The 72089-nt window shown below is 41.8% G+C and overlaps 1 long non-coding RNA gene across 1 annotated transcript; it reads right to left on the reverse strand.

Annotated features, from left to right (window-relative positions):
• Nucleotides 1-45204: 45204 nt before the first annotated feature.
• LOC110527146 (uncharacterized) lies at nt 45205-46938 on the reverse strand. The gene is made up of 3 exons (XR_016497487.1): nt 46804-46938; nt 46586-46682; nt 45205-45349 (listed from the first exon to the last, which is right to left on the reverse strand). It is a non-coding gene; the product is annotated as an uncharacterized LOC110527146 (long non-coding RNA).
• Nucleotides 46939-72089: the final 25151 nt, after the last annotated feature.

Below are 72089 nucleotides of genomic sequence, written 5' to 3' on the forward strand. Positions count from 1 at the left end.
CATTGTTAAGTAGATACAATATATATGCTATGGCTAGAGCTTCCATTTTCAATACATATGATGTGAAGTAACCTTCTGTGCACCCTGCTCTCGCCTGCAGCCCCTTAAGGTCTCTACGTTCCACTCCTTTTCTCTTCCCTTTCTCATTCTCTCCTCTTTTCCTCTCTTTCTGGCGTGCATTCACAACAAGACATTATTTGCAAAGTATCCATCAAAATGTCTCTTTTTTTCTCTGTCCCCTCCCCTCTCTCTCACATGTAAAATACATGAATATTTTTCAAGTGGCAGATTAATACTCTACACTCACCCACAAACACATAACTCTTACTATCTGACTCTCTCTCTCTCTCTCTCTCTCTCGCTCTCTGAAGGACATGGAAGGTGCCAAAATTAAATATGCTATGCTGAAATATGTGGTCGCAAGAGCGCAAGATGCTACAGTACAGTAATCTAACAATTACCTGTAAGCCGCTCTGGATAAGAGCATCTGTTAAATGACTCAAATGTAAATGTAGAAAGAGGGACCAGTTGACTTTGACGGAACATTTGAAGGCCCGAATTTTATCGGCGCTGTTGCAAGGAGAAGAATTCTAGTCTGGTCTATCATTATTCTATATCAATCCATTTGCACTTGAAAAGCCCGGCAAAGCTCTAGCATGAATACCTTCACTTCAATTCAAGACACAATTGCATATTTCTCTCTCCATCACCGCCTTCACTTGAATCGTATGACCTCTCGATATGGTTTGATTCCTTTGAAAAGGGGGTTATCAGCAAGCAACCCTACTGCTAAAATAATTAGGGTCATTCAAACTCTGTGATATGTAGTTGTTGCCAGGCTTATGGGAAGTGTGTGTGTATGCAGTGTGTATGTGTGAGTGTGTGTGTGTGCGTGCGTGCACTGGAATAAATCACCTCTTTATTTATGACTCATTCTCAGATCCAAACTTGACCTCTGTGCAAGACTCCATCTTCAATATTGAGCCACATTTCATTATTAGGTAATCAGTTACAGGGAGGAGAAGCTAGAGAAAGATGGCTCGCAGTATGAGTGATGAGTGGTTCAGAAAACACTGAGATGCTGGCAGCTCTCGACACCATTGTGTTGCATGGAGTACAATAGAATCACCGGCTGAAGCAATTACTATAATGTACAAATTTGACAAGATTGTAAGATTCTATTGTTGTAATCTTATTTAGCTTTGGGGCGGCAAGTAGCCTAGTTGGACTAGTAACCGAAAGGTTGCAAGATTTAATCCCCGGGCTGACAAGGTAAAAATCAGTCGTTCTGCCCCTGAACAAGGCAGTTAACCCACTGTTCCTAGGCCGGCATTGAAAATAAGAATTTGTTCTTAAATGACTTGCCTAGTTAAATAAAGGTCAAATAAAAATAAAAATAATGTGTGTATTGTTCTGTCTGAGCATGTTTGAATGCTTGTATCTCTGTGTGAATGGGTATTAAGGATTTCACTTTGTCAATGTGTGTTTGCATGTGTGAGTGGATTTTGGATTTATACTAATGTCATAGTGACACAGAGGGTAGAAGTAGAAAGGTCTTCACCTGGGATTTTTAATCATGGAGGATATTGAACTGAATAATTCAGATGGGCCCTGGAAGGATGACTCAGAGAGCAAAATGTAAAGTTTTGGACAATAACTTCCGCCCAAATTTTGAGCACAAAGAGCTGCCAACGGCGACATGTTCAACGTACCGATGATGTGAAGTGACCTTCCGTCAAACGTGCACCCTGTTCTCGCCGCAGCCCCTTGAGTTCACCAAACTCCACTGTTGCAGTCAACACCATTGACACACTGCATAATGGAGGTGAAAGGCTAACTCCGAGCTAAAGCCCAGCATTTCCATTAGTCTCTAATTGCCGGCTTTTAGTCGATAAAAAAACATAAAAGCAGACAAATAAAATCATTTCTACACATTTTGACTGGAAGAAAATCCTGATGGAAATAAATAGCCATACATTTCCATTATCAGCTGTCATTTTGCCATACAGGAGAATGACCTGGGTACCATTCTCTCAGCAAACTCAGCCTAGCAAAGTAACCTAATTTGAAGGATGTCAAGGGTTCCACTGTATACACTAGTTTCTATACACTTCTCCTCTCTCCCCAGACACCTCTGATACAGTGTCACTTCAGAGTCCATAGGTGAGTTGGAACCAGAGACAGAGCAAGACAGGCAGACCGGGAGAGAAAGAGATGATGAGTAGGTGAAAAAAATTGAAATACTGTGAGGTCCTCCGTGTGATTTCTTGTAGAGCACAGTGAGATATAGGGGACTACACAGCTAGATCATGTTCTGTAGAGAGGAATGGGGAGAGTTGAGGAGCCAGAGATGGAAGGAATGAAAGTGGTATAGACATGTTAGAGAAGGAGAGATATACACTGAACAAAAACATAACACTTTTTACAGTCAATTTGTACATTTTTACAGGATCTCGTCACGGTATCACTGTGCATTCAAAATGCCATCGATAAAATGTAATTGTGTTCGTTGTCTGTATGCCTGCCCATACCATAACCCCACCACCACCATGGGGCACTCTGTTCACAATGTTGACATCATCAAACCGCTCGCCCACACGACGCCATACTACTGTCTGCCATCTGCCCTGTATAGTTGAACCTGGGATTAATCCGTGAAGAGTACACTTCTCCAGCGTTCCAGTAGCCATCGAAGGTGAGCATTTGCCCATTGAAGTCGGTTATGACGCCGAACTGCAGTCAGATTAAGACCCTGGTGAGGACAACGAGCATGCAGATGAGCTTCCTAAGACGGTTTCTGGGAGTTTTTGCAGAAATTCTTCGGTTGTGGAAACCCACAGTTTCATCAGCTGTTCGTGTGGCTGGTTGGAGGGGATGGCTGCCGTTTTACCGGCTGCTAACCAACTGTGCTATTTTATGTTTTTTCGCATTGTTTGTAACTTATTTTTTAACCAATTTTGTACATAATGTTGCTGCTACAGTCTCTTATGACCGAAAATAACTTCTGGACATCAGAACAGCGATTACTCACCTCGAACTGGAAGAAGATTTTTTTCTTTAACGAGTATGACATAAAGGATATACTGCTTTCTTGGGAACAAACCCAAATCTCTGTCCTTGTGTGAATAAAAGACAGAGAAAAGCGGGGCGGAGGTCGGGCTGCCTTCTGAAAATTCATAGGCGAGTGAGTAAACCTTCTCTACCATCCGTTCTACTGGCCAACGTGCAATCATTGGAAAATAAAATGGATGATATACGATGAGGGGTGAGGTTGTGTGTCTATTTGTCAATAGCTGGTGCGCAATGTCTAATATTAAAGAAGTCTCAAGGTATTGCTCACCTGAGGTAGAGTACCTTATGATAAGCTGTAGACTACACTATCTACCAAGAGCGCTCCCATCTATATTATTTGTAGCCGTCTATTTACCACCACATACCAATGCTGGCACTAAGAACTCACTCAACGAGCTGTATAAGGCCACAAGCAAACAAGAAAATGCTCATCCAGAAGTGGCACTCCTAGCTCCTAACTCAAATCATTTACCTCATTTCTACCAGCGTGTCACATGTGCAACCAGAGAAAAAACAATTCTAGACCACACAAAGAGATGCATTCAAAGCGCTCCCTCACACTCCATTTGGCAAATCTGATCATAATTCTATCCTCCTAATTCCTGCTTACAAGCAAAAACTAAAGCAGGAAGTACCAGTGACACACTCAATACAGAAGTGGTCAGATGACACGGATGCTACGCTACAGGACTGTTTTGCTAGCACAGACTGGAATATGTTCCAGGAATCATCCAATGGCATTGAGGAGTATATCACTTTAGTCATCGGCTTCATCAATAAGTGCATTGATGACGTCGTCCCCACAGTGACCATACATACAGTACATATTGTAAGATATCTCACTAGGACGAGGTGGGTGCAAGAGTCAGGTGCAGGAAAGCACTGAGGTCCAAAGAGAAAATAATTTATTTGGAAGTCCCAAAACACAACAAAACTGGTCGGGAAACAAACCCAACGAAGGCGGTCCAACAAAACAGGAATTCGAAGTGACAACAGGAGGAAAAAACAATCTACTCCTAAATAAATCACAACGGCTTAAACGACTGTGAGAATAGTCTGTGGCGCAATCTAGCACACGCACCAAACAAACACAGAAATAATCCCGCACAAAATATTAGCAGGCAACAAGGTAAATAAACCCACAGAAATTAACTCAATAGAACACAAGTGTAAGAAACAGACCGAACCAAACAAAAAAGAAAAATGGATCGGTGGTAGCTAGTAGGCCAGCAACGACGACCACCGAGCACCTCCTGAACAGGGAGAGGAGCCACCCTCGGTGGAAGTCATGACACATATCCCATCCAGAAGCCTTGGATTACAGAAAACATCCGCATCGAGCTAAAGGCTAGAGCTTCCGCTTTCAAGGAGTGGGACACTAATCGTGACGCTTATAAGAAATCCCGCTACTCCCTCAGACAAACTATCAAACAGGCAAAGCATCAATACAGGAATAAGATTGAATCCTACTACCCCGGCTCTGACCCTTTTCGGATGTGGCAGGGCTTGAAAAATTATTTTCGAACTACAAAAGGAAACCCAGCTGCGAGCTGCCCAGTGACGCGAGCCTGCCAGATGAGCTAAATGCCTTTTATGCTTGCTTCGAGGCAAGCAACACTGAAGCATGCATGACAGCACCAGCTGTTCCGGACGACTGTGTGATAATGCACTTGGTAGCTGATGTGAACAAGGCTTTTAAACAGGTCAATATTCACAAAGCCGAGGGGCCAGATGGACTACCAGGACGTGTACTCAAAGCATGTGCCGACAACCTGGCAAGTGTCTTCACTGACATTTTCAACCTTTTACTGACAGAGTCTGTAATACCTACATGTTTCAAGCAGACCACCATAGTCCCAGTGCCCAAGGAAGTGAAGGTAACCTGCCTAAATGATTACCACCCCGTAGCACTCACGTCAGTAACCATGAAGTGCTTTGAAAGGCTGGTCATGGCTCATATCAACAGCATCATTCCGATAAAGCTCATCACTAAGATAAGGAAACTGGGACTAAACACCTCCCTCTGCAACTGGAACCTGGACCTCCTGAAGGACCGCCCCCCAGGTGGTAAGGGTAGGCAACAACACATCTGCCACGCTGATCCTCAACACTGGGGCCCCTCAGGGGTGTGTGCTTAGTCCCTTCCTGAACTCCGTGTTCACCCACGACTGCATTGCCAAACACAACTCCAACACCATCATTAAGTTTGCTGATGACACAACAGTGGTAGGCCTGATTACCGACAATGAAGAGGCAACCTATAGGGAGGAAGTCAGAGACCTGGCAATGTGGTGCCAGGACAACCATCTCTCCCTCAATGTGAGCAAGACAAAGGAGCTAATCATGGACTACAGGAAAAGGTGGGCAGAACAGGCCCCCATTAACATCACCGGGGCTGTAGTGGAGCGGGTCGAGAGTTTCAAGTTCCTTGGTGTCCACATCACTAACGAGCTATCATGGTCCAAACACAATAAGACAGTCATGAAGAGGGCACGACAACACCTTTTCCCCCTCAGGAGACTGAAAATATTTGACATGGAGCCGCAGATCCTCAAAAAGTTCTACAGCTGCACCATCGAGAGCATCATGACGCTTTTGCATCACTGCCTGGTATGGCAACTGCTCGGCATCTGACCTTAAGTCGCTACAAGGGGTAGTGCGTACGGCCCAGTACATCACTGGGGCCAAGCTTCCTGCCATCCAGGACCTATATACTTGGCGGTGTCACAGGAAAGCCCAAAAATGTTTAATAGACTCTAGTCACCCAAGCCATAGACTGTTCTCTCTGCTACCGCAAGGCAAGCGGTACCGGACCACCAAGTCTCGGACCAAAAGGCTCCTTAACAGCTTCTACTGACAAGCCATAGGACTGCTGAACAATTAATCAAATGGCGACCTGGACTATTTAAATTGACAACCCCCCCATTTGTTTTTACACTGCTGCTACTTGCTGTTTATTATCTATGCATAGTCACGTTACCCCTACCTACATGTTCAAATGACCTTGACTAACCTGTACCCGTACACATTGACTCAGTACTGGTACCCCCTGTATATAGGCTTTGTTGTTGTTGTTATTTTATTGTGTTACTTTTAATTATTTTTTACTTTAGTTTATTTGGTAAATGTTTTTTTATCTCTTTCTTGAACTGCATTGTTAATTAAGGGCTTGTAAGTAAGCATTTCACAGTAAGGTCTACACCTGATGTATTCGGCGCATGTGACAAATACATATTGATTTGATTTGTTTTGGTCTTTGACGATCCCGGACGTGAAGAAGCCAGATGTGGAGGTCCTGGGCTGACGTGGATACACATGGTCTGTGGTTGTGAGACCGATTGGACGTACTGCCAAATTCTTTTAAACAACATTGGAGGCAGCTTATCGTAGATAAATGAACATTCAAATCTCTGGAAATAGCTCTGGTGGAAGTGCATGCAGTCAGTATGCTAATTGCACACTCCCTCTAAACTTGAGACATCTGTGGCATTGTGTTGTGTGACAAAACTGCACATTTCAGATTGGTATTTTATTGTCCCCAGCACAAGGTGCGCCTATGTAATGATCATGCTGTTTAATCAGCTTCTTGATATGCCACACCTGTCAGGTGGATGGATTATCTTGGCAAAGGAGAAATGCTCACTAACAGGGATGTAAACACATTTGTTCAAAGATATTGAGATAAATACGATTTTTATGGGTATGGAACATTTCTAGGATCTTTATTTTCAGCTCATGAAACATGGGACCAACACTTTATATGTTGCGTTTACATTTTTTTCATTATATATAGAGAGATAGAGAGGAGAAAGGAAGAGAATGAGATAATACAATACACTGGGTGAGGTGGGGCAGATGAGGGAAAATAACAGAGGTTCATTTTTAGCAGCGGACACCAAAATACGGCTAGTTATATCAGCCTGGGGTTAGGAGTGGGCTGCCAGGCCCTCACGCTGACTCACCGGGCACTCGCTGGCACCTGGACCCAGCACCCAGCGACCTGCTGTCTGTCAGGATAACACCAGTCACATCAACACCCCATGCCCCCCCTGTGACAGGTCACTTCTGACAGGGTCAGTCGGCCTCTTCTAACCCTCCCTGTGTTCTTTGGTTCGCTTCTTTATTGAGCAATTCATCATACAAACATGAAGGCTTTCAAAAAAATACTGAAATTCAAACCTGAACAGGAGCTCATTCACACAAACCGTCAAAACCAGAATGCGTTATCTAGCTACATTATCAAGGTACATTATCCAGCTACATTATCTACAGTGCGTTCAGAAAGTATTCACACCTCTTGACTTTTTCCACGTTTTGTTGTGTTACAGCCTGAATTTAAAATGGATTAAATTAAGATTTGGTGTCACTGCCCTACACACAAAACCACAATGTCAAAGTGGAAATATGTTTTTAGAAATATTTTCAAATTAATAAGAAATTAAAAGATGCAATGTCTTGAGTCAAAAAGTATTCAACCCATCTGTTATGGCAAGCCTAAATAAGTTCAGGCGTAAAAATGTGCTTAACCTCTCTGGGATATTCGGGACGGTAGCGTCCCACCTCAGAAAGTGCAGGGCGCCAAATTCAAAACAGAAATCTGTTACGCACGCCTCTATGAAGAGGGAACGCAACACCCTGCTACAACTAAACTCTCCATGAAGCGAAAAAGGTATGGACTGTAGGTGCGAGTAAGGATGACAACAGGCAGAATGTGGTACCGTTTACAAGGACTTTATTCCTTTACACGGTAATATGGGGAAAAGGGGCTGGACGGAACCAAAGCAAAGAAAGTAAATCTCAAAGCCCCCCCCTCTCCTATCTTACCTGCCTACCCACTACTTACCTAATTTAGCACCACCTGGTGCCCTAACCAAAATCCAGGGAGTGGTCCGCCCAGGTCTTACCTAGTGTGCCTAGACAATGAATATACTACGGGTATATGTATGCCCGCGGGCCTCTTGCCTAAGCACTCCCAAGGTGCCTTCCCCTTCTCCCCTGGGAATAACAATTTCACAAACAAACTAAAAAACAAAGGACATCAAATAAGCTCTACCTGAGCAACAAACTCACAGAACATACCAACTTCCCAGCAATGAACTCCCATCAAAATCAACCTCTAGCAAAAAACTCTATCACAAACAATCGCAATGACCTCCCAGAAGAAAAAAAAAATCTCTAGCAAAAAACTCTCTCAGCAATCCCTACCTCCAAAATCTCTCTCCTGAACAGAACACTGGCTTTTATATAGCTTCAGAAGGAATGGGTAATTGGAGACAGCTGTGTCTTGACAAGGGGGCGGGGTCAGCTCTCCAATTAGCCCTGGAGTCGACCAATCAGCTGCTTGAGGGATTTCAGGAAGCCATTTCCTGAAATAAAACACATGCAAATACACAAACTACAACACATAAACTGGGGAACGTAACAAATCCCATAATAAAAATTCCTCAAACATACAAGTATTTCTCACCATTTTAAAGATAAACTTGTTGTAAATCCAGCCACAGTGTCCAATTTCAAAAAGGCTTTACGACGAAAGCACACCAAATTATTATGTTAGGTCAGTACCTAGTCACAGAAAAACACAGCCATTTTTCCAGCCAAAGAGAGGAGTCACAAAAAGCAGAAATAGAGATGAAATTAATCACTAACCTTTGATGATCTTCATCAGTTGACACTCATAGGACTTCATGTTACACAATACATGTATGTTTTGTTCGATAAAGTTCATATTTATATCCAAAAATCTCAGTTTACATTGGCGCTTTACGTTCAGTAGTTCCAAAACATCCCGTGATTTTGCAGAGAGCCACATCAATTTACAGAAGTACTCATAATAAACATTGCTAAAAGATACAAGTGTTATGCATGGAATTTTAGATCCACTTCTCCTTAACGCAACCGCCGTATCAGATTTCTAAAAAGCACACCATGCAATAATCTGAGTATGGCGCTCAGAAAACAAAACGAGCCATACAGATATCCGCCATGTTGTGGAGTCATCAAAGTCAGAAATAGCATTATAAATATTCACTTACCTTTGATGATCTTCTTCAGAATGCAGTCCCAGGAATCCCAGTTCCACAATAAATGTTTGATTTGTTTGATAAAGTCCATAATTTATGTCCAAATACCTCTTTTTTGTTTGCGCTTTTAGCCCAGTAATCCAAATTCATGAGCCGCGAGCAGATGAAAAGTCAAAAAGTTCCGTTACAGTCCATAGAAACATGTCAACGATGTATAGAATCAATCTTTAGGATGTTTTAATCATACATTTCAATAATGTTTCAACCGGAGAATTAATTGTCTGTAGAAATGCAATGGAACGCAAGCTAACTCTCACTCTGGCAGACCTTTGACTCATTCAGCTCCCATTCCCCCCTCCTTCACAGTAGAAGCATCAAACAAGGTTCTAACGACTGTTGACATCTAGAGGAAGCCTTAGGAAGTGCAATTTGACCCCATAGACACTGTATATTCGATAGGCAATGACTTGAAAAACGACAAACCTCAGATTTCCCACTTCCTGGTTGGATATTTTCTCATGTTTTTGCCTGCCATATGAGTTATGTTATACTCACAGACATCATTCAAACAGTTTCAGAAACCTTAGAGTGAGTTCTATCCAAATCCGCTAATAATATGCATATATTAGCAACTGGGCCTGAGTAGAAGGCAGTTTACTCTGGGCACCTTATTTATCCAAGCTACTCAATACTGCCCCCCAGTCCCAAAGAAGTTAACAAGTCACGTAATAAGTTGCATGGATCACTATGTGTGCAATAATAGTGTTTAACATGATTTTCGAATGACTACCTCATCTCTGTACCCCACACATACAATTATCAGTAAGGTCCCCGAGTCGAGCAGTTAATTTCAAACACAAATTCAACCACAAAAAACAGGGAAGTTATCTATTGCCTCACAAAGAAGGGCATCTATTGGTAGATAGGTAAAAAAAAAAATGTAAAAGCAGACATTGAATATACACTTTGGATGATGTATCAATACACCTAGTCACTACAAAGATACATTCATCCTTCCTAACTCAGTTGCCGGAGAGGAAGGAAACAGCTCAGAGATTTCACCACGATTACTTTAAAACAGTTACAGAGTTTAATGGCTGTGAAAGGAGAAAACTGAGGATGGATCATCAACCTTGTACTTACTCCACAATAATAACCTAAATGACATAGTGAAAAGAAGGGAGACTGTACAGAATAAAAATATTCCAAAACATGAATGCTGTTTGCAATAAGTGACTAAAGTAAAACAACAAATAAATCTGAGAAAGAAATTAACTTTATGTCCTGAATACGAAGTGTTATATTTGGGGCAAATCCAACACAGCACATCACTGAGTACCTTCATATTTTCAAGCAGGGTGGTGGCTGCATCATGTTGTGGGTATGATTGTAATCGTTAAGGAATAGGGAGTTTTATTTTGATAAAACAAATGGAATAGAGCTCAGTACAAGCAAAATCCTAGACGAAAACCTGGTTCAGTATGCTTTCCAACAGAGACTGGGAGACAAATGCACCTTTCTGCAGGACAATAACCTAAAACACAAGGCCAAATTTACAATGGAGTTGCTTACCAAGACAACATTGAATGTTCCTGAGTGGTCCTAGTAACAGTTTGCTCTTAAATAGGCTTGAATATATTTAGCAAGACTTGAAAATGGTCTAGCAATGATCAACAACCAACTTGACAAAGCTTGTAGACTTTTAAAAGTAATAATGTGCAAATATTGTAAAATCCAGGTGTGCAAAGCTCTTAGAGACTTACCCAGAAAGACTCTCAGGTTGTAATAGCTGCATTGTATTGACTTGTTTGTAGATGTGTGAGAAAAAAAATCTGTATAATCCATTTTAAATTCAGGCTGTAACACAATTTTTTAAAATAAATTAAGGGGTATGAATACTTTCTGAAGGCACCGTAGCTACATTGTCCATCATAAGTTTGTCTGAAGGCTTTTGGAAGGTGATGAAAATTTGGCTCAGTCAATTAAATTGCTAATCTGAAAACGCAGTGCTTTGGTGGTGTGAAACGTGGCTACAACATTCATCGTCCATTCTGCTCCAGGTTGTGGGAGATTGAAACAATTCCCAAACTCTGAAACCTGGACAGGACTGTGGCTTCACTGAGAAATGTCAGCAGGCTGTCAAGTGGATGCTGTCTTGCTGCAGCGATGTTCGGACGAGGTGACTCATTGGCCTGGTGTGACAATACAGGCAGAGATGAGGACCAAAATATCCATTCAAGTTAACCAAATTAAAAGGAAGCAACAGTGATGTGATGTGCCATGCAGAAAGAGACAATTAAATTCCTCATTTAATTCAATCAGAGAGTTTTCCCGACTATGTCAGAGAGGGCTTAAGCCTGGTTACTGTCAAACATTTTTAGGGCTGTGAAAAGGGCAGAACATTGTTCTAATATTCTCTCGTGTGTCACAACCGCTCACAACCTCTGCCATGCTGCCTTTTGTCTTTTTTTCTGCAAGTGAAACGGATGTCATTTGTCCAATGACAGCTAACGCAACAGACCTCAGTTAACTCAAGCAGATCCCTATCTGGACATCACAGCATCGTTGTGTTGAATACTGAGTTCGGTTGGCTCATTCTTCCTGGAAACAATGGCAAGGCCGTTACAATTTGACGTGCATTGGATGGATATTGAGATGTCTATCTTATGTAATTTCCGCAATGACCGGAGATTCTATTCCTTTTCTTTTGCAGAATTATATTTGGAAAAGGTGACATCCCACTGGGAAAAACTGGTTGAATCAACATTGTTTCCACGTCATTTCATAAACATAAAATCTATGTGATGATACTGAATCAATGTGGATAACTGATTGGATTTGCAAAAAGTCATCAACGTAAGGGAATTTCATATTTTTTTCACTCCACTTTTAATCTAAATTCAATGACATGGTGACAGTGTTTGTTGATTTCACGTTGAATTCATGTTAGTTGAAAACCCATCCAATTGTAAATCAAGACTAGATGTCGTTGAACTGACGTCTGTGCCCAGTGGGATGCTTGTGACATTGGATAATTACACTGAATTTGACAAAAGCTATGAATGGATAATTATGATTGACATGAAGCCCTAAAACTTGAAAATAAAGAACCAAACAGGCTAAGCCATGTATTCATCTTTGAATTATTCCCTCACTGAGGAAGCACAAGGTTTTAAGGACCTGTTAAAACAATCAAAGTGACAGACAGTCCCATTTTCATTTCCATAGCAAGATAATATTTCAAACTTTCATTGACAAACTCTCGTTGACAAATCATCATGACTGGCACTGGGAAACACATTGAGAAGGGTGGTCATGTTGTAAAGCTGCTCTAACTCCCTCCCTGCTTCCTGTGCGGGAACCTTTATATTCCACATCTGTCTTCCCCTTTGCAGCTGTGTTGGGTGTATTATATCTGTGGTGTGGATTGTATAATAGCTGTGGTGAGGCTTGTATTATATCTGTGGTGAGGCTTGTATTATATCTGTGGTGAGGATTGTATTATAGCTGTGCTGAGGCTTGTATTATAGTTGTGGTGAAGCTTGTATTACAGCTGTTGTGAAGCTTGTATTATAGCTGTGGTGAGGCTTGTATTATAGCTGTGGTGACTCTAAATTGCTATTACTTCTGGCTCTCCCAAAGCTCATTACAGAGGAAAGTAAAGGGATTGTTTCAGCTTTGATCTTACCTTAAAACGGTAGTGCTCCCCTTTCCTCTCACTGTTTAGCCGCTGACCTCCTCAAGGATTGGTCGTTCGGTGTAAATGGAGGAGGATCACAGTATAACCGAAGTGGCTACGATAGACAATGCCAAAACAATACATGACCAGGTTAAACTGCAAACCCACCACACTACTGCAGTATAGACATGAGAGATTTCTAAACTGGGGGTGTTGTGATGACGTATTGAGTGGTTAATGTGGTAACTGGAAGAAATCATTCATGCAGACTTTAGTCAAACTATAATTTCTGATTTTATTGAACTGTGGAGACACCCCGATACCCGAATGTGGTGGCTGTGACTAACTATTAGACAAATGTAGGATTGTTCCTGACTAGACTAGGCTGGGCTGCTGATCCTGCCCATTTCTAATTAAATATTATTATTTTCTGTGTGAGGGAGATGCAGTGACCATGATAAAAAAGATGCTCCTGAAACCCAGCTCCATTATTGCGCTGGGGACACTTTTACCTTCTGATCATTTATTATACTTTATATCCCCTTCATCTCCTCCATTAGGGATATTTAATTATCCTTGTGTCCTCATCGCACAACCCGCACAGATTTCCGCTGCCGAGGATAAACCTCTCTCTAGGTGTGTGTGTGTTTGTGTGTGTGGTGTGTGGCTCATGGAGGCTAGATGCACTGAACCAGCACTACAGACAACTAAGCTTCCTAAAACAGAAGCCACCTCCTTGCTTGCAGCAATCAATAGGCCTGTGAAAAACATCTGATCGATGAAATGAAGGTTCAAAATGTTACAGGAAATGAGTTTGTAATTAGCATAACTCGTCTATCGGTGTAAACTCACAGGACTAAGGGATTTTTGCAAACACAGAAGCAGTTTTTTCAGAGTATCTGGGTCAGGCTTCCAAATACAGCCCTGTTGATCCTCTTATGAAATATTCGAAAGAGGAAAAACCGTGTGTCTCAATGTGACATGGTAGGAACCCACAAAACCGTTGGGAGGAAGAATTTCAAATGGAAGCAGTTCTGGCTTTGAGGTCACCACTGTATAGATACTATGTTTTATTACAGGTATATTAGACTGTATGGAGAATGGCTTTTAGGTGCATCATATCCTCATGAACAACGGATTAAAACTCACAGTCTGGGTCAGTCAAGTATCCCAGGCAGTCTCCCTCTGGTAATCTGCCTGGCCGGGTTTAAAATCCCTCATTATGCCGAATGATTGACAGTGCAAGGTCATATTTAAACGATTTGGGCGTTATTTGTGGTTACTCGTTTTTTTGTTATTATTTCTCTGGGACTCCTCAACATTGGATCTTGATGTTTTTCAGGAAAAGGTCATCCCAATTATTTCACAGGCTCATTCTTGTAAAAGCTTTTTTTTTATTCTACATTTCTTAGATATATTTTTTTGTATTCTGAAATGTTTCTACAAAGCAATCCAATATTCCTTTTGCCCTGAATGTATTTGGTTAATTTCAGTGCAATGAGTTTGGCAGTTTTTTAAGCTACGGTATTTCAGGTCAGAGCAATTGAATTCCCAGCAGGCCATAGTCCCAGTGGGCTTCAGACCAAATACAGTGCGTGACATAGCCTTTTTAATCTAGACTCTTCATACTGTAGAAGTAATTTAAAATACACTTTCTCCTCACTGCGAAATACATGATAGATTATAGAACACACCACATTAAATGCCTGCAAGACTTCAGCTCTTCAGTATGAAAGCACTATGTCCAGCCACACTCTGTTGCTGGAAATAAAGCTGTTTGAAATGATTGCAGGTCTTGGACATTCTTTAAATGTTTTGTTGTTGACATCTCTAAGCGGTAACAGGAAGTCACTCCATTATGTATGATGATGTCATAAAACATGTTGGTGTGAGTTTGTGTTTCTCTACGGGAGTCCCTGCAGACGTATGCCTTCCTGGTGTTCATGGTGGTGTGTGTGCTGGGTGCTGTGTACCTTTACCTCATTCTGCCCAAAAGCAAGACCTTTTTGGACATTAGCCAGAGCTTTTCAAAATCAACAAGGCCCAGTTCCCTGACCAGGAAATGCAGGACATACTTGCCATCAAGCCTGGGTCAATAAAACTGGAAGTACATGGAAAAGTAATTGATGTTGAGATGGAGAGTTTGTTTTGAATCAAAGAAAAGCGCTAGGCGTAAGTTTACTGTTGTACTGTACATATTGTATTTTGTGGTACTGAAATGGAATGTAATTTTTAAGATGTACTGTACATATTGTATTTTGTGGTACTGAAATGGAATGTAAGTTTTAAGTTGTACTGTACATATTGTATTTTGTGGTACTGAAATGGAATGTAATTTTTAAGATGTGTTTTCTTGCTGGCTTAGTGTCATAGCTATTTTGAATGAATTTATTCTTCAGTACATTTTTAAAGTCGTCATTCGTATTGTATATTTCCAATAGACCTTTTAATCCTGTAAACGTCCTCAAGTATAACCCAAATACTCTAGGTTAAGAGGTTTTAATACTCAAAGAAAATGCATTTCTATGTGAAAAAAGTACTAGACCAGATTGTATAACAGGGTCAACAATACCCAGGAAAGAGCTGTGTAAATACAATCAAATTTAGGGTTAAAAACATAAAACTAAACATGCAAGACTATGACCCATTTTTTGTAGGATGCAGATTTGTTCTTGTCCTTGTCTAAAGACATTTTTTAGAGCCACAGGAGGGGAGAAACAGAGTGGGGCAGACCTGGATCAAAGGACCAACTTATTCGGGAGGATTTAAGGGCTAGTACTGGAACAGATATCTTTGTTATATCCCTTACAGGGAGAGAAGAAAGGGAGTTAAGGGCTCAGAAGACTGACAGGTACACGGGAGTTTTTTTGGCCCTTATCCAAATTTAAAGCAGCTCAACTCCCCACCAGATGGCCATAATATACAGTGCCTTCAGAAAGTATTCACACACCTTGACTTTTTCCACAATTTGTTGTGTTACAAAGTGGGATTAAAATGGATTTAATTGTAATTTTTGTCAATGATCTCGGTCAATGTGGAAGAAAAATGTATATAATTAATTAAAACTAATAAACAGTATCTACCACCAGAAAAAGTAGACTCTACTTTTATTCTACCACCAGAGTAAATACATGTTAGAATCCCCTTTTGGCAGTGATTACAGATGTGAGTCTCTAAGAGCATCGCACACATGGATTGTGCAATATTTGCACATTATATTTTTATCGTAAAGCTATGTCAAATCAAATCAAACTTTCTTTGTCACATACGCCAAATACAAGTCTAGACCTTACCGTGAAATGCTTACTTACAAGCCCTTAACTAACTGTGCAGTTCAAGAAGAGTTACATTTACCAAATAAACTAAAGTAAAAAATAATAAAAAGTAACAGAATAAAATAACAATAATGGGGCTATATACAGGGGGTGCTGGTACCGAGTCAGTGTGCCGGGGTACAGGTTAGTTGAGGTCATTTTTACATGTAGGTAGGGGTGAAGTGACTATGCATAGATAACAAACAGCGAGTAGCAGCAGTATACAATTAAACTCTGTTTTAATATCACCATTGACCTCATGGTGAAATCCCTGAGTGGTTTCCTTCCTCTCTGGTTACTGAGTTAGGAAGGGTGCCAAAGAGACATTTTTAAAATTCCTTTCATTATTCACGCATCTTTCCCCTGGAGGATTTCTACAGTAAACATCACATGAGAAAGATATTTTTTTGTGATGACCATAATCTTCCTGACTCAACTTTCATTCAACTTTTTCACTCCGGACGCTTTATCTGGACGTGGTTCGTCAGGACCTCCACCAGCCGAAGCTAAGTAGTAACATTAACCTCTCTTGGGTAGGGGGCAGTATTTTGACGTCCGGATGAAAAGCGTGCCCAAAGTAAACTGCCTGTTACTCAGGCGCAGAAGCTAGGATATGCATATAATTGGTAGATTTGGATAGAAAACACTCTAAAGGTTCTGAAACTGTTACAATATTGTCTGTGAGTATAACAGAACTGATATGGCAGGCGAAACCCTGAGGACAAACCATCCAGGGGAAGAAAAAAACTGAGGTCATGGGATTTATTATTATTAGGAATCTAGTTGCAGTTCCTTTGGCTTCCACAAGATGTCAACAGTCTTTAGAAATTGTTGGATGTTTTTCTTTTGAGAAATGAAGAAATAGTCCTATTCATTGTAAGTGTCACTCCAGGTGGACTCTACTGTTTTGGTTCGTGTGAACTGGAGCGTGCTTCATGTTGTTTTTATCCGGTATTAGAAACAGTTTATTCCGTCTTAAATTTTTGTGATTATTTGCGTTTTAGGGTGCCTGAGGTTGGATTAGGAACGTTGTTTGAAATGTTTGGACCATGTTTACAGGTAATTTATTAGATACGTTGTAGGCATGTTGGGCGAATTGAAACCAGTGTATTTCTGAATCAAACATGCCAAATAAATTGACATTTTTGGGACATAAAGAAGGACATTATTGAACAAAAGGACCATTTGTGATGTTTCTGGGACATTTTGGATTGCCAACAGAAGAAGATCTTCAAAGGTAAGGCATTAATTATATTGCTATTTCTGACTTTTGTGGCGCACCTGCCTGGTCAAAATATGATTTACATGTGTTTGTATGCAGGGAGCTGTCCTCAGATAATCGCATAGTTTGCTTTCACTGTAAAGCCTTTTTGAAATATGACACAGTGACTGGATTAACATGAAGTTAAGCTTCATTTTGATGTATTACACTTGTGATTTTATGAAAGTTAAATATTTATAATATTGTCGTTTGAATTTCAGGCGATACCGTCCCACCTGGCCTAACCTTAGGTACCCTAATACGTAAATAAACAATAACATTTAAGACAGAGAATCGTTATTGTCTTAACCGGAGAAAAATACGAACACGCTCTCTTCCATGAGCATGGAAACACTACAGCCAAAATGGGAGCCACCTAGAAAAACTACCATTTCTGGCAAATTTTTTCAAAACCCAGCCTGAAACACGTTCTAAAGACTGTTGACATCTAGTAGAAGCCCTAGGAACTGCAATCTGGGAGGACTTGGCCTTATAAGAAAAGTGATAGCCATTAGTGGTAGGCAGATTTTATTTTGGGGGGTTGGGGCTTGTCCTTGGGGTTTCGCCTGCCATATCAGTTCTGTTATATTCACAGACATAATTTTAACAGTTTCAGAAACTTTATAGTGTTTTCTATCCTAATATAATTATATTCATATCCTAACTTCTGGGCCTGAGTAACAGGCAGTTTACTTTGGGCACGCTTTTCATCCGGACGTCAAAATACTGCCCCCTACCCAAGAGAGCTTAAGTATGCTCTCTCTAATTCTCGCTTTCTCTCTTCCTTTTTCTCTCAGAGGACCTGAGCCCTAGGACCATGCCTCAGGACTACCTGGCATGATGACTCCTTGCTGTCCCCAGTCCACCTGGCCGTACTGCTGCACCAGTTTTAACTGTTCTGCCTGCGGCTATGGAACCCTGGCCTGTTCACCGGATGTGCTACCTGTCCCAGACCTGCTGTTTTCAACTCTCTAGAGACAGCAGGAGCGGTAGAGATACTCTCAATGATCGACTATGAAAAGCCAACTGACATTTACTCCTGAGATGCTGACCTGTTGCACCCTTGACAACTTCTGTGATTATTATTATTTTACCATGCTGGTCATTTATGAACATTTGAACATCTTGGCCATGTTCTGTTATAATCTCCACCCGGCACATCCAGAAGAGGACTGGCCACCCCTCATAGCCTGGTTCCTCTCTAGGTTTCTTCCTAGGTTTTGGCCTTTCTAGGGAGTTTTTCCTAGCCACCGTGCTTCTACAGCTGCATTCCTTGCTGTTTGGGGTTTTAGGCTGGGTTTCTGTACAGCACTTTGAGATATCAGCTGATGTACGTTGGGCTATATAAATAAATTTGATTTGATTCTGTGTCTTTGTAATGAGTCGGTGTATTGATACACCATCGAAAGTTTAGTTAGTCACTGCACCATGCTCGAAGGGATATGCAATGTCTTCTTTTTTTATCCATCTACCAATGAGTGCCTATCTTTGCGAACCATTGGAAAACCTCCCTTGTCTTTGTGGTTGAATTTGTGCTTCAAATTCACTGTTTGACTGAGGGACCGTAAAGATAATTGTGTGTGTGTGGTACAGAGATGGTGTAGTCATTTAAAAATCATGTTAAACACTCTTATTGCACACAGAGTGAGTCCATGCAACTTATTATGTGACTTGTTCAGCACATTTTTACTCCTGAACGTATTTAGGCTTGCCATAACAAATGAGTTGAATAGTTATTGACTCAATACATTTCAGCTTTTCGTTTTTAATTCATTTGTAAACATAAAAAAAAAAAAAAAAAAAAATCCACTTTGACATTATGGGTTATTGTGTGTAGGCCAGTGACAAAAGCAATCTCAATTTAATCCATTTTAAATTCAGGCTGTAACACAACAAAATGTGGAAAAAGTCAAGGGGTGTGAATACTTTCTGAAGGCATTGTAGGTGGGAAAATCTGAACTGAATGGAGAAAGAATGGTGACCGGTGCTAAGAAACAGGGGACTGTGGAGAAACAGTAAAATAGGCTCAACATGTCAACTGAATCATTGCCTGGGGACCCAGGGACATGCAGAGGACACTGAGACAATCTGTCAGTACGCAGCGAGCCAGCTTTGACTGCATCGTGTATCCAAACGCTGAGGAAACAGCTTGAACTTGAGACTAGCTCTCAATTCTGATCAGGCTCAATGAATCAGCCCCCAGACAAACACATTTGTTTCATTGGTTACAAAGCTGGGGGGTGAGCAGACACATAATTGGAAGGGCTGTTAGCTCTATAGTAGCTCCAATTCAGTGGGTTTGTTGTAAGGAATTACTTTCCATAGTACAGTGTGAATCAACAGACAAACGACAGATAAGGTGGTTGCTGTATTTGTAATTACATTGATCCAACAGCCAAAATCCATAAATATTATAATAACAAGGTAGAGGGCAATGCTGTATGTGAAATATTATGGCCTCTCTCTCATATTTAGCAAGAATGGGAGTGAAGTTTTAATTACTTTGTCATTATGCAAAGTGAAAGCAAAGGAGCGTGCATTGTAAAAATGCAAGCGACGGGGTTTCTTGTAGTTAATTATATCAAAAGGCCGGGGAAAAGGAACAGACGTTTACTAATCTCATTACAAGACTTTCTGCCTGTTTTCAATTTAGACACTTGTGATGTACCAGAATAGCAGTCAAGAATTAATAACTTATTACAACGTAAACAGCTTTCTCTAATGGCGATTGTGCATAAAGATGGCAGAGTACACACATAACGTCATTGTTTTAGCAGTTTTTAAACTACGGGGTGCGACATGGTTCACCAATAAATCAGCACAAACTACTTTCTTGGTTTCAATAATTGACAGCATCATGGAGCTAGAATTGGGATCGTGTATACTGTGCTAATGCCGATATAAAAAAAAGGGTAATGGATAGCAATGTACAACACAACAAACTTACCAAACAAGATATTTGTGGTAAGCGCATGGAGAAAGTCATCTTTATGCACGTCCACCATTGTTGATGGGAAAGCGCTGTGCAGGAGTAAGCTCACATATGTGCTTCATGAACCAATTTGAGATATAAGCTTAGCAATACAAATCACATTTTATTTGTCACATGTTTCATAAACAACAGGTGTAGACTAACAGGGAACTGCTTACTTACGGGCCCTTCCCAACAACGCAGAGAGAAAAATAGGGAAATAATAATAGAAAAATAATAACATAAGGAATAAATACTCAATGATTAACGATAATTTGGCTGTATACACAGGAGATGATGTGCAGGGGAATGAGGTAATTGAGGTAGATATGTACATATAGTTAGGGATAAAGTGATTAGGAAACAGGAAATATAATAAACAGTAACAGCAGAGTATATGATGAGTCAAAAGAGTTACCGCAAAAACAGCCTAGATCTTCCGTTCTATGGGCAAACATACAATCACTGGAGAACAAGCTGGACAAGCTCCATTCGAGACTATCCTATCAACGGGACCTGAAGAACTGTAATATCCCATGTTTCTTGAGGTCGTGGCTGAACAATGACATGGATAATACACATCTAGCTGGTTTTTCTATGCATTGTCAAGACTGAACGGCAGCTTTGGGTAAGGTTAAGGGGGAGGTGTGTGTCTCTTTGTTAACGACAGCTGGTGCGCGATCTCTAATGTTAAGGAAGTCTGGAGGTTTTGCTCGCATGAGTTAGAATACCTCATGATAAGCTGCATACCATGCTATTTACCAGTAGAGTTTTCAGCTATATATTTTGTAGCTGTCTATTTACTAACACAAACTGATGCTAGCTAAGACGGCAGTCAATGAGTTTTATAGGGCCATAAGCAAACAAAAAAATGCACATCCAGAGGCAATCTCCTAGTTGCAGGCGATTTTAATGCAGAGAAACTGAAATCTGTGAATGTCATCTTTGTAACTAGAGGCGACAAAATTCTACACACAGAAATGCATACAAAGTTCTCCCTCGCCCTCTATTTGACAAATCTGACCATAACTATATTCTTCTGATTCCTGCTTACAAGCAAAAACTCAAAGAGGAAGAACCAGTGATGAACTCAATATGGAAGTGATCCGATGAAGTGGATGCCAAGCGACAGGACTGTTTCGCTAGCGCAGACTGGAATATGTCCAGGGATTCATCTGATAACATTGAGGAGTTTACTACATCAGTCACAGGCTCATTAATAATTGCATCGAAGTACATTCTCAGATCAAGTGTTTGTGCACAAGGAAGTCTGCCCTCTCTAAGACCTTTCCATCAAATTGACACCTCCACGGTGTCCCCCTCCCAGAGTGCAAAGAACCTTGGCGTGACCCTGGACAACACCCTGTCATTCTCTGCAAAGCATTCTGTAGAGTACGACCCTATGTCACACAGGATGCAGCGCAGGTCCTAGTCCAGGCACTTGTCATCTCCCCTCTGGGCTACTGCAACTAGTTGTTGGCTGGGCTCCCTGCTTGTGCCATCAAACACTTGCAACTTATTCAGAACGCAGCCCGCCTGGTGTTCTCCCATGTCACACCATGTCAACCGGCTCCTCCTCACACTCCACTGGCTTCCAGTCTAAGCTCGCATCCACCACAAGACCAGGGTGCTTGCTTATGGAGCAGCAAGGGGAACTGCCCCTCCCTACGGGAACTGCCCCTCCCTGCCTTGAGGCTATGCTCAAACACTATACCCTAATCCGAGCACTCCATTCTGCCACCTCTGGTATCTTGGCCATCCCACCCCTATGGGGATCAGCTCCCATTCGGCCCAGTCAAAGGTCTTCTCCTCCCTGGCACCCCAATGGTGGACTGAGCTTCACCCTGAAGCTAGGACAGCAGACTAGAGGCCTTCGCGGGTCCAAAAGGTTGGACCCATTCTGAAATGGACCTGGGGCTTTCCCATCCGGACCCGATATGCATTAATATTATTTTTTAAATATAGAGGTCTGTTCCAAATGGATCGTTCCGTATTGACCTGGTCGGATCCAGACCCTGTCCGATTCGATCTAAGTGAGGGAAGCAGCAGAAAATTCAATTTTTAAGCTACTTTATTACCTGCCATAGCTAGGTTATTTATCATCGTACCTGTCTTGACTGCATCAAACCGGGAGAAGCTAGTTAAGCTAGCTAGGCTAATTGAGGCGGCATGCACTTTCTCGCCGTGCAAAGTTACATACACCAAAGCCCCTTTCAGGATATAAAGTGCAGCCTAGCTGTTGGCTCTTGGTTCATTGTACTTTTAACTTTTAATCCATAATTTTAATTCCATCTCCATTGATTCCAATGATAGATATCTCCTAACTTTGCCACTGTAGCCTATTGCCAATTTGATTACTTATGATTGGCCAACAACAAGCTACACTACTATACTCTACTATACTATACTATACTGTGAAAAGCAAAGAGCAGCAGTATACAGCGCATTTGGAAAGTAATCAGACCACTTGACTTTTTCCACATTTTGTTATGTTACAGCCTTATTCTAAAATGTATTAAATCTTTTTTTTCCTCATCAATCAACACACAATACCCCATAATGAGAAAACAAATTTAAAAAAAAGTGAGACTTTTGCAAATGTATAAAAAATAAAACACTTAAATATCATATTTACAGAAGAATTCAGACCCTTTACTCAGTACTTTGTTGAAGCACCTTTGGCAATGATTGCAGTCTCAAGTCTTCTTGGGTATGATGCTACAAGCTTGGTACACATGTATTTGGGAAGATTCTCCCATTCTTCACTGCAGATCCTCTCACGCTCTGTCAGGTTGGATGGGGAGCGTCGCTGCACATCTTTCCAGAGATGATGGATCAGGTTCATGTCCGGGGTCTAGCTGGGCCACTCAAGGACATTCAGATACTTGATCCAATGCCACTCCTGCATTGTCTTGGCTGTGTACTTCGGGTTGTTGGACGTTGAACTTTTGCCCCAGTCTGAGGTCCTGAGCGCTCTGGAGAAGGTTTTCATCAATGACCTCTCTGTACTTTGCTCTGTTCATCTTTCCCTTGATCCTGACTAGTCTCCCAGTCTCTGCCGCTGAAAAACATTCCCACAGCATGATGTTGCCACCACCATGCTTCACCATACGGATGGTGCCAGGTTTCCTTCAGCAGTGACACTTGGCATTGTTTTTCCACGACGGTATAGCAGTCTTTTGTCTTTGTCTTGTCGTGTCCCGTGTATATATCTTTTTACATCTTTTTTCTTCACATATATTTTTTAAATATTTCTCTTAACCCCAACTTCAACATACTCTCCTGCAACCCGTCTCACCCAATGTGGTATGGATCGGCTATTTTCTTTACTTTAGAACCGGAACCCCCAACAGAAGCTAGCCAGCTAACTAGCTACTAGCTAGTAGTCAGCTAGCCACTGCTAGCTGTCATCAGCTAACCTTTAGACCGGACAACTCCTGCCATTCTGCTCAGCTTGATTCAACCCAGAGCTTACCGGACGCAATTTTCTCCATATTACCGGATTCCTACCGCAAGCTCTGAACCTCTTCACCTGGATCATCGCAGCTAGCTAGCTGCTATCCGATTAGCTTCTCCTGGCTAACATCTCTGTCCCGAAGCAAGCACCAATTAGCCTGGAGCTAGCCTATACTAGGCCCATCTCCCGGCTAGCTGAAGAGGTCCATCAGCCACTCCTTGGGCTACAATACCTATTTTGCCAATTGGCCTGGACCCATTTTATTGACGATATGGAGCCCCGACGATCCCTCACGACTGGACTACCGACGTAATCGGCCCGAGGGTTTTTTTCAACAGACTCCATTGTTGCGACGTCCCCTGAATGCCCATCTGCTAGCCGCGGCCCGATTGCTGTCTAGAGCAATTTCTTGGGCTACTAAATGTATTTTTCCAATTGGCCTGGATCCTTTTACTACACGGACCGCTACTAATTCATCACGACTGGTCTGCCAATGTAACCACACAAGGGGGCTACAACAGTCTTCTTCTGTCGCGACGTCCCTCTAAGGCCTTTCTGCTAGCCTGCTAACCCCGGCCCGCTAGCTGTCTGAATCGCCGAGTCTCCAGCCCATCCAGCTACTCATTGGACCCTATGATCACTCAGCTACACATGCCTCTCCCTAATGCCAATATGCCTTGTCCATTGCTGTTTGGGTTAGTGATTATTGTCTTATTTCAGTGTAGATACTCCAGCCCTGCTCAATATGGCTCAGCTAACCCTCTTGGCCCACCTCCCACACATGATGTGACCTCACCTGGTTTAATTGATGTCTCTAGAGACAATACCTCTCTCATCGTCACTCAATGCCTAGGTTTACCTCAACTGTATTCACATCATACCATATCCTTGTCTGTATATTATGCCTTGAATCTATTCTACTGCGCCCTGTAACCTGCTCCTTTTTACACTCTGTTCCGAATGTACTAGACGACCAGTTCTTATAGCCCTTAGCCGTACCCTTATCCTGATGTAGAGGTTAATCCAGGCCTTGCAGTGCCTAGCTCTACTCCCATTCCCTAGGCGCTCATTTGTTGACTTCTGTAACATAAAAGCCTTGGTTTCATGCATGTTAACATTAGAAGCCTCCTCCCTAAGTTTGTTTTGTTCACTGCTTTAGCAAACTCTGCAACCCGGATGTCCTAGCCATGTCTGAATCCTGTCTTAGGAAGGCCACCAAAAACCCTGAAATTTCCATCCCTAACTATAACATTTTCCGACAAGATAGAACTGCCAAAGGGGGCGGAGTTGCAATCTACTGCAGAGAAAGCCTGCAGAGTTCTGTCTTACTATCCAGGTATGTGCCAATACAATTTTAGCTTCTACTTTTAAAAATCCACCATTCCAGAAACAAGTCTCTCACCGTTGTCGCTTGCTATAGATGACCTACCGCCCCCAGCTGTGCCCTGGTCACCATATGTGAATTGATTACCCCCATCCATCTTCAGAGCTTGTGCTGTTAGGTGACCTAAACTGGGACATGCTTAACACCCCGGCCATCCTACAATCTAAGCTTGATGCCCTCAATCTCACACAAATGATCAATGAATCTACCATGTACAACCCCAAATCCGTAAACACAGGCAACCTCATTAATATCATCCTAGCCAACCTGCCCTCCAAACACACCTCTGCTGTCTTCAAACAGGATCTCAGCGATCACCGACTCATTGCCTGTGTCCGTAATGGGTCTGCGGTCAAACGACCACCCCTCATCACTGTCAAACGCTCCCTAAAACACTTCAGCGTGCAGGCGTTTCTAATCGACCTGGCGCGGGTATTCTGGAAGGATATTCACCTCATTCCATCAGTAGAAGATGCCTGGTTATTCTTTAAAAGTGCTTTCCTAACAATTAAATAAGCATGCCCCATTCAAAAAATTTAGAACCAGGAACAGATATAGCCCATGGTTCACTCCGGACCTGACTCCCCTTGAACAGCAGAAAAACATCCTGTGGCATACGGCATTAGCATCGAATAGCCCCTGCAATATGCAACTTCTCAGGGAAGTTAGGAACCAATATATACAGGCAGTTAGGAAAGGAAAGGCTAGCTTTTCAAACAGACATTTGCCCACTGCAGTGAGGCTAGGAAACACTGTCACCACCGATAAATCCATAATAATTGAGCATTTCAATAAGCATTTTTCTACAGCTGGCCATGCTTTCCACCTGGCTACCCATACCCCGGTCAACAGCCCTGCAACCCACAGAAACTTGCCCAAGCCTCCCCATGTCTTCTTCACCCAAATCCAGATAGCTGATGTTCTGAAAGAGCTGCAAAATCTGAACCCCTACAAATCAGCAGGGCTAGACAATCTGGACCCTCTCTTTCTAAAATTATCAGCTTACATTGTTGCAACTCCTATTACTAGCCTGTTCAACCTCTCTTACGTATCGTCTGAGATCCCCAAAGATTGGAAAACTGCCACGGTCATCCCCCTCTTCAAAGGGGGAGACACTCTAGACCCAAACTGCTACAGACCTATATCTATCCTACCCTGCCTTTCTAAAGTCTTCGAAAGACAAGTCAGCAAACAGATCACCGAGCATTTCGAATCCGTACCTTCTTCACTATGCAATCTGGTCTCCGAGCTGGTCATGGGTGCACCTCAGCCACGCTCAAGGTCCTAAACAATATCATAACCACCACTGATAAGAGACAATACTGTGCAGCTGTATTCATCGACCTGACAAAGGCTTTTGACTCGATCAATCACCACGGACTCAATAGCCTTGGTTCCTTAAATGACTGCCTCGACAAGCTTCAATGCCATACAACTCTCCTTCTGTGGCCTCCAACTGCTCTTAAAAGCAAATAAAATTAAATGTATGCTCTTCAACCTATTTGCTGCCCGCACTTGCCTGTCCGCCCAGCATCACTACTCTGGACGGTTCTGACTTAGAATATGTAGACAACTACAAATACCTAGGTGTCTGGTTAGACTGTAAACTCTCCTTCCAGACTCACATTAAGCATCTCCAATCCAAAATTAAATCTAGAATCGGCTTCCTATTTCGCAACAAAGTATCCTTCACTCATCCTGCCAAACATACCCTCCTAAAACTGACTATCCTGCCGATCCTTGACTTTGGCAATGTCATTTACAAAATAGCCTCCAACACTCTACTCAGTAAATTGGGTGTAGTCTATCACAGTGTCATCCATTTTGTCACCAAAGCCCCATAAACTACTCACCACTACGACCTGTATGCTCTCATTGGCTTCATATTCGTCGCCAAACCCACTGGCTCTAGGTCATCTATAAGTCTTTGCTAGGTAAAGCCCCGCCTTATCGCAGCTCACTGGTCACCATAGCAGCACCCACCTGTAGCACGCGCTCCAGCAGGAATATTTCACTGGTCACCCCCAAAGCCAATTCCTCCTTTGGTCGCCTTTCCTTCCAGTTCTCTGCTGCCAATGACTGGAACGAATTGCAAAAATCGCTGAAGCTGGAGACCCATATCTCCCTCACTAACTTTAAGCTCCAGCTATCAGAGCAGCTCACAGAACATTGCACTTGTACATAGCCCATCTGTAAATTGCCCATCCAACTACCTCATCCCCATACTGTTATTTATTTTTTTGCTCTTTTGCACCCCAGTATCTCTACTTGCACATTCATGGTCCGCACATCTATCACTCCAGTGTTTAGCAGCTAAATTGTAATTAATTCACCAAATTTGCCTTTTTATTGCCATACCTCCCTTGTCTTACCTTATTTGCACACACTGTATATAGATTTTCTCTATTGTGTTATTGACTGTGTTTGTTCATTCCATGTGTAAATCTGTGTTGTTGTTTGTGTCGCACTGCTTTGCTTTATCTTGGCCAGGTCGCAGTTGTAAATGAGAACTTGTTCTCAACAAGTAAAAATAAAAAATAAAAAATAAAAAAAAATTCAGGCCGAAGAGTTCAATCTTGGTTTCAGCAAACCAGAGAATCTTGTTTCTCATGGTATGAGGGTCGTTTAGGTGCCTTTTGGAAAACTCCAAGCTAGCTGTCATGTGCCTTTTACTGAGGAATGGCTTCCGCCTGGCCACTCTACCATAAAGACCTGATTGGTGGAGTGCTGAAGAGATGGCTGTCCTTCTAGAAGGTACTCCCATCTCCAATGAAGAACTCTGGGGCTCTGTCAGAGTGACCATCGGGATCTTGGTCACCTCCCTGACCAAGGCGCTTCTCCCCCGATTGTTCAGTTTGGCCAGGCGCCCAGCTCTAGGAAGAGTCTTGGTGGTCCCAAACTTCTTCCATTTAAGAATGAAGGAGGACACTGTATTCTTGGAGAACTTGCTGCAGAAATGTTTTGGTACCCTTCCCCAGATTTGTGCCTCGACAAAATCCTGTCTCTGAGCTTTACGGACAATTTCTTTGACCTCATGACTTGGTTTTTGCTCAGACGCGCACTGTCAACTGTGGAACCATATAGAGACAAGTGTGTACTTTCCAAATCATGTCCAATCAATCTATTTTACCTCAGGTGGACTCCAATCAAGTTGTAGAAACATCGCAAGGATAATTAATGGAAACGGGATACGCCTGAGCTTAATTTCGAGTCTCATAGCAAAGGGTCTGCATACTTATGTAAATAAGATATTTCTATTTTTTTATTTGCAAAAATGTCTAAAAACCTGTTTAATTCATTTTAGAATAGGGCTGTGATGTAACAAAATGTGTAAAAAGTCAAGTGGTCTGAATACTTTCAGAATGCACTGTAAATCATACAATTTCTCTCCCTTTCTCTCTCTACTGCAGCAGTTTGGATCTGTGTGGGTCCTTCAAGACAAATCAGTTAAAATTACACATACCCGAAACAATCATGTCAGACCCGGCCCAGACCCGATATATTATTTATAATTCTGGATCCGGCCTTCCGAGTGGCACAGCGGTTTAAAGTACTGCATCGCAGTGCTAGAGGCCTCAATACAGATCCGGGTTCGATCCTGGGCTGTGTCGCAGCCACCTGTGACTGGGAGACACACGAGGCTGCGCGCAATTGGCCCAGTGTCGTTTGGGTTAGGGGAGGGTTTGGCAGGCTTGGATGTCCTTGTCCCATCGCGCTCTAGCAACTCCTTGTGGCGGGCCGGGCGCATGCAAGCTGACTTCGGTCGACTAGCTGTACTGTGTTTCCTCCAACACGTTGGTACAACTGGTTTCCGGGTTAAGCGAGCAGTGTCAAGAAACAGTGCGGCTTGGCAGGCTCCTGTTTCGAAGGACACATAGCTCTCTATTTTCCTCGCTCCCATGTACGCACGGGAGTTGCACCGCTGGGACAAGATTAGAACTACCAAATGGATATCACGAAATTGGGGAGAAAAAGGGGTAAATAGTTCCCGGATCAATTTTTGATCTGGAACCCGGATTAACAACATGAATTGGTGCATGAGGCAGAACTAATTCAGTGTGACTATCCCCTTTTCTCAGCAGAGAGCAGAGGGACGGTGAGTCAGGTGAGAGGCAGCCTCACCGCTGCTCTCTCCCTCCCCTCAGGCTGACTATCAGATGCAGGACATCAGTCCAGTAAAATAAAATAAAAGCAAATGATTATGCTCACTCTGTTGTGCCTCACAAGTAAGACAACAAATGATCTATTACCAGTGTGATAATATACCTAACATGTTTAAATATAATTTCAAAATGGTCAGAGAAAAATTACATTGGCATGGCAATTCAAGCATAGCCATTTTTCTGAGCAGTTGATCTTGGCTTGCATTTTGACTTAGAAAGTGATCTTGATGCAATAGTAGAACCAAATTACCTGGATTGCAGTTGAGATTACATTAAAATTAAATAGTGCAAGTGTTCAATGCCGTTCATTCTGCAATGATTATTACAGAAATTGTGAAGATCTACACAGCCCTGTGATAACCTATACATGCTATCATGATATATGCACACCTTATATGACTGCATAAGGAGACATTTATAGTTACAGTAACCTCAAAATGTGGCCATGGATGTGTTGCTCATTTTAAGGTTGAATATTACTTTTGGCCATTTGCTTTATTACAAATGTAAAATTTAATTGTGTTTCATTGACAACGCAACCAAATATCAGCATTTTCTGCTTCCATCTGAGCCACTGCCCTAATCCTATTTTTTTACTTTTATTTTGGGTTGAGTTGGAGACGTTAATCCAACATATAATTTGTTAATTTAATAGGCTCTGTATTATATTTGAAAAGTGATGTTGAATTGTGTGTGGCTGTCAACGCAACCAAATATCAACATTTGAAGGAGATGTACCTTCTGCTCGGATAGCTCCTCTGTCACTGATGTATCTGGCTTTAATTCCAGTTTTTCTACAAATACATTTTTCATATTGGATTCTCGTCTCCATCTCAAGCAAATATCTCAACCAAAAGTTAATGAATAGGACTAAATCAAATCAAACTTTAAATGCACTTCAAATAAAGTGTGATTTTATTTAGTCCTATTCAATAACTTAGATTTTAGATTGAGATGGAGACGTGAATCCAACATTAAAGCTCTACTATGCACCTGTCTGGATGAAAGCATCTTCTCCTCTTCAAACTCCCGACCAAACAAGAAGCAGGTGTGACACCTACTCACGTTGCATGCTGCACTGCTGTTTGGCTCCCCACACTGGTCTGCTCCCCGTCTGGCCTGTTTCCCCCCGCCACTGCCCTCCCTGTCCCCTCAAGCACACAAACACACACATCTGGGTGGTAGCTGGCGGTATCAGAGGAAGGACCAAAAATGTGTCATAGACTCCAGTCACTCAGGTCATAGATTGTTCTCTCTGATACCACACGGCAAGCAGTACCGGAGCGCCAAGTCTAGGTCTAAAAGGCTCCTGAACAGCTTCTACCCCCAAGCCATAAGACTGCTGAACAATTAATAAAATGGCCACCCAGACTATTACACTGACCCCCGCTCTTTGTTTTTACACTGCTGCTACTTGCTGTTTATGATCTATGCACTGTCACTTTACCCCTACCTACATGTACAAATTACCACGTCTAACCCCTGCTTATTGACTCGGTACCGATACCCCCTGCATATACATTTGAAGTCGGAAGTTTACATATACTTAGGTTGGAGTCATTAAAACTCAACTACTCTGTCACGACTCCCACCAAAGGTGGCTCCTCTTCCTGTTCGGGCGGCGCTCGGCGGTCGTCGTCACCGATCTACTAGCTGCCACCATTCCCTTTTCCCTTTTCTGTTGGTTTTGTCTTATTGGTTACACCTGTTTCTTGTTTAGGTTTTTAGTTGAGCTATTTAAGTCGGTAAGGCCCACCTGCTCTTTGCGCAGGCTTAATTTTCCTTTGTATATGTTTGTGGTGCGTTTCCCTTTGTTTTTCCTCCGGACTAGTTGGGTTTTCGGCTGGTCTTGTATGTGCGCAGGTATTGGCGTGACCATTTTTCTCAGTGTCGGAATAAAACATTGTTCTTTACCTTCTGCTTCCTGCGCCTGACTCTGCACCCACTACGCCTAAGTGCGTTACATACTCTACAAATTCCTTGTTAACAAACTATAGTTTTGGCAAGTCGGTTAGGATCAACTTTGTGCACGACACAAGTAATTTTTCCAACAATTGTTTACAGAAAGATTATTTCACTTATAATTCACTGTATCACAATTCCAGTGGGTCAGAAGTTTACATACACTAAGCTGACTGTGCCTTTAAACAGCTTGGGAAATTCCGGGAAATTATGTCATGGCTTTAGAAGCTTCTGATAGGCTAATTGACATAATTTGAGTGAATTTGAGGTGTACCTGTGGATGTATTTCAAGGCCTACCTTCAAACTCAGTGCCTGTTTGCTTGACATCATGGGAAAATCAAAAGAAATCAGGCAAGACCTCAGACAAAAATTGTAGACCTCCATAAAAAAATTGTAGACCTCCACAAGCCTGGTTTATCCTTGGGAGCAATTTCCAAATGCCTGATGGTACCACGTTCATCTTTAAAAACAATAGTACGCAAGTATAAATACCATGGGACCATGCAGCCATCATACCGTTCAGGAAGGATACACGTTGTCTCCTAGAGATGAACGTACTTTTGTGCAAAAAGTGCAAATCAATCCCAGAACAACAGCATAGGACCTTGTGAAGATGCTGGAGGAAACAGGCACAAAAGTATCTATATCCACAGTAAAAATGAGTCCTATATCGACATAACCTGAAAGGCTGCTCAGTAAGGAAGCACTGCTCCAAAACGGCCATAAAAAAGCCAGACTACGGTTTGCAACTGCACGTGGGGACAAAGATCGGACTTTTTGGAGAAATGTCCTCTGGTCTGATGAAACAAAAATAGAACTGTTTTGCCATAATGACCATCGTTATGTTTGGTGGAAAAAGGGGGAGGCTTGCAAGCCGAAGAACCCATCCCAACCGTGAATCACGGGGGTTGCAGCATCATGTTGTGGGGGTGCTTTTCTGCAGGAGGGGCTGGTGCACTTCACAAAATAGATGGCTTCATGAGGATGGAAAGTTATGTGGATATATTGAACATCTCAAGACATCAGTTAGTTAAAGTTAAAACTTGGTCGCAAATGAGTCTTCCAAATGGACAATGACCCCAAACATACTTCCAAAGTTGTGGCAAAATGGCTTAAGGACAACAAAGTCAAGGTATTGCATTGGCCATCACAAAGCCCTGACCTCAATCCCATAGAAAATTTGTGGGCAGAACTAAAAAAGCGTGTGTGAGCAAGGAGGCCTACAAACCTGACTCAGATACACCAGCTCTGTCCGGAGGAATGCGCCAAAATGCACCCAACTTATTGTTGGAAGCTTGTGGAAGGCTACCTGAAATGTTTGACCCAAGTTAAACAATTTAGAGGCAATGCTACCAAATATTAATTGAGTGTATGGAAACGTTTGACCTACTGGGAATGTGATGAAAGAAATAAAAGCTGAAATAAATCATTCTCTCTACTATTATTCACATTCTTAAAATAAAGTGGTGATCCTAACTGACCTAAAACAGGAATGTTTACTAGGATTAATTGTCAGGAATTGTGAAAAACTGAGTTTAAATGTATTTGGCTAAGGTGTATGTGAACTTCCGACTTCAACTCGTTATTGCTGTTTATTGTGTAACTTTATATTACATTTTTTGCTTTCGTATATTTAGTAAATATTTTCTTAACTCTATGTCTTGAACTGCATTGTTGGTTTAGGGCTTGTAATTAAGCATTTCACGGTAACGTTGTATTCGGCGCATTTGACAAATACAATTTGATTTGAATTTGTTTGTCCCCTTTTCTGCATATATAATGTTTCTCATTAAAGGCCCAATCCAGCCATATTTATATCAGTATGAAATCATTTTTGGGTAACAATTAAGTACCTCACAATAATAGACTGCCATTAAATTGTGCAAAAATAGATTTTTTGCAAAAAAATGTTTCTCAAGCAAGAATTTAGCTAGGACTCTCTGGGAGTGGCCTGAGTGGGGATGGGAAAACTGAAAACTAGCTGTACTTGACAGAGAGCATTGGACCTCTTTTTGTTATTGGTCTATTACCCAATTTACCACATGCTGTCACCATGGGAAGCAGAAGCTCCCGCCCATGAAAACATGCTGTCCTGTGTAGATTGCTGCTGTAGGTGTCCAGAGGGTGGTGCGGTCTGCCCAACGCATTACCGGGGGCAAACTTCCCGCCCTACTGGACACCTACAGCACCTGATGCCATATGAAGGCCAAAAAGATCATCACGGTCATCAACCACTTGAGCCACTGCCTGTTCACCCCACTATCATCCAGAAGGCGAGGTCAGTATAGGTACATCAAAGCTGGGACCAAGAGACTGAAAAACAGCTTCTATCTCAAGGCCATCAGTGCTAAACAGCCATCACTAGCACGTCAGAGGTGGCTGCCTATAGACATAGATTAGGAATCACTGGCCACTTTTAGAAATGGATCACTAGCCACTGTAATAATGTTCTGTATCTAGCATTACTCATCTCATATGTATAAACCGCACTCCATACTATTCTATGGTATTTTAGTCACTTTTAAATTGTGTTTACATATTGCATCACCTATTTCATATGTACATACTGTATTGTATTCTAGACTACACCACTGACTGTTAAACAGCCATTTCCAGCACATCAGAGACTGCTGCCTATAGACATAGATCAGGAATCTCTGGCCACTTAAGGAAATGAAACACTAGCAATTTGAATAATGTGTCCGTATCTTGCATTACTCATCCCATATGTGTAAACTGTACTCTATACTATTATATGGTATCTTAGTCCAATGACGCTCTGACATACAGTATATGTATATTCTTAATCCATTCCTTACATAGATTTACGTGTATTTTGGGTATTTGCTGTGAAACTGTTAGATATCACTTGTTAGATATTACTGCACTGTCGGAGCTAAAAGCACAAGCATTTCGCTACACCCGCAATAACATCTGCTAAACCCGTGTATGTTAGATTTTATTTGATTTATTTTCAACCAACACTGATAAAAAATTCTGACTTTTACAGTGTTAGGTTAATCAGCTGCTGTACATTTTGATAAAAGACACAAGACAAAGGGAATTTTGACTGAAATTTTGACTGGGCCTTTAAAAGAAAATTGGATAAACAATGAATAAATTAGACAAGCTCTGACAATCAACAACCAAGTGTCTGGATTTACAGTGCCTTGCGAAAGTATTCGTCCCCCTTGAACTTTGCGACCTTTTGCCACATTTCAGGCTTCAAACATAAAGATATAAAACTGTATTTTTTTGTGAAGAATCAACAACAAGTGGGACACAATCATGAAGTGGAACGACATTTATTGGATATTTCAAACTTTTTTAACAAATCAAAAACTGAAAAATTGGGCGTGCAAAATTATTCAGCCCCCTTAAGTTAATACTTTGTAGCGCCACCTTTTGCTGCGATTACAGCTGTAAGTCGCTTGGGGTATGTCTCTATCAGTTTTGCACATCGAGAGACTGACATTTTTTCCCATTCCTCCTTGCAAAACAGCTCGAGCTCAGTGAGGTTGGATGGAGAGCATTTGTGAACAGCAGTTTTCAGTTCTTTCCACAGATTCTCGATTGGATTCAGGTCTGGACTTTGACTTGGCCATTCTAACACATGGATATGTTTATTTTTGAACCATTCCATTGTAGATTTTGCTTTATGTTTTGGATCATTGTCTTGTTGGAAGACAAATCTCCATCCCAGTCTCAGGTCTTTTGCAGACTCCATCAGGTTTTCTTCCAGAATGGTCCTGTATTTGGCTCCATCCATCTTCCCATCAATTTTAACCATCTTCCCTGTCCCTGCTGAAGAAAAGCAGGCCCAAACCATGATGCTGCCACCACCATGTTTGACAGTGGGGATGGTGTGTTCAGCTGTGTTGCTTTTACGCCAAACATAACGTTTTGCATTGTTGCCAAAAAGTTCAATTTTGGTTTCATCTGACCAGAGCACCTTCTTCCACATGTTTGGTGTGTCTCCCAGGTGGCTTGTGGCAAACTTTAAACGACACTTTTTATGGATATCTTTAAGAAATGGCTTTCTTCTTGCCATTCTTCCATAAAGGCCAGATTTGTGCAATATCCGACTGATTGTTGTCCTATGGACAGAGTCTCCCACCTCAGCTGTAGATCTCTGCAGTTCATCCAGAGTGATCATGGGCCTCTTGGCTGCATCTCTGATCAGTCTTCTCCTTGTATGAGCTGAAAGTTTAGAGGAACGGCCAGGTCTTGGTAGATTTGCAGTGGTCTGATACTCCTTCCATTTCAATATTATCGCTTGCACAGTGCTCCTTGGGATGTTTAAAGCTTGGGAAATCTTTTTGTATCCAAATCCGGCTTTAAACTTCTTCACAACAGTATCTCGGACCTGCCTGGTGTGTTCTTTGTTCTTCATGATGCTCTCTGCGCTTTTAACGGACCTCTGAGACTATCACAGTGCAGGTGCATTTATACGGAGACTTGATTACACACAGGTGGATTGTATTTATCATCATTAGTCATTTAGGTCAACATTGGATCATTCAGAGATCCTCACTGAACTTCTGGAGAGAGTTTGCTGCACTGAAAGTAAAGGGGCTGAATAATTTTGCACGCCCAATTTTTCAGTTTTTGATTTGTTAAAAAAGTTTGAAATATCCAATAAATGTCGTTCCACTTCATGATTGTGTCCCACTTGTTGTTGATTCTTCACAAAAAAATACAGTTTTATATCTTTATGTTTGAAGCCTGAAATGTGGCAAAAGGTCGCAAAGTTCAAGGGGGCCGAATACTTTCGCAAGGCACTGTAGTACAGAGCCATGGCAGAATATTATATATTTCATACATTGGCTAGGTAGGAGAAGGTCTTCTGACCTCATTGAGACATCCTGATTAAATAAACTACAGTATATTACAGATAAATGCTCAAATGGAAGGAAATTGGCCCAAGGTCTTCAGACCAAAAGCTCACACTCCATTGTGTTAGGAAAAAAACACTTTGTCCTGAGAATCAATCGCTTCACAGTAGATGGAGTTCAGTGCAATCGAAGTCAAACACCCGGAGGACTTGTTCTTGACAATGAAATACTGTCATAATTATAACAACATTAATGGTGAAAATACTTGAGATTCTATCGACAGCCTCATTAAGAATTCAGCCAGCCCCTGAAGATGCAGTTGCACTCTTTGCCAGTCCAGGCAACACACTTGTGGTGAATGGGCAGGAGTACTTTAAAGACCCTAGAGAGCTGGTGAGAGTGTGTGTGTGTGTGTGTGTGTGTGTGTGTGTGTGTGTGTGTGTGTGTGTGTGTGTGTGTGTGTGTGTGTGTGTGTGTGTGTGTGTGTGTAGAAGGTAGAGAGAAAGAGATAGTGGATGTGAGGAAGAAAGGGTTGAAATATCGATATGCAGAATGTGATTAGGGCTGGCCTTAGACTCATTAAGCTGGCCTTAGAAGAATGCATATTGCTTGGAAGATGAGTTTGGGCTTTCGAGTCCCAGTTTACATTAAACCTCTTGTGATAACAGGTATTTTAGTTCACACTGACTCATCTGATGTGTTATGATGAGCTAATTACATTTGACGCAATTCATTTGAGATTAGGGCACACAACTCGGACTTGCATGTAATTCACTCATTGACGTTATGGGAGAAAAGTGTGTTAAGTGCAGTGATCTCATGCCAGAGTACTGCCCTTTGAGCCTCATCAAGTATTCCTCTGTATGCACGCATGACTATAAGTCGCGTTGGAAAAAAGCTTCTGCTAAATGGAATACACAAATATTATGTGATTTTTATAAAGAACATTCTGCCGTGCTATAGAACTGACTAAAGTCTATATATTTACGTTTCACTGTTAGAAAAATAAAAAATATAATTATTACTAACATGAAAGTTGATATAATTGACAAGATTTGACCTATAGTTGAGGTATTTGGTTATGTCAGTTGGAACCATAAGGGATCCCATTACCACTTAAGCTATGTCAGAGATGCATTAAACAAGGTTTAACCTCACACAAATTTAGCAATCTATAGAAAACTTTTAAAAGAGTGAAAGACTTTCTATGACAAGACTTTTAAACAAATCTATAACCAGGTAAAGAAGCTGACGTGATAAATATGGTGATGACATAAATTACTTACAGTAGCAGTCAAAGGTTTGGACACACCTACTCAGTCAAGGGTTTTCTTTATGTTTACTATGTTCTACATTGTAGAATAATAGTGAAGGCATCAAAACTGTAAAACAATACATATGGAATCATGTAGTAACCAAAAAGTGTTAAACTTGTAGATTCTTCAAAGTAGCCACCCTTTGCCTTGATGACAGCTTTGCACACTCTTGGCATTCTGTCAACCAGCTTCATGAGGTAGTCACTTGGAATTCATTTCAATTAACAGGTGTGGGTTGTTAAAAGTTAATTTGTGGAATTTATTTTCCTTCTTAATGCTTTTGAGTCAATCGGTTGTGTTGTGACAAGGTAGGGGTGGTATACAGAAGATAGCCCTATTTGGTAAAAGACCAAGTCCATATTATGGCAAGAACAGCTCAAATAAGCAAAAATAAACAACAGTCCATCATTACTTTAAGACATGAAGGTCAGTCAATACGGAACATTTCAAGAACTTTGAAAGTTTTTTCAAGTACAGTCGCAAAAACCATCAAGCACTATGATGAAACTGGCTCTCATGTAGACCACCACAGGAAAGGAAGACCCAGAGTTACCTCTGCTGCAGAAGATAAGTTCATTAGAGTTAACAGCCTCAGAAATTGCAGCCCAAATAAATGCTTCACATAATTCAGGTAACAGACACATCTCAACATCAACTCTTCAGAGGAGAAAATGTGAATCTGGCCTTCAAGGTCAAATTGCTGCAAAGAAACCACTACTGAAGGACACCAATAATAAGAAGAGACTTGCTTGGGCCAAGAAACACGAGCAATGGACATTAGACCGGTGGAAATATGTATTTTGGTCTGATGAGTTAAAATGTGATATTTTTGGTTCCAACCTCTGTGTCTTTGTGAGACGCAGAGTATGGATGATCTCTGCATGTGTGGTTCCCACCGTGAAACATGGTGGAGGAGGTGTGATGGTGTGGGGCACTTTGCTGGTGACACTGTCAGTGATTTATTTAGAATTCAAGGTACACTTAACCAGCATGGCTACCACAGCATTCTGCAGTGATAAACTATCCCATCTGGTTTGCGTTTAGTGGGACTATCATTTGTTTTTCAACAGGACAATGACCCAGAACGCACCTCCATGCTGTGTAAGGGCTATTTGACCAAGAAGGAGAGTGATGGAGGGCTGCATCAGATGACATGGCCTCCACAATCCCCTGACCTCAACGCAATTGAGACGGTTTGGGATGAGTTGGTCCGCAGAGGAAAGCATTCCTGGTGAAGCTGGTTGACAGAATGTCACGAGTGTGCAAAGCTCTCATCTAGGCAACGTGTGGCTACTTTGAAGAATCTAAAATCTAAATTATATTTTGATTTGTTTTACACTTTTTTGGTTACTACATGATTCCATATCTGTTATTTTATAGCTTTGATGTCTTCACTATTATTCTACAATGTAGAAAATAGTACAAATAAAGAAAATTCCTTGAATGAGTAGGTGTCCAAACTTTTGACTGGTACTGTATATGCTGCCAAAGTTGTGGCAGCTCAATTTCATCCTTACATCTAACTTTTTATCTGCTGCTTTGAAAAAAATATCCTTTGAGATTGAGTTATGAAAAATCTTTATGACTGCTGGCGTAGCTCTGGCAAAAAAAATATTGTAAAGGTGTCACCTCTGTAATCCAACTTCTATATGTGTGGGAAGACAGAGAAAATAATGATAAGTTATGTCAGAAAGACAGGTCAAAGGAATCAACGTCAGAATGCTGATTAAAGTTCTCATGAACATGTCACATGGACAAAAGTGTCAGAAGGTAATATGCAGCCAAAGTATACCCATATGTATTGTCCCTCATTAAAAAGTTGAGTAATTCTTATATTAATGTTAGTGTTTCATGCCTGGGGTTGAGTGGCTTTTGTCAACAACAAATATAAATGCTCAAACCATTATTATTAAGCAATGATACAATTTCCCCTAGTGTCATTATTAGACAGATACAAAAACAACTTAATGTAAAGTGTTATATTTGTTTTTAATATCCACCAACTCGATGGCTAGCTCAACTCCGATGGCTAGCTCATGGAGTGCAGGAGTCCAGGTTTTCAAACCACTAGCTCATATCAGGTATACCTCAAAATAAAATACTTGCATTTGCAGTGCATATCAAAGAAACAAAAGTACACAATTCTAAAAATATATATTTAATTTAGTTTCATGCCATTTTCCTTTCAATTTCAGGTAAAACTGCCATCCAATCTAACCAGCTGATGTTCAAACTAACCAGCTGCTGTCCAATCTAACCAGCTAATGTGTTTGCATAGTATAGCATACAACTGTGTTTCTGTCCTCATTATAAAGTATTATTATAGCAGTAGAGGAGATTTTTGTAACCCTCTGACCAGTCTTTATTTGCCTTCAGTCCCGGAATTATTCTCTTCATCACTCTCCACAACTCTGCAGCTCCAACAATGTCAATCAATCACATTTGGCTGAGCTGGAGGACTGACAGCACCAGAACCAGGGTGCTAGGTTCATAAAGAGCAGGGAGTGGAAACTGTCACTCTGTGTCGACGGAGTGATTCTGTCACGATCGCCGTGGTAATCATACTCGGACCAAGGCGCAGCGTACGTAGAGGTCCACATGTTTATTAAATGAAACTCACAAAAACAATAAGGAGCACTAAAAACAATAAAGAGCAAGGAAATGTGACGTTCTGCTCACAGGCATCAAAACAAAAACAAGATCCCACAAAAACCCAGTGGGAAAAGGCTGCCTAAGTATGATCCCAAATCAGAGACAACGATAGATAGCTGTCTCTGATTAGGAACCATATCTTGCCAACATAGAAATACAAAAACTAGAGTGCCCACCAAAGTCACACCCCGACCTAACCAACTTAGAGAATTAAAGGCTCTCTAAGGTCAGGGCGTGACAGATTCGGTGAGATGAGGTGTGTGGCATATGGTGATGGATTCTGGGATGGAAACACTAGCAAAGTGCTGTGACCTCTCCAGACCTTGCTGTCACCATGCAAACAAATGAGGCAAAACGTTTCAATCGTAGAGGATGGGAAAGGTTTCCTCTTGACTTTAAACTCACTGTTTTGCCCACCGACTGATTTCCATTGCACTTTCGTGGTTTGTTTACAGCATCAGTCCAGGGTAGGAAACCAGTTGAAAAGGTAGTTGTAGTAGAGATGCACTCGTTTGGTTTGGGCCCAGTTACACTGTCACGTTCTGACCTTAGTTCTTTTGTTATGTCTTTGTTTTAGTATGGTCAGGGCGTGAGTTGGGTGGGTAGTCTATGTTCTACTTTCTATGTTGTAGTTTTGTGTTTGGCCTGGTATGGTTCTCAATCAGAGGCAGGTGTCGTTCATTGTCTCTGATGGAGAATCATACTTAGGTAGTCTTGTTTATTTTCTGTTGAGTGTTTGTATCTGCAACCAGAAAGAACTGTTTCGGTTTCATTCTTTCACTTTGTTGTTTTTGTTCAGTGTTCTATTGCTTTATAAAAAATATGGACAATTACCACGCTGCACATTGGTCCTCACCTTCTTCCACCGCCAACGGCCGTTACATACACCTTATAAAAAACTCTGTTGAATTGCAACTTGCATATGACATGGCTAAACCTCACTCAGATCCTAATCTAAACTGTAACCGCTGCGGGGTTGAGCTTGTGATGTGCGACACACTTACACCCTGCACGTTTTCTATTGCTCTGTCTCCCTGCACCTCAGGCAAAGGTCAGACAGCATTCTCCTGTGTAATGACATGTACCTCACCTTTGTCGCTGGCAAAATCACTATACCGGAAAATGAGCAGCTTGATGGTTTATACACTGCTCAAAAAATAAAGGGAACACTTCAACAACACAATGTAACTCTAAGTCAATCACACTTCTGTGAAATCAAACTGTGCACTTAGGAAGCAACACTGATTGACAATACATTTCACATGATGTTGTGCAAATGTAATAGACAACAGGTGGAAATTATAGGCAATTAGCAAGACACCCCCAATAAAGGAGTGGTTCTGCAGGTGGTGACCAGAGACCACTTCTCAGTTCCTATGCTTCCTTGCTGATGTTTTGGTCACTTTTGAATGTTGGCGGTGCTTTCACTCTAGTGGTAGCATGAGACGGAGACTACAACCCACACAAGTGGCTCAGGTAGTGCAGCTCATCCAGGATGGCACATCAAGAAGGTTTGCTGTGTCTGTCAGCGTAGTGTCCAGAGCATGGAGGCGCTACCAGGAGACAGGCCAGTACATCAGGGGACTTGGAGGAGGCCGTAGGAGGGCAACAACCCAGCAGCAGGACCGCTACCTCCGCCTTTGTGCAAGGAGGAGCAGGAGGAGCACTGCCAGAGCCCTGCAAAATGACCTCCAGCAGGCCACAAATGTGGACGTGTCTGCTCAAACGGTCAGAAACAGACTCCATGAGGGTGGTATGAGGGCCCGACGTCCACAGGTGGGGGTTGTGCTTACAGCCCAACACCGCGCAGGACGTTTGGCATTTGCCAGAGAACACCAAGATTGGCAAATTCGCCACTGGCGCCCTGTGCTCTTCACAGATTAAACAGGTTCACACTGAGCACATGTGACAGACGTGACAGAGTCTGGAGACGCTGTGGAGAACGTTCTGCTGCCTGCAACATCCTCCAGCATGACCGGTTTGGCGGTGGGTCAGTCATGGTGTGGGGTGGCATTTCTTTGGGGGGCCGCACAGCCCTCCAAGTGCTCGCCAGAGGTAGCCTGACTGCCATTAGGTACCGAGATGAGATCCTCAGACCCCTTGTGAGACCATATGCTGGTCCGGTTGGCCCCGGGTTCCTGCTAATGCAAGATAATGCTAGACCTCATGTGGCTGGAGTGTGTCAGCAGTTCCTGCAAGAGGAAGGCATTGATGCTATGGACTGGCCCGCCCGTTCCCCAGACCTGAATCCAATTGAACACATCTGGGACATCATGTCTCGCTCCATCCACCAACGCCACGTTGCACCACAGACTGTCCAGGAGTTGGCGGATGCTTTAGTCCAGGTCTGGGAGGAGATCCCTCAGGAGACCATCCGCCACCTCATCAGGAGCATATCCAGGCATTGTAGGGAGGTCATACAGGCACGTGGAGGCCACACACACTACTGAGCCTCATTTTGACTTGTTTTAAGAACATTACATCAAAGTTGGATCAGCCTGTAGTGTGGTTTTCCACTTTAATTTTGAGTATGACTCCAAATCCAGACCTCCATGGGTTGATAAATTTGATTTCCATTGATAATTTTTGTGTGATTTTGTTGTCAGCACATTCAACTATGTAAAGAAAAAAGTATTTAATAAGAATATTTCATTCATTTAGATCTAGGATGTGTTATTTTAGTGTTCCCTTTATTTTTTTGAGCAGTGTAGTTTTACCCCATGAGTAGTGAGGACAAGAGTATCCCTGCACATTATACATTTGATACTGTTACTGATTGACCATGTATATAAACTCAGCAAAAAAAGAAATCCTCTCACTGTCAACTGCGTTTATTTTCAGCAAACTTAACATGTATAAATATTTATATGAACGTAACAAGATTCAACAACTGAGCCATAAACTGCACATGTTCTACAGACATGTGACTAACAGAAATTGAATAATGTGTCCCTGAACAAAGGGGAGGGTCAAAATCAAAAGTAACAGTCAGTATCTGGTACTGCAGTACATTTCCTCCTCATGGACTGCACCAGATTTGCCAGTTCTTGCTGTGAGATGTTACCCCACTCTTCCACCAAGGCACCTGCAAGTTCCCGGACATTTCTGGGGAGATTTGCCCCAGCCCCTCACCCTCTGATGCAACAGGTCCCAGATGTTCTCAATGGGATATAGATCTGGGCTCTTCGGCTGGCCGTGACAGAACACTGACATTCCTGTCTTGCAGGAATTCACGCACAGAACGAGCAGCATGGCTGGTGGCATTATCATGTTGGAGGGTCATGTTAGGATGAGCCTGCAGGAAGTGTACCACATGAGGGAGGAAGATGTCTTCCCTGCAACGCACAACGTTGAGATTGCCTGCAATGACAACAAGATCAGTCCGATGCTGCTGTGACACACCGCCCCAGACCATGTCGGACCCTCCACCTCCAAATCAATCCTGCTCCAGAGTACAAGCCTCGGTGTAACGCTCATTCCTTCGACGATAAACGTGAATTCGAACATCACCCCTGGTGAGACAAAACCGAGACTTGTCAGTGAAGAGCTCTTGTTGCCAGTCCTGTCTGGTCCAGCAATGGGGGGGGGGGGGGGTTGTGCCCATCGGCGATGTTGTTGCCGGTGATGTCTGGTGAGGACCTGCCTTACAACAGGCCTACAAGCCCTCAGTCCAGCCTCTCTCAGCCTACTGCGTACAGTCTGAGCACTGATGGAGGGATTGTGTGTTCCTGGTGTAACTCGGGCAGTTGTTGTTGCCATCCTTTGCCTGTCTCGCAGGTGTGATGTTCGGATGTACCGATCCTGTGCAGGTGTTGCTACACGTGGTCTGCCACTGCGAGGTTTATCAGCTGTCCGTCCTGTCTCCCTGTAGCGCTGTCTTAGGCGTCTCACAGTACAGACATTGCATTTATTGCCCTGGCCACATCTGCAGTCCTCATGCCTCCTTGCAGCATGCCTAAGGCACGTTCACGCAGATGAGCAGGGACCCTGGGCATCTTTCTTTTGCTGTTTTTCAGAGTCAGTAGAAAGGCCTCTTTAGTGTTCTACATTTTCATAAATGTGACCTTAATTGCCTACCGTCTGTAAGCTGTTAGTGTCTTAATGACCTTTCCACAGGTGCATGTTCATAATTTTTTTATGGTTCATTGAACATGTATGGGAAACAGTGTTTAAACACTTTACAATGAAGATCTGTTAGGTTATATGGATTTTTACTAATTATCTTTGAATGACAGGGTCCTGAAATCAGTTATGGATCCAACAGGATCCATTTTTCCTATTGCTTTTGCAGTATTAACGGAAATTGGGAATCTCCTGTAGGAAGTGGCCTGGGCCATAACTCTGTAGACGTGAGTTAGTGGAAAGGGGCTGGTGTCACTGGGTGAAAAGGGTTAATGTCAGGAGATACCTTTATCTATATATTTCCGGATATTTTACATTTTATTAGATATAAGGAGTAGACGTGCTCCAGATACGCATGTCCTTAATTTCACATATGGAGCTAGGATGTTCTCCATAATGAGACAGTTTCTACATGCATCCAATCCGGACCTCAGAAATCCCCCTGCTACCGTCAGAGTCCAGGGAGATATCTTGGGTGAGATACGTATGTTCAAGACACGCACCTGATTTGAAAACTATTCTAACTCTAGAAAGGCTATGAGTCATCATACCAACATATCTAAGCCTTTATACTTAGGCATGAACGAATCCACGTATTACTTTTTAAAATCATATCTGTAGTCATTACCTGATCGTTGATGTATCGTATTTCAATAGATACCCTTACAAATGTAATGTTCATCCTCGTATGTCTGATAGAAAAATGGGCTAAATCAGACTCAAATGAAATTTCCACCGCCCAAATTTTTTTACCTGTTCAGGGGTAGAAAATCATTGTGCTTCTTCACATAAAGGTGACATCTGAGCATGCATTTGCACCATATTTAGTAGTAGGCTATATATGGTACGGAAAGGGAAAAAATGTAATCTAAGTTCCTATTTCCAAAGCACATCTCAGCTATTTCAGTTTCAAATCGCAACACATGTTTTCTGTAAAGATGCAAACATAAGCCAATTTTTGATTAAAATGTATTTTATATATTTACCAGAAAATAAAAGTTGCACACCCTCAATTCCCCTGCCTGCCCTGTTTGTTATAGACGACGGATGCGATGAATGCAGATTGGGTCATCAGGGGTGGTTCCTTTCAGTCCAGACCCAACGTGGTGTTAGTGTTGGTCTGTGATCCACTCCAAACTGTAAATGCATACATCATGAATACAAATTGTGTCGATATTGCAAGAAAATATTGTCATTTCACATAACCATACCACAAGGTAACTACTCTACCTGCTTCATTCATGGGAAAATTAACTGGAACAAGCTAGCTAGCTAGCTAGCTAAGTTAGTTAGCTAACCAACCATCTTATATTAACCCATAATACAGAACACGGCTAAACGTTTTAAAACATTAGCTGTCACCTTGAGGCTTGATAAGGGGTAAAAACATTGTTATTTGTTAGCTAGCTAGGCTACCAGTTAGCTTTTAACATTGCTCTCCTTTCAAGCATAGCTAGCTAGTCCTACTAGCTGCTGGACAAATTAGTTAACTTTCTTGATTCTAGTTACTAAGATAAATAAAACATCTCAAATTAGCAGGTCATTTTAGCATTTACATGTTTGACAGTTTCTGAATAGCTTTTCACTTCTTTACTTCTTGTTACTAGGCTACCAGTTAGTGCTTTTAGCTAGCGGTTTGAGCATACCTTTATCCAGAGGAAATTCAGAAATTATAGCTTGTGTCTGAAAGAATGTTTTTTATATTTGTCAAATTTGAGCATGTCTTCAAAACTCAGATAAACATCAGAAATTGTCCTTATATGGCATATCAAAATGCACACCAAGATCCTGATATGGCCCTCAGAGAGCCTATTCTGTACATTGAATGTGCTGAGAAAATATTCTATGTAGGCCTACTGTCAGTCGTAATCATAGAGAAAATAAGACATCAAGGTAGGCCTATTTGGACATCTAATGAGTCAATATCCGGCCATGCCATGTATGATATCATGAGGGAATCCAAAAATAAGGGTTTTTTGCATGAACGAAAGATGGATTTCATATTTGTCAAATTATGGAGCATGTGCTGAAAACTCATCCTTATTTTCAGCGTATCAAAAAGCATGTCAAGATCCAGAGATGGACATCAGCCAAGAGAAGCATCTGGAATCAATATAGCTTCATATCTTGAATGTGCTGAGAAAACACAGATATGCAATGTACACAGTCAGGACTTGTCAACATGGAGATGATAGGATGTCACCAGTGGAAGCTTTAGGAGGATGGGTAGACCCACGGTATAGGCGCGGAACCCACGGAGACGTCAAAGTGTGTTTCATAAATTGTGAAATACTGATTATTTTAACCTAAAGTATTTAATAAAGACATGTATTGTACAATATTATGGGGAATGGGAATGAGAGGGCTACTTACAGAGTGTTAGGAAGGGATCACAGCTGGGATTGAATGAGGGTACGAGGCATGATTTGACGTGTTCAGAGGCTTGACTTCAGTGCAGAACAGGATTTGACTGGGAAGACAAAAAATGAGTAATGAGTAAAATCATTGATGTGTAATAATGTGATTGTGTTTGTGTACGTGATTGACTTTACTACATACAGTAATAAGAGAAAATTGATATGGGTTCTCACAGTGCTTGGAGAGGAAACATTAAATTTGCCAGTGGATGAGAGGGCACATGAAACATGGCTTCAGTTCATGTCAGGAGAGAGTTGACAGTAGTAGTGGAGTGAAGCTGTCATCACCTCTTAATCAAGGAACAGAAGGGGACTGGAAATACAAATAGCAGGTACATTCCATTACTACTGCGCCATCGTATGTTTGATCAACAAGTTTCTCCATGAAGTTAAACACAGACTGCTCATCTTGCACACTGTGCCACCAACGCAGCCCGCTACCAAGGACTGAGGACTCTCGTTCTCCGTGGCCAACGTGAGTCTAACATTTAAGCATGTTAAACCTCGCAAGGCTGCAGGCCCAGACGGCATCCTTTGGCGCGTCCTCAGAGCATGCGCAGATCAGCTGGCTGGAGTGTTTATGGACATATTCAATCTCTGCCTATCCCAGTCTGCTGTCCCCACATGCTTCAAGATTGCCATCATTGTTCCAGTACACAAGAAAGCAAAGGTAACTGAACTAAATTACTATCTCCCCGTAGCACTCACTTCTGGCATAGTGAAGTGCTTTGAGAGGCTAGTTAACCTCTTGAAGCTAGGGGGCACTATTTTTAAGTTTGGATAAATAACATTCTCAAAGTAAACAACCTATTTCTCAGGACCAGATGTTAGAGTATGCATATAATTGACAGATTAGGATAGAAAACTCTAAAGTTTCCAAAACTGTCAAAATATTGTCTGTGAGTATAACAGAACTGATATTGCAGGCTTTTTTCTTTACATAGTTGAATGTGCTGACAAAAAAATCACACAAAAATTATCAATGGAAATCAAATTTATCAACCCATGGAGGTCTGGATTTGGAGTCACACTCAAAATTAAAGTGGAAAACCACACTACAGGCTGATCCAACTTTGATGTAATGTCCTTAAAACAAGTCAAAATGAGGCTCAGTAGTGTGTGTGGCCTCAACGTGCCTGTATGACCTCCCTACAATGCCTGGGCATGCTCCTGATGAGGTGGCGGATGGTCTCCTGAGGGATCTCCTCCCAGACCTGGACTAAAGCATCCGCCAACTCCTGGACAGTCTGTGGTGCAATGTGGCGTTGGTGGATGGAGCGAGACATCCCAGATGTGCTCAATTGGATTCAAGTCTGGGGAACGGGCGGGCCAGTCCATAGCATCAATGCCTTCCTCTTGCAGGAACTGCTGACACACTCCAGCCACATGAGGTATTAAACTTTTAAACTTTTAAAATTAAACTTACATCTGGCAAATGTTTAACAACCATACCTGGTGCAAAAAATTGTCTTGCATTAAGAGGAACCAAGGGCCAACCGCACCAGCATATGATCTCACAAGGGGTCTGAGGATCTCATCTCGGTACCTAATGGCAGTCAGGCTACCTCTGGCGAGCACATGGAGGGCTGTGCGGCCCCCCAAAGAAATGCCACCCCATACCATGACTGACCCACCGCCAAACCGGTCATGCTGGAGGATGTTGCAGGCAGCAGAACGTTCTCCACGGCGTCTCCAGACTGTCACATCTGTCACATGTGCTCAGTGGAACCTGTTTCATCTGTGAAGAGCACAGGACGCCAGTGGCGAATTTGCCAATCTTGGTGTTCTTTGGCAAATGCCAAACATCCTGCACGGTGTTGGGCTGTAAGCACAACCCCCACCTGTGGACGTCGGGCCCTCATACCACCCTCATGGAGTCTGTTTCTGACCGTTTGAGCAGACACATGCACATTTGTGGCCTGCTGGAGGTCATTTTGCAGGGCTCTGGCAGTGCTCCTCCTGCTCCTCCTTGCATAAAGGCGGAGGTAGCGGTCCTGCTGCTGGGTTGTTGCCTTCCTACGGCCTCCTCCACGTCTCCTGATGTACTGGCCTGTCTCCTGGTAGCGCCTCCATGCTCTGGACACTACGCTGACAAACACAGCAAACCTTCTTGGCACAGCTCACATTGATGTGCCATCCTGGATGAGCTGCACTACCTGAGCCACTTGTGTGGGTTGTAGACTCCGTCTCATGCTACCACTAGAGTGAAAGCACAGGAACTGAGAAGTGGTCTGTGGTTATCACCTGCAGAACCACTCCTTTATTGGGGGTGTCTTGCTAATTGCCTATAATTTCCACTTGCTGTCTATTCCATTTGCACAACAGCATGTGAAATGTATTGTCAATCAGTGTTGCTTCCTAAGTGCACAGTTTGATTTCACAGAAGTGTGATTGACTTGGAGTTACATTGTGTTGTTTAAGTGTTCCCTTTATTTTTTTGAGCAGTTTATATTTTAAATCAACCTGAGGAATGATTATAAAAAACGTTTGACATGTTTCTGTGGACATTATGGAGACTATTTGGAATTTCCGTCTGCGTTGTCGTGACCACTCTTTTCTGTGGATTTCTGAAAATAACGCGACAAACAAAACTGAGGTATTTTGGGTATAAAAATAATCTTTATCGAACAAAAGGAACATTTGTTGTGTAACTGGGAGTCTCGTGAGTGAAAACATCCGAAGAGCAAAGGTAAAGGGTTAATTTGATGGCTTTTCTGATTTTCATGACCAGGCTTCCAGATGCTAAGTGTACATATTGCTATGCTAGGCTATCAATAAACTTACAACCGCTTGGATTGCTTTAACTGTAAAGCATAATTTTAAAATCTGAGACAGGTGGATTAACAAAAGACTAAGCTCTGTTTTGCAATATTGCACTTCTGATTTCATGAATATTAATATTTTTTTGTAATATTGTTTGACTGTGGCGCTATGCTATTCAGCGGTTGCTGACAAAAATGATCCCGCCACAGGGATGGGTAGCATCAAGAAGTTTTAATTAAGGATCATGTCACCTCCACCTTACCTGACACCCTAGACCCACTCAATTGTCTTACCGCCCAAATAGAGCCACAGACAATGTAATCGACATTGCACTGAACACGTCCCTATCCCCATCTGGACAAGAGAAATACCTACGTCTGAATGCTGTTCATTGACCATAGCTCAGCCTACACCATAGTATCCTCCAAACTCATCATTAAGCTCGAGCCCTGGGTCTGAACCCCGCCCTGTGCAACTGGGTCTTGGACTTCCTGACGGGCCGCCCCCAGGTGGTGAAGGCAGGAAATAACACCTCCACTTCTCTGATCCTCAACCCTTAGGCCCTACAAGGGTTTGTGCTCAGCCCCCTCCTGTACTCCCTGTTCACCCATGACCGTGGCCACACAAGCCTTCAACTCAATCATCAAATTCGCAGATGACAACAATAGTAGGCCTGATTATCAACAATGACGAGACAGCCTACAGTGAGAAGGTGAGGGCCCTGGCAGGGTGGTGCCAGGAAAATAACCTCTCACTCAATGTCAACAAAACAAAGGAGACAATCGTGAAACAACAGAGGGAGCACGTCCCTATCCACATTGACAGGACTGCAGTGGAGAAGGTGGAAAGGTTCAAGTTCCTCTGCGTACACATCACTGACAATCTGGAATGGTCCACCCACACAGACAGTGAAGTAGTGAAAAAGGCGGAACCGCACTGCCCTAACCCATCTGGACAAGAGGAATACCTATGTAAGAATGCTGTTCATCGACTACAGCTCAGCATTTAACACCCTAGTACCCTCCAAACTCGTCATTAAGCTCGAGACCCTGGGTATCGACCTCGCTGTATGCAACTGAGTCCAGGACTTCCTGACGGGCCGCCCCCAGGTGGTTAGGGTAGTAACATCGTCACCCGCTGATCCTCAACACTGGGGCACCACAAGGGTGCGTTCTCAGCCCTCTCCTGTTCTCCCGATTCACCCATGACTGCGTGGCCATGCACACCTCCAACTCAATCATCAAGTTTGCAGACGACACTACAGATTACCAACAACAAGACAGCCTATTGTGGTGTCAGGAAAATAACCTCACACTCAATGTCAACAAAACAAAGGAGATGTTTGTGGACTTCAGGAAACAGCAGAGGGAGCAGCCCCCTATCCACATCGTCAGGACAGTAGTGGAGAAGGTGGGAAGTTTTAAGTTCCTTGGCGTACACATCACGGACAAACTGAAATGGTCCAAAAAACGTCCTGACGTCCTGACGAGGGGGCTGGGTCAGCTCTCCAATTAATCGTGGAGTCGACCAATCAGCTGCTGGAGGATTTCAGGAAGCCATCTGCTGAAACACACTCAAATACACAAACTACAGCAGAAACTGGGGAACGTAACAACTGTACTCTATACCATCTACTGCATCTTGCCTATGCCGTTCGGCCATCACTCATTCATATATTTTTATGTACATATTCTTATTCATTCCTTTACACTTGTGTGTATAAGGTAGTTGTTGTGAAATTGTTAGGTTAGATTACTTGTTAGATATTACTGCATTGTCAGAACTAGCACAAGCATTTCGTTACACTTGCATTAACATCTGCTAACCATGTGTATGTGACAAATAAAATGTGTCTTAACTAATCTGCACCTTAGAGACTGCTACCCTATATACATTGACATGTAATCACTAGCAACTCAAAATACTGGAAGACTAGTCACATTAATAATATTTACATACTGCTTTACTCATCTCATATATACTACATTCTATTCTACTGTATTTAGTCAATGCCAATCCGACATTGCTCGTCCTAATATTTATATATTCTTTTACTTTTAGATTTGTGTACTGTTGTGAATTGTTAGATAATACTGCACTGTTGGAGCTAGGAACACAAGCATTTTGCTACACCTGCAATAACATCTGCTAAATATGCGTATTTGACCAATAACATTTGACTTGATTTGACACATCAAAGTAGCCCAAGAAATTATCCTGAATAAAGCCCTGGCCATCCACATAACTGACGATAACTGACAACTGCAAGCAGAGTGGGGGGCAATTTTTACTCCCTGGGGCCTGGAGTTTTTTAACAGTCCTATCTGTTAACTACAAACAAAATATGATAATGATAAGTCCATTGTACTCCCTCAAATCATGAATTGTTTGTTTTGATATACCCTAACGTTTATGTGCTCTTAATTTAGCATGCTCTACCCTTAGACACGGCAACATGTATCTTGCCACCGAGTCTAACAATTTACTCCCATATCGTATTATATGACTGGTCTCTCTTTTCCATAACCATGTAAAATTATCCTGGTATCGTTACTTACCAATGTCCAACGACATATGTAATAACTGTTTCACCTTAGATTGTTCCTGATAAGTCAGTTAAGAACAAATACTTATTTACAAAGACGGCCTACCCCGGCCAAACCCGGACGACACTGGGCCAATTGTGCGCCATCCTATGGGACTCTCAATCACGGCTGGATGTGATTCAGCCTGGACTCGAGCCAGGGACTGTAGTGATGTATCTTGCACTGAGATGCAGTGCAGACCGCTGTGCCTCTCGGGGAGCCCTAATACCATGTTTCATTAAGTGGAATCGACACCATCTCAAAAATGTAAAAACATAACCCCTTTCCGCTAATCTAAACATTGCAACCTGATGCATTAAATTGATAAAAACATAAACCTGTTGTTTAACAAATGTAGAACCTTCAAAATGTTGGTTTTGTCTTATCAGCTTAATATTCAATACTTATGTCAATCTACTTTAGTTACTGGACACTGTTCCACGTAATGGAAACAGATGACAATTTTAGAATACATGAACTTCCTGCTCAATTCACTGGTGTTACCTAAACTATATAACCACGCAACAATAACCAGAAACTGTCAAAGAATATTTCTTATACCTCTACTTCAAATATCCCACTGCCTGCTCGCTTTCAACTGCAGCTAATATTTTTTGACAATCTCAAGGCTCAATCTCTCTACTCATAATTTAACCTTGTACAAACCAGGATTATTCTCTCTTTACTAGAATACCAAATGTAGAAAATACATCAGGCAATACTTATGGAAAAAACACATTTCGGTGGGCACAATACTACTGCCTCTTACCACCCAAAACTTTGATCCATTGTTGTTGTAGCCTTGTTTTATCATAATCATGGTCACAGCTCTATCACAATTGCCTATCTGCTATTATTAGAATGCATTAGATTTCGGCAACTGTCTCTTCTAAGTAGGCTACAAAAAAATACAAAAAAACACTTGCAATTGTTTACAAGCATACAGTACATTCAGTTCATGATTCAGTGATTCAAATACATCTCCATTCTCACAAAGTTATTCCAGCAGACCATTTTGGCCACACAATGTATTACATCGAAATCGCCTCACTATTTATGTTGAATAAATTAGGCTTTCAATTTGAACTAAGCAAGCTGTTACAACGTTCAGTTTGCATCTTAAAACAAATATCTCGTAATGACAAAGTGAATACATGCTTTTAGACATTTTTGCAAATGTATTGAAAATGAAATACAAGAATATCTCATTGACATAAGTATTCACACCCATGAGTAAATACTTTGTAGGAGCACCTTTGGCAGCAATTACAGCTGTGAGTCTTTCTGGGTAGGACTCTAAGAGCTTTCCACACCTGGATTGTGCAACATTATTATTTTCAAAATTCTTCAAGCGCTGTCAAATTGGTTGTTGATCATTGCTAGACAACCGTTTTCAAGACTTGCCATTGATTTAAGTCAAAACTGTAACTCGGCCACACAGGAAGATTTGCTGTCTTCTTGGTAAGCAATTCCAGTGTATATTTGGCCTTGTATTTTTGGTTATTATCCTGCTGCAAGGTGTCAGCATGGGCTCCGCTACCTGCTGCCCCTATTAAACTCTAACTGTTTTAAAGTCACCATTGGCCTCGTGATAAAATCCCTGAGTGGTTTCCTTCCTCTCCGGCAACTGAGTTAGGAAGGACGTCTGTATATTTGTAGTGACTGGGTATATAGATAGATACACCATCCAAAGTGTTATAAATAACTATTTTATAAAATGTCATTGGTTGGTGGATATAAAGTCTTGATTCGCTGAGGCGTAATTTGTTACAGGAAATAATCAAGTCCAGCTGGTGTTGTTCGCATAAGGCTAAGTGTGCCAGGTTATCTGATGGGAATAGCTAAATGTAACGTTCTATCACATGCAATTATATCTATGATTTTAATTGGCTGATGTGGATTTTGAGACAGAGAAAAAGTTTAACTTTAAACTTTTGTAATCTTTGCAAGTATAGACCCCTCATCTTCTGTGAATGTATAGTTGATTGGGGTAACACATAATGAAAATGGACATGCAAATGACTGTAAAACATTGTATAAATCACATGATTTTAAATATTTGTTTTCTTCGTTCCCCTGGAACACAAACTTCCCAGTGAACGATAAAATATCTCAGCTATTATTCCTGTCTATATTTAGAAATACAGGAAGAGCCAGAACTTTCACCACAATAAGTTCTAGCTGTTCTTTTAGAATCAAGAGGCCAGAATTCAAATTGCAATGTTCCGACATCACATTGCATTTGACTCATGGTCATTCTCGTTTGAGCCTGTGGGTTTACAACAAATGTGATTTCTGCAAACATCAGTGAAATTGCCTTTATTTAAAGTCAACTGTGGTCTTTCAGCGCATTGTGATCTTGTTTTCATCCTGACCTGAGTCTGCCTGGATAAAGTGTATCTTACTATGCTCATGAATAATGAATAAGATGAGACTTTGGAATGGCTTGTATTTTGATTCTGAGTAGACAGGATCACTCATATACCTGTGTACTGGACCCAAGTGAGAAAACAGAGAAATCCCCGCTAAGCTTGGTTCAGGGCTAAAAGATGACTCATACTCCAGTGCAGCGACATCCCCGCTAAGCTTGTTTTGGGCTAAAGGATGACTCATACTTCAGACAGTGACATTCCCGCTAAGCTTGCTAAAGGATGCATAGTGAACAGTGACTAAGAAAAACAACCTGTGGCAGAAGAGATCATGTGTGAGTGGTGTAACATTAAAGTTGTTGTAGACTGCTACTGTTATATAGTATGACATTTGTATATAAATTATATGTGAAGCATTATGCAATCCATATAAAGCTCTTTCAAATATTAGCTCTTTCAAATGTTTGTTTTTGCTCAATGATAGCTTTGAAAGAATAATATTGGTCAGAAGACCACCCTAACGATAACCCTCCTTGTTGCTTACATTAGATACAAACTCTACCTTGTGTCCTTGACAGGGTTGGGTAGGTTACTTTCTAAATATAATCCGTTACAGTTACCTATCCAAAATTGTAATCAGTAACGTAATTTTGGGATTACACAAACTCAGTAACGTAATCTGATTACCTTTAGATTACTTTCCCCTTACGAGGTATTAGAAGAAGACAAAAATGTATGTTACCAATTGAACGACATCTATTGCAGGATAAATCAACGTTAAAGTTAACACAACTGGCCATTTATGGATGTTAAATGTTACTTTATGGGTTGGTTATGTAGGCTTCTAACCCATCACTTTCTACTACATATAAAAATATGATTAAAGTATATCTTTACATTAAAAACCAAACCCTAATAGAATTCCAGTCATTCCAAGAAATGTTATACTCCTTGATTTTCAAGATTAGAACTTGGAAATATAGATTAGTCACATTTTTCTACCTGAGCATAACCCCAAAACTAAAGACTTATTAGCCAGCCTTACTCTGTTTATGATTTTGTTGTCATGGAGGACTGATTGGGCTCACTGATTTGAGTTGAAAAATGAATGCTGCGCTCATGGAATGGCATGCTTTGAGCACTACTGGATTTTTTATATACAGTGGGGAGAACAAGTACAGTATTTGACACACTGACGATTTTGCAGGTTTTCCTACTTACAAAGCATGTAATTTTTATCACATTGTATGATTTTTAAGTAATTAATTAGCATTTTATTGCATGACATAAGTATTTGATCACCTACCAACCAGTGAGAATTCTGGCTCTCACAGACCTGTTAGTTTTTCTTTAAGAAGCCCTCCTGTTCTCCACTCATTAACTGCTGATGCAGTACCAAAGTAACAGTAAGTTGAGACTGACCACATCCAAATCTTCCACTTTTCTATTAATTTCCTTTTCAAATAAAAATATCTTCAATAAACTGACAACTAATAATAACTCTGGCTCCACCTACATTTCAATAGCTTTGTGGAACCAAGATATATACATACTGTAGACGTGGAATACCTGTTAACAAACTGACTCAACACACATGCCTCAACACACATGCCACTGCCTCAACAGACATGCCTCAACACACATGCTACTGCCTCAATACACAGGCCACTGCCTCAATACACATGCCACTGCCTCAATACACATGCCTCAACACACATGCCTCAACACACATGCTACTGCCTCAACACACATGCCACTGCCTCAACAGACATGCCTCAACACACATGCTACTGCCTCAATACACATGCCACTGCCTCAATACACATGCCACTGCCTCAATACACATGCCACTGCCTCAATACACATGTCACTGCGTCAATACACATGCCACTGCCTCAATACACATGCCACTGCCTCAACACACATGCCTCAACACACATGCCACTGCCTAAGCAGACTGTGTGAAAACCTTTTGCAAATAAATTCCCTAAAAATCCTACAATGTGATTTTCTGGATTTTTTTTCTTCTAATTTTGTCTGTCATAGTTGAAGAGTACCTATAATGAGAATTACAGGCCTCTCTCATCTTTTTAAGTAGGAGAACTTGCACAATTGGTGGCTGACTAAATACTTTTTTTCCCCACTGTACTTTCCATCTTTCATTAATGTGTCTGGAAAAAATCCCATTGCTTTAAAGGGACAATCGACAGTTGAAACAATAACAAAACAGACAACCTGCCTCTGCTTTTGGTAAAAAGCTGAAGGATGGGCCTAGAGAAATGCAACTACTCTTGGATTCATAGACGGAGCTATTGGAAGGACAAACCATCCATGAAATAAAACAGGCATGTCTTTTGGGTTCTGATGGGGTACGACAGGCAAACTAAGTTCATGAAGCATTTCTAAGTTACATTCTTCAAGAAAATATTTGTATATTTCTTTAATTTAAAAGTCAAACAATGTATATAGCAACTGTGGATTTGTCACGACTTCCGCCAAAGTCGGGTCCTCATCTTGTTCGGGAGGCGCTCGGCGTTCGGCATCACCGGTCTTCTAGCCATCATCAATCCACTTTTCATTTTCCATGTGTTTTGTCTTGTTTTTCCTCACACCTGGTTTCAATTCCCTCAGTTACTTGTTGTATATTTAACCCTCTGTTCCCCCCATGTCTTTGTGTGGGAATGTTTATTGTAGTGCTTATGCACGTTCCCCGTGAGCGCACGACGGGTTATTTTTGTGCCCATTTATCTTGTTGTTCTGGATGCCGTTGGTTTTGCATAATAAATCTCAGGTTATCACCCAGTTCTGCTCTCCTGCGCCTGACTTCTCTGCCGCCAATTACGCAGCCGCTACAGGATTGGCCTTTTAAAATAAACTAATGGATGTACTGCATGCCAATGTAACTTGACTCGAGAGTACGCAAGATGGTTTTGTTTACTCTGTTGCTAAGCAAATACCATTTTTGTTGTAATGGCCAACTGTTTTCTTTGTTTTTCTCCACAGTGGTGTGCTGTGCAGGCAATCATGCAGGTATGGTGTAATAAAATCAGACATTGTGATTATATCTACTGCGGAAGGAGTCACCGTATTACACTTGTTAGGAACTGTAAATGCAATTGCTGAAATAACCAGGACAGGATAGTATATTATGAATCCCTTCCTGGTTGAGATGCCCTGGGGGAAAGCTAGGTAAATCATGTTTATTTTCTAGATTACATATTTAGAATGCAAGCACACTGGAGAGATAGATGAGACAGCAAAATCTACATAATGCTCTGGGACTGATTTAAATTTCGGGAGGATGCCGGAAAATCCATCAATAGGACAGGATGCATGCTGTATGTATTGCATAGGCAGAAGCCTATTGCATAGGCATGAAAAGCTCATTTGAATTCCTCACACTTCGGATGGTAAAGTAAAAAGAAAAGGTTCTCCTTTTGCATTTTTAGGCTTTATTCAGATAGTAGAGGAGAAGATGGAAGTGGAGGAGGAAAGGGGGACAGGCTAATTTTAAAGACTGGAATGGAACAACAATCACAAGGAGCCTGTCCTCTTTTGCTCCTCCCACGAGCGTCCTCTGGTTAACACTGGTCTCCAGTGTCATACATTTGTGTTTGAACCAGGTGTGTTGCTACTAGACCACAAGCTATGGACAAAATAAAGTTAACTTGACTTGGTCATATGATGGATTCAAGAGCTTTTACTTACATTTGTATCTTCTCATGTGAAGTGAGAATAAAAGTCGTAGAACAAACGTCAGTAAATGGCTGTTTTATGTAAAGTACAAATTCAACCAAGTTGAACCAAAGTGGGAAGAGAAGGAGAGATTAATAGGCCTCCAGCATCCTGAGGCTCTTGTCACGGTGATGGACTGTGCACCGACGCAATGTTCAGACCACTAACAATTCTCAGACTGCTCCAGTTTCCCTGCACTGAACTGGTGAGAACTTCAGCGGGCCATAAATCCATTTAGAGTATTCAGTCCGTTTGATGGTCTACTGTGGATCAGTGTTCAGTAGTGACAATGGTTGAGTAAGCAATGGTTTGAGGCTGTTGTCACATTTTCACAAGGGGATCTAGGCTAGCATGGGGCAGAAAGGGATGAGATCCTGTATCTGCTCCAGTGAACATTCACTAAAGAAGTTAAAGTGTGTCTGATGTTTTCACATCTCAAAAAAGGTCTAATGTCGAGTTCATGCCCCCATGCCATCTGTTGTGTAACTACGCGCTCCAATCCCAAATGAATGGGACAGAAACACATCATCTAATTACATCACATTGTGCAGTCTCAGTACATGACATCTGCACTGAAGTTCAGACTCATCAGAAGGATGGTCTTTTCACCTGAATGTTGGTTTTTGCACTCAACAAGACGACACATTGGATACATACAGTCGGCAAACTTAATTCTTCCCCTGTGTATTTTAGTTCATGGAGATTTCCATGACCTTGTACCTAGTCCACTCTCTCTTTGCTTATGGGCTTAGGGACATTTTGTTTAATAAAGAGAGTAATAAAATCTATGACTATTGACCTCTCTTGGCCCCATGGCAAAGAACCTGTTTGCTCTTGATCTCTGAAGACTTGGCCTCTATTTAAAATGTATTAAACATGCTTGATAGTTTCAGCAACAATTACATTAACTGCTATTAGATTAATTCATTGCATAAGCTATACCGGTATATTCGTTTGAAAAGAAATGCCCTACAACCAGACAGATACAATGCCTTGCGAAAGTATTCGGCCCCATTGAACTTTGCGACCTTTTGCCACATTTCAGGCTTCAAACATAAAGATATAAAACTGTATTTTTTTGTGAAGAATCAACAACAAGTGGGACACAATCATGAAGTGGAACGACATTTATTGTTATTTCAAACTTTTTTAACAAATCAAAAACTGAAAAATTTCACAGATTCAAGCTGTCAAACCTTTTCACATGTGGATAGAAAATGACCACATACACATTAGCCTAGATGGAGAGATCATACAATTGGAGGCAAATTGAAACAAAATACGTGTTGGTGTATTGGAGGGCTGCCATGACAGATGAAAGATAGAACTTACTCAATTAGGCCCATCGGCCCATGAGGACTGAGAAGCATACTGTATGCCATCAACAGAATGTATACTATGCTAATAATATGGCTTCATCTGGCGGTAAAATGTACTACACAACAGCATAGTTCATATTCTGTGACATATCTGAACAATGAGACAATTTTAATGGCACCCCAGATAAATATTTGTTGTTCAAGTTCCTGATCAGGTTGTAGCTGTCAATAGGATAAACAGTGCATTTGGAAAGTATTCAGACCCCTTCCCTTTTTCCACATTTTGTTACGTTACAGGCTTGTTCTAAAATGGATTATATTACATTTCCCCTCATGAATCTACAAACAATACCCCATTATGACAAAGCAAAAACAGGTTTTTAGAATTGTTTGCGAATGTATTAAAAATAAAAACATAATGACCTTATTTATATAAGTATTCAGACCCTTTGATATGAGACTCGAAATTGAGGTGAATTCTGTTTCCATTGATCATCCTTGAGATGTTTCTATGACTTGATTGCAGTCCACCTGTGGTAAATTCAATTGATTGGACATGATTTGGAAAGGCACACACCTGTCTATATAAGGTCCCACAGTTGACAGTGCATGTCAGAGCAAAAACCAAGCGATGAAGTCAAAGGAATTGTCCGTAGAGCTCCGAGGCAGGATTGTCTCATGGAAAGATCTGGGGAAGTGTACCAAATAATGCCTAAAGCGTTGAAGCTAACCAAGAATTTTCCATCATTCTTAAATAGAAGAAGTTTGGAACCACCAAGACTCTTCCTAGAGCTGTCTGCCTGGCCAAACTGAGAAATCAGGGTCTTGTTCAGGGAGGTGACCAAGAACCCAATGGCAGAGCTCCAGAGTTCCAACCATCTCTGCAGAACTCTGCCAATCAGGCCTTTACGGTAGAATGGCCAGACGGAAGCCACTCCTCAGTAAAAGGCACATAACAGCCCACTTGGAGTTGCCAAATGGTACCTAAAGGACTCTCAGACAATAAGAAACAGGATACTCTGGTCTTATAAACCAAGATTAAACTCTTTGGCCTGAATGCCAAGCGTTACATCTGCAGAAAACCTGGCACCATCCCTACGGTGAAGCATGGTGGTGGCAGCATCATGTTGTGGGGATGTTTTTCAGTGGCAGGGACTGAGAGACTGGTCAGGATCGAGGGAAAGATGAACGGAGCAAAGACAGAGAGATCCTTGATGAAAACCTGCTCCAGAGTGCTCAGGACCTCAGACTGTGGTGAAGGTTCACCTTCCAACAGGACAACAACCCTATGCACACAGCCAACACAACGCAGGAGTGACTTCGGGACAAGTCTCTGAATGTCCTTGAGTTGCCCAGCTAGAGCCAAGACTTGAACCCAATCAAACACTCTCTGCAGAGACCTGAAAATAGCTGTGCAGCGACGATCCCCATCCAACCTGACAGAGCTTGAGATGATCTGCAGAGAAGAATGGGAGAAACTCCCCAGCTACAGATGTGCCAAGCTTGCAGCATCATACCCAAGAAGACTTAAAAGGCTGTAATCACTGCCAAAGGTGCTTCAACAAAGTACTGGGTAAAGGGTCTGAATATTTATGTAAATGTGATATTTCTGTTTTTATTTTTAAAACATTTGTCATTATGGGGTATTGTGTGTAGATTGATGAGGGGAAAAAAACTATTTAATCAATTTTAGAATACAGCTGTAATGTAACAAAATGCGGAAAAAGTCAAGCGGTCTGAATACGGTGCACGTATGCACTGTACAACAAAATCTTTACAAAAACATTTTGGCTCAGTGTCAAAAACAGCCAGAGCTACAATAGTTAACTTCCTAGTGTGAAAAAAACCTATTCAAACTAGTTACATTTTCATAGCTAGTAGACACTTTTACCTCATTTCCACTTTTAATACAATTTTACAAGTAACTTTCGAAAACTACCTTAAATAATGATGACTGTCATGGTGTAAGAGAGAGAGAGGTCCTGTGAGCAAAAATATGGATTTGCTCATTTTCTATTTAACTCAGAGACTTAATCCATCCACTGAACTACTGGAATGCTCACTTATCTCATTTTATTGTCTGACACATATAGGTCAAGGATTCACACTGGGTTCATTTGGCTGGTTAGGAAACGATCCGTGGCCTTATAGGAACATTTCACTTCTACTGTAGTGTGAGTGCTGTCTGTAATGAGAAACTCAGGAACACTGTAGGATCCCCTCCCCTCCCTGTTCAAAATTAATACATGTTTTTTTTTTCAACACCGGAGACTGCTCTCAAGGTTGTTTTCACCTATTGAAATTGTGTTTTTAACTCTGCAGTTTTCATCCCAGACATCTATAGTCTACTACTACTACTGTGCATCATTGAGCCAGGAATACATATCTTGTCGCAACACAATATATATGGTCCTCACCCAACACAATATATATGGTCCTCACCCAACACAATATATATGGTCCTCACCCAACACAATATATATGGTCCTCACCCAACACAATATATATGGTCCTCACCCAACACAATATATATGGTCCTCACCCAACACAATATATATGGTCCTCACCCAACACAATATATATGGTCCTCACCCAACACAATATATATGGTCCTCACCCAACACAATATATATGGTCCTCACCCAACACAATATATATGGTCCTCACCCAACACAATATATATGGTCCTCACCCAACACAATATATATGGTCCTCACCCAACACAATATATATGGTCCTCACCCAACACAATATATATGGTCCTCACCCAACACAATATATACTGTATGGTATATGGTCATAGATGGTCATTGGCAAACTTCAGACGGGCATGCGGACATGCGCTGGCTTGAGCAGGGGGACCTTGCGTGCGCTGCAGGATTTTAATCCATGACGGCATAGTGTGTTAGTAATGGTTTTCTTTGAGAATGTGGTCCCAGCTCTCTTCAGGTCATTGACCAGGTCCTGCCGTGTAGTTCTGGGCTGATCCCTCACCTTCCCCATGATCATTGATGCCCCACGAGGTGAGATCTTGCATGGAGCCCCAGACCTAGGGTGATTGACCGTCATCTTGAACTTCTTCCATTTTCTAATAATTGCGCCAACAGTTGTTGCCTTCTCACCAAGCTGCTTGCCTATTGTCCTGTAGCCCATCCCAGCCTTGTGCAGGTCTACAATTTTATCCCTGATGTCCTTACACAGCTCTCTGGTCTTGGCCATTGTAGAGAGGTTGGAGTCTGTTTGATTGAGTGTGTGGACAGGTGTCTTTTATACAGGTAACGAGTTCAAACAGGTGCAGTTAATACAGGTAATGAGTGGAGAACAGGAGGGCTTCTTAAAGAAAACCTAACAGGTCTGTGAGAGCCAGAATTCTTACTGGTTGGTAGGTGATCAAATACTTATGTCATGCAATAAAATGTCAAATTAATTAATTAAAAATCATACAATGTGATTTTCTGGATTTTTGTTTTAGATTCCGTCTCTCACCGTTGAAGTGTACCTATGATTTTTTTTAAATGACAGGCCTCTACATGCTTTGTAAGTAGGAAAACCTGCAAAATCAGCAGTGTATCAAATACTTGTTCTCCCCACTGTATGTACTCTAATCTTCCAACATTACCATGGGTTAAAGAACTGAATGTGGCAATTTTCAGAATGAATAAAACCACTATTTTTTTTCATCAATATATTTAGTGTGTAAAGGCTCTCCAAACCTGATTTTTTAAACTGATTGATATATACATTTCTAACCCAAGAATGTGCCCAAATAATCTATAAAGTCTGAGTATTTTTCAATCTACCAGTTGGTGTTGAAATGGAGACGAATATGCCTTTCTTTCCTTGATCCCTATTTTCTTAACCCCTTCTCTTGATGTATTCTTGTCTGTCGACAGAATTCTAATGAAAGGTCCACATTATTTAAATGGGTGGCTTAAAAGAAAACTCCACCCAAAAACTATATTTTGGTATTTATTTCATTAGTCCATTGTTGACATACAGTAGTTCCAAACATTTGGCTTGTCGGCAATCATGTTTTCAAGATATGTGACTTTCAAAATACAGAAATCATCCCATATTTACATGTTTTTACATTTAACTAGGCAAGTCAGTTTAGAACAAATTCTTATTTAAAATCACGGCATACCTGAACGACACTGGGCCAATTGTGTGCTGCCCTATGGGACTCCCAATCACGGCCGGATGTGATACAGCCTGGATTCAAACCAGGGACTGAGATGTAGTGCCTTAAGACTGCTGCACCACTCAGGAGCCCATATTATGTATTTTGCATCATTTGGTGCTGTATTTTGCATGGGTTTTACATCATATGATGCTGGGTTTTACATCATATGATGCTAAATGCATCATACAGGGATGATTTCTGTATTTTGAAAGTTGCATATCTTGAAAACTTGATTGCTGTCAAGCCAAACATTATGAGAATATGTCAACAATAACTAATGGAACAAATACCAAAACATAGATTTTGGGAGGAGTAAATGTACTGAAACGCCTATTGAATGAAAACTCCAGGAGAAAATATGTTAGCCAGCAAGTGGGAGGGTTTTCAGCTGTTGAATTACATTTATTCGGCACAAGAGCTATTTTTTATGTATTTAACCCTTATTTTACAGGGGAGAGGAAGGGAGATGAACGTGCCAATTGGAAGCTGGGGATGTTTAGGTGGCCATGATGTTATGAGAGCCAGATTAGGAATTTACCCAGGACACCAGGGTTAGCACCCCTACTCTTACAATAAGTGCCATGGGATCTTTAGTGATCACAGAGAGTCAGAACACCCATTTAACATCCCATCCAAAAGACTTCACCTTACACAGAGCAATGTCCCCAATCACTGCTATGGGAAAAACAATTAGACCAGAGGAAAAAGTGCCTCCTACTGGCCCTCCAACACCACTTCCAGCAGCATCTGGTCTCCCATCAGTACCAACCTTGCTTAGCTTCAGAGGTAAGACAGCAGTGGGGTGCAGGGAGGTATGCTGAAAAGCCTGTTATGCACCTGCATAAGGTAAATCTGAATATCAACTACTGAGAAGTGCATAGGAAAGGCATCATTTCTAAATTGGGCCCTTGGTGAAAAGCCAAGTCATAATTTCGAACTTACACTCAAATTACTGTAATCAATCAAAACCTCTTCTGACAGAATATCACTTTTCCTTAGCACTGCCTTCAGAATATTAGCGTTGAGTGAATATTAACATTTTGCGGCCTGTACGGTGTCCCTATTAGGAAGGCCCATGTCTCAGCAAGATTTATACGAGACACTGTGTACAGCTGAGTATGGAGAGAGGAATGTATATGCCTCAGTCAAAACTATAGAGGGAGCTTTAGTAAAACCCAAGACACTGGACTGGAGAACAGGATCTACTGCTCAACATAGAGAGCACTTTAAACTAGGCAGAAAGAACGGCTGGAAAGGAAATCAAAGAGATAGAAATATCGAGAAAGAGATAGAGGGCCAAGGATAAAATAAGAAGGGTTAGAGGTATAGAACAAGAAGAAATAGAAGGGAACGAGAATAGAACGAGAGCGCAAGTGAAGCTTGAAGAGTTTGAAGAGGCTGTTCTTGTGAAGATGTCTCTGGTGTTTTCTGATTGGCTCCATTATGGCGTTTGACTGTGTACACTGCTGCTGATCAAGCACCAAAGTGTTTCTGGGACAGACATTTGGATTCCCTTTTTCCTCTGTGGCGTCAGATTTAGCTGAGTGCTTGATGTCACAGCTCTACCCTTTCAACTGATATTGTGTGATGTGAGAAGCAAAACAAGGGAGACATCAGAAGGGAGAGAGGCCTCTATTGTACACAGACAGTCCCACAAGCCTTAAAAAGTTTGTTCCTTACCTCAATTTAGATCAACACGAAAAAGTATCTTTAGAACTCCAACTTGCAGAGTAACATGAATACAATCAAGATCAGACAGTTAAAGGGAAGCCAAAGAATGGCCAGCCCAGTAGAGACCCACCAAAATAGTCAGACAAGGGTTAGGTTGCAGGTTGTTTTTACTGCAGTCGCGCTTGGCATCCAGGTGTTGTGAGATCGGATCAACTGCACAGACAACCTAGAACAAGACAAGGCATTTTCGGAGGAAGGGAAGGGTAGGGGGGCAGTAAAGGGCAGAGAGGCATTGCAACACAGTAGGCAGGTCAGTTTACGAGCCAGGACAGTCCTAATTTAAAGGACAATCCACAGTTGAAACAAAGTGTTCTCCCAGCAACTGTTAAGGTAAAAAGCTAAGGGAAATGTAATCCTTCTCAAATTCATAGACATTGTTATGGATGCAAAGACTGACCATGATGTCAAAAGTATAGTTTTAACCATGCTTTAAAGGGGGAAATAAAAAATAATGAAACAAAAATCCACATTATATCTAAAATGATAACTTTGTTACACACATTACCAAAATATCTAAATCAGGACAGGAAAGTATTGACCTCAGGCAGCCAGATGCCAGCTGGATGCCAGTTAGTGGTTAAGAATCCTGGGGAGTTGGGTTCGAGCATCATCCTAACATATTGGATTTCCTCAGGAAACACGTAATACACAGTTCTTTGCACAACACCTTGCATTGTCACAATCCCTAAAGCATTTTTACAAATCATACTGAAATAGATTTCACTTATTTCGATCAATAGCATTCATCAATGCTTTTAGAGATACATTCTAAAAATAATACTCAACACAGGCCTGCCACTGGTGTCAAGTTGGTTAATATAATTGGCAGGTCAAGAACTCCAAACCCTCTCTCTTTACGTTTCATTGAGCTGTTTTATTTTATTGGATGTTAGCAAGTACACAGTGTGTTTTGAGAGCCTCATCAATCTCTTCAGTCTGTTCTGTGACAATAAAAACTATTCTGAGGATCCTTCCAAGGAGAACAAAATAAGAGCTGAGGAGATAACAAAACTCCAACTCTAGGGAACATGAAAGAACTCATAAATCCATAGAGTAGCCAGACAGTGAAATTTAACAGAGATGTTTTGCTGACAGCGTCAGAACTACTTCAGACATACAGAACTAGTCAAAGTTTGGACACACCTACTCATACCAGGGTTATTCTTTATTTTTACTATTTTCTTCATTGTAGAATAATAGTGTAATGAGTGCGTGCTGGTGGCAGGGAAGTCAGGCACAGGAGAGTGAACTTGGTATAAACAGAGCAGTTCAATGAATGCTAGAATACTCAGAAAACCAATATAAACAAAAATAATATAAAAGGGTACAAAACCTGTTGCACACCAGAACATAACTTGCACAAACCACACAGCAAACAATCACCGACAAAGACATGAGGGGAAACAGAGGGTTAAATACACAACGTGTAATTGATGGGATTGAAACCAGGTATGATGGAAGACAAGACCAAACCAATGGAAAATGAAAAATTGATCAGCGATGGCTAGAAGGTCAGTGACGTCGACCGCCGAACACCACCCAAACAAGGAGAGGGACCAACTTCGGCGGAAGTCCTGACAAATAGTGAAGACATCAAAACTATGAAATAAAACATGGAATCATGTAGCAACCAAAAAAGTTATATTTTATCTTTGAGATTCTTCAAAGCAACCACCCTTTGCCATGATGACTGATTTGCACACTTGGCATTCTCTCAACCAGCTTCATGAAGTAGTCACCTGGAATATATTTCAATTAACAGGTGTGCCTTGTTAAAAGCTAATTTGTCTTAATGGGTTTGAGCCAATCAATTGTGTTGTGACCAGGTAGGGGTGGTATACAGAAGATAGCCCTATTTGGTTAAAGACCAAGTCCATATTATGGAAAGAACAGCTCAAATAAGCAAAGAGAAATTACAGTCAATCATTACTTTAAAACATGAAGGTCAGTCAATCCGTAAAATGTCAAGGACATTTAAAGTTCAAGTGCAGTCGCAAACCCCATTAAGCGCTATCATGAAACTGGCTCTCATGAGGACCGCCACAGGAAAGGAAGACCCATAGTTACCTCTGCTGCTGAGGGTAAATTCATCAGAATAAATGCACCTCAGATTGCAGCCCAAAAAAATGCTTCACAGAGTTGAAGGAACGGACACATCTCAACATCAACTGTTCAGAAGAGACTGTGTGAATCAGGCCTTCATTGTTGAATTGCTGCAAAGAAACCACTACTAAAGGACACCAATAAGATCCAAATGCGCGAAAATAAGCGAAATGCTTGTGCTTCTAGTTCCGACAATGCAGTAATAACCAAAGAGTAATCTAACTAACAATTCCAAAACTACTACCTTATACACACAAGTGTAAAGGGATAAAGAATATGTACATAAAGATATGTGAATGAGTGATGGTACAGAACGGCATAGGCAAGATGCAGTAGATGGTATCGAGTACAGTATATACATATGAGATGAGTATGTAAACAAAGTGGCATAGTTTAAAGTGGCTAGTGATACATGTATTACATAAAGATGCAGTAGATGATATAGAGTACAGTATATACGTAGACATATGAGATGAATAATGTAGGGTATGTAAACATTATATTAAGTAGCATTGTTTAAAGTGGCTAGTGATATATTTTACATCAATTCCCATTATTAAAGTGGCTGGAGTTGAGTCAGTGTGTTGGCAGCAGCCACTCAATGTTAGTGGTGGCTGTTTAACAGTCTGATGGCCTTGAGATAGAAGCTGTTTTTCAGTCTCTCTGTCCCAGCTTTGATGCACCTGTACTGACCTCGCCTTCTGGATGATAGCGGGGTGAACAGGCAGCGGCTCGGGTGGTGGAAGAGACTTGCTGGTTCCAAGAAACACGAGCAATGGACATTAGACTGGTGGAAATCTGTATTTTGGTCTGATGACCAACCGCTGTGTCTTTGTGAAACGCAGAGTAGATGAACGGATGATCTCCACATGTGTGGTTCCCCCCGTGAAGCATGGAGGAGGAGGTGTGATGGTGTGGGGGTGCTTTGCTGGTGACACTGTCTGTGATTTATTTATAATTAAAGGCACACTTAACCAGCATGGCTACCACAGCATTGTGCACCGATACGCCATCCCATATCATTTTTGCTTAGTGGGACTATAATTTGTTTTTCAACAGGACAATGACCCAAAATGCACCTCCAGGCTGTATAAGGGCTATTTGACCAAGGAGAGTGATGGAGTGCTGCATCAGATGACCTGGCCTCCACAATCACCCGACCTCAACCCAATTGAGATGGTTTGGGATCAGTTGGACCGCAGAGTGAAGGAAAAGCAGCCAAGTGCTCAGAATATGTGGGAACTCCTTGTTGGGAAAGCATTCCTCGTGAAGCTGTTTGAGAGAGTGACAAGAGTGTCATCAAGGCAAAGGGTGGCTACTTTGAAGAATCTCAAATATAAAATATATTTTGATTTGTTTAACACTTTTTTGGTTACTACATGATTCCATAGTTTGGAGGTCTTCACTATTATTCTACAATGTAGAAAATAGTAAAAATAAAGTAAAAACCCAGAAATGACTAGGTGTGTCCAAACCTTTGACTGATACTGTATGTCTATTTCATTAAATACTGTTTAGCTGTTGTTGCTTTTTTAAATGTTTATTAACAATTTGTTCATTTCAATCATTTTTATTTTACACAGCTGTACTGATCCAAGCAACTGCTTACTTCCCATTTAGACAGCAGTGACACCTTTGTCTGACCTTGCCTAATATGTTGACCAATTGGTTCTCTCTGTCTGAACAAACAGTACATAGGAACTCATTTTTGCCACTGTGTCAGTAGACACATCTTGCAATGTGATTCTCCCATGCAGAAACTATTGAACCGCTAACTGTCACCCCCGAATTGTCATCCCTGCTCTACCATAACGAGTCACAGCCACGGGAATCGACACAGATCAACACAGAGGACAGCACTGACATCCCACATATCCAATTACAGACACTTGCACTGTGAGGCGATGGGAAAGAGAGCCTGACAATTTTAATTTGAGAAAGGATAGGCTAGACTCTTAGAAAAAAAGGGTTCCAAAAGTGTTCTTCAGCTGTCCCCATAGAAGAACCCTTTTTGGTTTTACGTAGAACCTTCTGTGGAAAGGGTTCTACATGGAACCCAAAAGCGTATTACCTGAAACCAATAAGGGTTCTATCTGGATCCAAAAGGGGTTTTCCTATGGGGACAGCCGAAGAACCCTTTTAGGTTCTAGATGTAACCTTTTTTTAAGAGTATACTCAAAGCTTCACACATTATAGGCAGTCAGTGATGTCTTATTGAAACTTTACCGGTAGGCTTGGTTTATGATATGTGCTATTTCCCTATCCTTTCTGTGGGTAAGAATGTATTTCTTTTTATTTTCCCTCTAAGGGACTGTTGCAGTGGGATTCCACTACGACTGCCACAGGTCTTAGTTTCAGTCAACTAGTCAATCTTGGGATGTCACGTTCATCATAACGAGGAGACCAAGGCGCAGCGTGATATGAATACATTCCTCTTTAATGAAAGAGAACACTGAACAAATTATACAAAGAACAAAACGAACTTGAAGCTATATATAACGAGTGCCGAGATAAATGTTCATTGTAGTTGCAGCTTCCGATGAACGCATAGATGTGTGATCCTCAAACCATCTAAGCCAGTCACAGAGTCGAAATGCGAATTAAAAGTATTGGAATTCGCCAATTGAAATTAGATTTGTCATCTCACTATATTAAGATCAAACTGAATTTAATTTAAAAATGGTCGATCAGTGACCCAGACCAAGATTATAGGAGACCATGTCCTCTTAGGGTTTCCCACTTAGTTGATCACTGTTCACATATGGTTAAGATCAATGTAAAAGTGGGGAAGACTAAAGACATTCTAAACTCAAGGGCTCTTTCTAAACTCAAGTCCAATATTCTCCAGTTGCATCCAATATATATGATATAGTCTTCACTGATATGAGATGGATAGATGAAAGCTACATCATAACTTTTTTTAAATATATATATATATATACACACACACACACGTACCAAGATCCACTATCTTGCTTTTTCAGGACATAAAGGACAGGAAACATGAGCTTCTCCCATGTCACGCCCTGACCTTAGTTATCTTTGTTTTCTTTAATATTTTGGTTAGGTCAGGGTGTGACAAGGGTGGTTGGTTTAGTTTTGTATTGTCTAGGTGTTTTTGTCCTGTCTAGGGTTTTTGTATATCTATTGGGTTTTGTATGTCTAGGTATATGTAGGTCTATGGTGGCCTAAATTGGTTCCCAATCAGAGACAGCTGTTTATTGTTGTCTCTGATCGGGGATTCTATTTAGGTTGCCATTTCCATTTTGGTTTTGTGGGTTATTGTCTATGTGTAGTTGCATGTCAGCACTCATTATATATATATAGCGTCACTTTCGTTTTGTATAATTTGTTCAGTGTTTTCTTTCATTAAAGAGGAACGTATTCATATCACGCTGCGCCTTGGTCTCCTCGTTATGACGAACGTGACAGAAGAACCCACCATAACAGGACCAAGTAGCATGAAAAGGAGGAGCAGCGTTTAATGGGGAGATGGACCTGGGAGGAGATATTAGATGGAGCAGGACCCTGGACACAGCCGGGGGAGTATCGTTGTCCTAAGAGGCAGCGAAAGCAGAACGGTGATACTATGAGGAGAAATACCGGAGAATGGAGGAACGGCAACGATATTAGGGTACACGGCTAGCACGGAAGCCCGAGAGGCAGTCCCAATATTTTTGGGGGGGGGGGGCACACGAGGAGATTGGCTGAGTCAGGTAGGAGACCTGAGCCAACTCCTCGTGCTTACTGTGGGGAGCGTGTAACTGGTCAGGCACCGTGTTATGCAGAGATGCCCACGGTGCTATTCTAGCACGGTGTGCTCTATTCCAGCTCCTCGCATTTGCCGGGCTAGAATGGGCATCCAGCCAGGACGTATTGAGCCAGCTCTATGTTCTGGATCTCCAATGCGTCTCCACGCTCCAGTGTATCCTGTGCCTCCTCCCCGCACTCGCCCTGAGGTGCGTGTCCCCAATCCGGTAGCACCAGTTCCGGCACCACACACCAGGCCTACAGTGCGCCTCCAGGGTCCAGTACGCCCTGTTCCTCCTCCCCGCACTCACCCTGAGGTGCGTGTCCCCAGCCCGGTACCACCAGTGCCGGCACCACGCACCAGGCCTATAGTGCGCCTCGGCAGTCCAGTATGCCCTGTTCCTGCTCCTCGCACTGAGGTGCGTGTCCCCATCCCGGTACAACCAGTGACGGCACCAGGCACCAGGCCTACAGCAGTCCAGAGCGTCCGGCGACAGTGCCAATTCCAGAGTGTCCGGCGACAGTACCCAGTCCAGAGCGTCCGGCGACAGTACCCAGTCCAGAGCGTCCGGCGACAGTACCCAGTCCAGAGCGTCCGGCGACAGTACCCAGTCCAGAGCGTCCGGCGACAGTACCCAGTCCAGAGCGTCCGGCGACACTACCCAGTCCAGAGCGTCTGGCGACAGTACCCAGTCCAGAGCGTCTGGCGACAGTACCCAGTCCAGAGCGTCTGGCGACAGTACCCAGTCCAGAGCGTCTGGCGACAGTACCCAGTCCAGAGCGTCCGGCGACAGTACCCAGACCGGAACCTCCAACGACGGGCCACAGTCCGGAACCTCCAACAACGGGCCACAGTCCGGAACCTCCAACGACGGGCCACAGTCCGGGGCCTTCAATGACTTTTGTTATTTCGACGTGGTCT

Source organism: Oncorhynchus mykiss, chromosome 7 (genome assembly GCF_057628025.1).
Source record: "Oncorhynchus mykiss isolate SJ-2025 chromosome 7, ASM5762802v1, whole genome shotgun sequence".
NCBI lineage: Eukaryota > Metazoa > Chordata > Actinopteri > Salmoniformes > Salmonidae > Oncorhynchus > Oncorhynchus mykiss.